The 66847-nt window shown below is 34.6% G+C and overlaps 1 protein-coding gene across 7 annotated transcripts; it reads right to left on the bottom strand.

The window, feature by feature from the left end:
• Positions 1-16445: 16445 nt before the first annotated feature.
• On the bottom strand, positions 16446-62576 carry DYNC1I2 (dynein cytoplasmic 1 intermediate chain 2). Of its 7 annotated transcripts, none has more exons than XM_045520914.2 (17): positions 62421-62576; positions 60995-61111; positions 58809-58926; positions 49066-49156; positions 44541-44600; positions 42266-42381; positions 32976-33071; positions 32600-32762; positions 32392-32491; positions 31767-31892; positions 30735-30881; positions 30264-30377; positions 29828-29961; positions 28808-28952; positions 20583-20723; positions 18647-18772; positions 16446-17090 (listed from the first exon to the last, which is right to left on the bottom strand). In XM_045520914.2, the coding sequence occupies exons 2-17, from the start codon at positions 61100-61102 to the stop codon at positions 16977-16979; spliced, it is 1899 nt and encodes a 632-aa protein (XP_045376870.1). In that variant the 5' UTR covers positions 61103-61111; positions 62421-62576; the 3' UTR covers positions 16446-16976. The 7 variants fall into 7 exon arrangements, with proteins under 7 accessions (XP_045376870.1, XP_010958979.1, XP_074219987.1 ...); XM_010960677.3 differs by lacking the exon at positions 62421-62576 and adding an exon at positions 62176-62386; XM_074363886.1 differs by lacking the exon at positions 62421-62576 and adding an exon at positions 62056-62096.
• Between the last annotated feature and the right edge of the window lie 4271 nt (positions 62577-66847).

Genomic DNA, 66847 nt, shown 5'->3' with positions numbered 1-66847 from the left:
GCTCTCTCAGGGCCCTCCAGGAACAAAAGAATTAGGTTTGAAAGCAAGTTATTTCCAAATGTATTCAGTTGTTCTCATTGGAATGGAATAAATAGCAATACAGTTGTTTTGCTATTACCACCTGTTAAAAATGTGCATGTGGTCCATGGATATATTCTTACAAAGATTCAGAAAATATGTATATAGAGTAAGATGCGAAAGTGCCCTCTTTACTCTGCTTCTCCCTTTGCTGTTCCCTGCCCCAGAGGTGGTGACCACTAACAGATTAGAGTACAGATTTGTAGTCTGTTTTTCACACATCTCTGTATGTAAATATAGGTATTTATATTTGAAAAACAAGAGTTAGGCTATGTATGTGTTGTTCTGTGACTTGCTTTTGTTCACTTAATGTCTTTGAGATCTTTCCATGTCAGTTCAGTAAAGATTCTTAATTTTTAATAGCAGCATAGTATTCCAGTGTATGGGTTTTGATACTTTTCACAGATACTCCCTTACTGAGATTCATTCATTTTTTTCACTATTGCAAGCAGTGCTGTGAACAGTAAACATCTTTGTACATGTATTTTGAGTACATGTTCTAGTATTTCATTAAGATGGATATTTAACATTGGAATTGGTACTATACGAGATATATTGGTTTTACATTTTTATATATATTGTCACATTGTTCTTCAAAAAGCCTTTACTAACTTACTTTCCTACCGACAGCATACAAGAACGCCCATTTCTTTCCAGCCTCAGCAAAAATGGATATTGTCAGTCTTACATTTTAGGCAAATCATGAACAGGTGATCAGTGTTGTTTTTTCATTTGCTAGTTACTAGTGAAGTTGAATGGCTTTTCATATTTACTGGCCATTTGTATATTTTCTTTTATTGTGGGGAAAGTACATGAAACATCTGTGTGTGTGTATATACACAGACACATACATATATATTTTAAACAAATGGTCATAAAGTAAACACCCATGTAACTACCCAGATCAACAAATAGAATATTTCTGACGCCTTAGAAGTTCCCACATAGTATCTTCCCATCTCAACCCCGTGTCCTCTCTAACACCAGCCCTAATCTTCATTTTTTTGGCTTTTTATACTTTTACCACCCATATATACTTTCCTAAGCATAGTATTTAGTTCCTGTTTTTGAAATTTATATAAATCAAATTATACTGTATATTTTTGAGACTTGTTTCCTTTTCTAAATGTAAGGTTAATGCCTGTCATTTGCTGTATAAGTCATAGTCTTCTTATTCCATTGTATGAATATATTACAGTTTATTTTGCCACTTTCCTCTGGACTTCTGGGTTGTTTCCAGTTCGGGGATATTACAGACAGTGCTGCCCTGGATATTTTGTACATATGTTTTGGAGTATGCATTTTTAAAAGGATATATACCTAAGAGCAGAACCACAGAGAAGGTTTATTAACCTTTGCTAGTTCTCAGAGATGCTCATACTGATTCCTCTAAGGGTGTACTGGCTCTTTAATTTTTACCAGTCTGTTGGGTGTATGATGTTATCTTGTGGTTTTAATTAGCATTTTCCTTTTATCAAATGAGGCTGAACATCTTTCATATGTTCATATATGTTGAATTGCCACATTGTTCTTCAGAAAGACTTTACTAATTTCCAACTGACAGCATGTGAAAATGCCTATATCTTTATTGGCTATTTGGATTTCATCTTTGGTGAGTGAAATACGAATTGAAGCCTTTTGCCCATTTTTGTTAATAATTTGCAGGGGTATCTTTATATATTCTAGATGCCATTCCTTTATGAATTGTATTGCAAAATCTTTTCCCAGGTTGTGGCTTGTCTTTTCACGTTTTGTTTAACATTTTAATTTTAGTATTTTCAAGTACATCAAATTTTCCCTATGGTTAGCATGTTTTATATTTCATTTAAAAATTTTATTCTCTCTCTAGGTCACGGATATGGCTGATACTATCTTCTTAAATGCTTTATAGTTTTGCCTCTCACACTGAGATTTTATCCTACTTGGAACTGTCTTTGGCATGTGGTATGAGGTAATTTTTTTTTTTTTTTTTTTGCTTCTTTATATGGCTAGTCTGTTGTCCCAACACTTTGTTGAAAAAAACAAACCTTCCTTTCCCTACTGCTCTGAAGTGCCTTCTCTATTATGTATTAAGGGTTGGCATATGCAAAGATCTATTTCTGAACTTTTAATTTTGTCTTACTGGTCTTTTCCTGTGCCATATACACTCTCCATTACTTTTTTTTTTTTTTAGGTTTTTTCTGGGGGGGGTAGATAATTAGGTTTATTTATTTATTTATTTATTTAATGGAGGCACTGGGGATTGAACCCAGGACCTGATGCATGCTAAGCTTGAGCTATCCCCTTCCACCCATTCCCCACTTTTTATTTTAAAAAACTTCAAACCTATATAAAAGTTTGAAGAGGTAAAATGAATTATTTGAATACCTTTCAGCTAGATTCACTTACTTACATTTTTCCATATTTGCTTTATATTTATAAATACACATTTATTTTTGCTCAACCATTTGAAACTATGTTGCAAACATCATGGTACTTCATCCCTAAATATTTCAGCATACATCTCCTCTAAGAATGAGGACATTCTGCCACCAGAGAGTACCATTATCACACATAAAAATTCAAGAATTTTGTAGTATCATCTAATATTCAGTCAAAATTCAAACGTCCCCAACTACTACAGAAATGTCTTTGTTTTTCTGATGCAGGATCTAATCAATATTGATGCATTATGCCTGGTTGCTGTGCGTCTTTAGTTCTTAATTCTGGGAATAATCCCTTTTTTAAAAAAATTTGTTTGTCCTTAATGTTGTAAGTTGTTTGACTTGAAGACTGTACCATGTTGTTTATCTGATTGTTTCCCTGTGTTGTCTAACTTGTCCCAATACTATAAATGGGAGAGTAGTTTAGTGGTGAAGTTAATTTTTCTTTTTAACAGCTCTATTGAGATATTTACAAAGCTGTGTAACCTACACCACAATCCAATTTTAATACATTTCCATCACTTCCCCAAAAGTAAAGTGTATCATTTTATGTTTCCACCAGCAGTGTATGAATGTTAGTTTTTCCACATTCTCACCAACATTTTATCATTGTCTCTCACATTTTTTCAGTGGGTATGAAATGACACTACATTTGGTTTTAACGTGCATTTCCTCAGTGACTAAATGTGTTGGGCATCTTTTCATATGCTTGTAGATATTTGTGTCTCTTCAAGTCTTTAACTTATTTTTAAATTGGGGTTTGTGTGAGGAAAACTTTTATTTTTCCTTATACTTTTCTTCTTTTGCACACTATTTTAAAACTTTTTTATTGAGGTGTGGTTGATTTACAATATTACATTAGTTTCAGGTATATACTGGCCTCACAGAATGAGTTCAGGAGTCCCTACCTCTGCAGTTTTTTGGAGGGAATAGTTTGAGAAGTACAGGTGTTAACTCTTCTCTGAATGTTTGGTAGAATTCACCTGTAAAACAGTCTGATCCTGGACTTCTACTTGTTGGGTGGGTTTTTTTGTTTTTCCTGATTCAATTTCATTACTAGTAATTGGTCTGTTCATATTTTCTATTTCTTCCTGGTTCAGTATTGGGAGATTGTACATTTCTAGGACTTTATCCACTTCTTTCTAGGTTATCCATTTTATTGGCATACAGTTTTTCATAGTAACCTTTTATGATCTTTTGTATTTCTATGGTGTCAGTTGTAACTTCTTCTTTTTCATTTCTTATTTTATTGACTTGGGCCCTCTCTTTTTCTTGATGAGTGTAGCTAAAGGTTTATCATTTTTGTTTATCTTGTCAAGAAACCAGGTTTTAGTTTCATTGATCTTTTCTATGATTTTTTACTCTGTATTTCATTTATTTCTGCTCTGATCTTTATGATTTCCTTCCTTCTATTAACTTTGGATTTTGTTCTTTTTCTAGTTCCTTTAGGTGTAATGTTAGATGATTTATTTGAGGTAAGCTTATATTGCTATAAACTTTACTCTTAGAACTGGTTTTGCTGTGTCCCATGAGTTTTGGACCATTGTGTTTTCATTTTTGTTTGTCTCCAGGTATTTTTTTTTCTTTGATTTTTTTCAGTGGTCCTTTGGTTGCTTAGTGACATATTGTTTAGCCTCTACATATTTGTGTTATTTGCAGGTTTTTCTCTTGTAATTTCTAGTCTCATCAAGTTGTAGTCAGAAAAGGTGCTTGATATGATTTCAGTTTTTTTAAGTTTACTTTTTTAAGTTTACCGAGGCTTATTTTGTGGCCTAGCATATAATCTATCTTGAAAAGAATCCATATTTTGTTGCTTTTGGATGTAATGTTATATATATTTATATATTATATGTAAAGTCAGTCAGGTCTAACATGTCATTTAAGGCCAGTGTTTCCTTATTTATTTTCTGTCTGGATGATCTGTCAATTCATGTAGGTGGGTTGTTAAAGTTCCCTACTTTTATTGTATTACTGCCAATTTCTCCTTTTGTCTGTTAATATTTACTTTATGTATTTAGGTGGTCCTATGTTGGGTGCATATATATTTACAATTATTATATATTCTTCTTGGATTAATCCCTTGATCTGTGTCCCCAGGGTGAGCTCCAGTTGCCTCCTTCCTCTCCAAGATCAGCAGGTAGGTCTGACCCAGGCTCCTTTCAAATTACTGCTTTTGCCCTGGATCCTTGAACATGTGAAATTGTCTTTGCACCCTTTAAGAGGGCAGTCTCTATTTCCCACAGCCTTTGGGATCTCCTGAAAGTAAGCCCCACTGACATTCAAAGTCAAACATTCTGGGGGTTTGTCTTCCTGATATGTGACCCCTGGGCTGGGGAGTCCAATGTGAGGTGCAGACTCTGGCTCGTTGAAGAAAACCTTTGCAATATTGTTAATATCCTCCCATTCTGGGTTGCCCACCTGGGGGTATGGATCTTGATTATACCATAACTCTCCCCTTCCTACCCATCTCATTATGGTTCCTTCTTTATATTTTAAGTTTTAGATCTTTCCTGGTAGGTTTCAGTCTTTTTCATTGATAGTTTTATAAATTATTGTAATTTTGGTATGCCTGTGAGAGGAGGTGAGCTCAGGATCTTTCTATTTCAAAATCTTGGGAACTCCTCTCCCTTTAATTCTGAAAGATAATTTCACAGTCTACAGAATTCTAGGTTGGTAGGTTTTTTCTTGCAACACTTTAAGTATTTCTCTCCTCTTGCTTCTTGCTTTCATAATTTCTGAGGATAAGTCGGATGTTATTCTCATCTTTGCTCCCCTACAGGTAAGGTGTTATTTCCTCTGGCTTCTTTCAGGATTTAATCTTTCATCTTCTGTAGTTTTAAAACTATATGCCTAGGTATAGGTTTTTCCTTTTCTGTTTAGCATTTATCCTGCTTGATGGTCTCTTACTGGATTTGTGGTGTGGTGTCTGACATTGAAGTCAGGAAAACTCTCAGTCATGGTTTCAAATATTTGTTTTGTTCCCTTCTATCTTTCTGGTATTCCCATTACACATATATATCACACCTTTCGTAGCTGTCCCATAGTTCTTAAATATTCTGTCCACACCTCCCCCACTGACTGCCCCAGTCTTTTTTTCTGTTTGCTTTTCAGTTTTTAGAGGTTTCTAATGAGATACCCTCAGAATCAGATTCTTTCTTCAGCCATGTCCAGTCTACTAAGTCCATTAAAGTCATTCTTCATTTGTTAGTGTTTTTATCTCTTAACATTTTTGGTTATTTTTTTGACTTTCTCTCTGCTAAGTTGCCCATTTGTTCTTGTATGCTTTCTCCATTAGAGACCTTAACATAATAAATCATAGTTTTACATTCTCAGTCTGGTAATTCCAACATCCCTGCCACATCTGCCATATGACATATGAGCCATAGTGCATATTTTTGGTGTTTGCTTTCTTTCAACTGTGTGTTTTAACTAGTATGCATTGTAATTTCTTTCTTGACAAATGTACATGGTAAACCAGGTAAAAAGAATTAATGCAAATAGGCTTTTGGTAATGTGATGGTGAGTTACGGTGGGGAAAGTGTTTTATACGCCTGTGATTAGATCTGTCCTTTAGTGAGCCTGTGCCTCTGGACTGTGAATTATATGTGTTTCTCAGCCCCCTATCCCACCCCTCTTAGGTGAGGCAGGGTGGCTAGAATGGGAGTTCTCTCCCTCCAGGGCAGTTAGGATCTGTTCAAATAGTTTTTCCTGAGGGCAAACCTTACTATGTAAAGCAGGATCTTCTGGTTTATTTCAGAATGGTTCCGTTTCCCCTCCTCTTGCTGGAAGGACAAGGGGATTATTCTCATATATTCACTGTGAGAAAGTGGTAAGACCCAGGGGGGTAAAACTCAGAAACAAGTGTCCCCTCCCCACCCCTGCATAACTGAGTTCTCCTGGCGTTTTAAACTCAAGTTGTCCACGTTGAACCTCCAGCTGTTTGTCAATTAAAGTTTCCCTGCACTGGTCCCCACAGAGGTTTATTCTCCAGTATGTTGTGATTCTCTATATATGCCTGTCGGTCTGTTCAATTCTGGGGACAGTGCTTTGCCCTGTGACCTTACTTCCCTCATAGATCTAGTTCAGCTTTTTACCTGCTGTTACAATGGAATGGCAGTGTGTAAGCTTCTTACACACAGGACTGGAAACTGAATGTGTAGGATGCTTGGTTCAAAGTAATTTGTTTTGTCTTCATACATTATTATCAAAGACAGACCTGATGCCAGTAGTGTTAAATTGTATATAACCTGTTTTGGGGCCTCTGGCAGCTATTAGGATTTGTCCATCATTATTTTGAAATTTTGCCTTTTAAAAATTCATCTGGTTCTGTGCTGTATGGGGATGAACCCTTTTAATCCTAAGGCTTTCAGAAAAAAAAAAAAAATCCATTCTACTCGCTTGTCTCTTATCTCCTTTCTGTTTAGTTATCGACTGTCTGAACCTATCCCTGTATCTTTTAGCATTCCTTGATACGTTCTCCATCTGTACTTCTAGACTGAGTAATGGGAGACTCATCTTGTAATCAGCCTGCTCACAGCTTTGCTCTTAAGCTGTATGCCTCTGCTATTCAGCCTGGTTTGTTTAATTTAATGACTCTGAGATCTTCTATGCCCTTGGGATAGCAAATACACTTACTTATCTTCTTTCATCTGTGGATTTTTTTTTTTTGAAGTTTTTCTTTGGGCCTTTCTTGAAATATTTTGGTGATTCGTAATTGTAGTTTGTTTAGTTGTTTATTTCGTTGCTCAGTTTTGTATGAGAGCCTCTTTTTGTGGATGTTTTTCTGTTTATCAAGGCCAGTGATGGGAGGGGTAGGGTGTGCTTCCAGGTAAGGATATGCCAATATTTTGATTCTGGGTATAGATTTCTCTTTTCCTCTTGAGAGTAAGCAGGTAACTAACTCTGGGCATTGCCCTGCTTCTCCAGCTCCAGTGGCTTTACCCACTGTTATGTTATAGGCTGAGTATAGACACCCTTTTGTCCCCAACTTGGCTCACGGGAGGGATGAGACTTGCCTAGCTATTCTCAATCCCCGCTGATGAACCCCCTGCCCATCGTTTTGTGTTCTGATTTCCTGTTTTATTTCCCTGTAGTTTTGACCCCATCTGCTTTCTATCTTTCTGGCATTCCCCAATATCTATTCCATTGCTAGCCCTCTCATTTTCAATGTTGTAGCAGATTATCTTATTTTTCTTCTGCTTTAGCACATTATGGTGTTTGGGGTTGAGATAGTAGATGCTTCTGTTCCATCCGCCATCTTGATCCATCCTCACTAATACAGTGTTTAAAACTTTTGTAGCCTTTCTTTTGTTCCAGTTAATTTCCTTGAAAGGAACTAGTGTTGCAGAGGCTCCTAGGCTGGTCCTAAAGTTACAAAATGTGTTGTACTACTAGCCATTCACAGAAGGTATTATTTACAACGAATTACTGAAATATCAGCTCTATTCTGTGCTTCCTAGTATGTACAATTTTGTGATGAACTTATCAATGCTAAAAATCAATTCCTAGCAGTGAATACTGTTAGGGGTCATAAAATAGAGTATTCAGTAGGAACCAAATTTATTTGCAGTGAAAGATTATAGAGACCATAGAACTATCTTAAGAACTACTCATTGGTCAGCATCATGGCAGTATAAGACATTCTTCCTTTTTCCCCCCTTTTAAACAGTGAATTAGACATCCATCCACGAACAAAAGCTCTATGGGAACAAGTACCATATGCCAAGGGACCTGGTAGGAGTTTTGCCCACTTGTAAATCCAGTAATAGGCAGAAGTTGGTATGGGTTGTGGAACCAGCAAAACTCCCAAATCCTCTTGCCCCTGTCAGGAAAAAAAAAAAAAAACCTGAAGAGTGCTGACTGGGGCAGATACACATGGATAGGAGAAAATCTGAGAAATCCAAACTTCCCAAGGGAAGGTTCCACACCTCCATTGGAGGAAAAAAAAGTTTGGTTGACAGTAATAGGAACTTTCCCACTTTACCAGACTTCCCCCCAACACTGCATAGGACTGAACTACCCAGTGATGGTGACCCCTCCTGTTAGGGAAAAGAGGAGCAGTGAGTTGAGTGCTCAGCTACCCTAGTGGGGAAATACAGCTGGGGAAACCCATTTCTCTCCAGAAGTATCCAAAGTACTGAGGTGGGACTTTGATGACTGGGGGATGATCAGGAAAGAGGCAGATAAGAATATCAAAAGGCATTAAAGGAATACAATTCCTGTTGACAGCATTCAGAACTTTAGCAGGAAGTCTTTAGCAGAACTTTAAGCACAAGCCTCTGGGAATGCGTCACCCAAGGATCACCCTCCTGGGTCCATAGTGATCCCCAGTGCCCCAGGTGCTACACTCACACCTCCCTACACTCTGTAGCCAGCTCCTGTGCGTTCCTGGGGTGCAGCTGTAAGAGCAAGTCCAGTGAACACTATCAGAAAAACAGGTGGGCAAGGGAGAAACCACTTGAGCTGTGGCGCCACCTTTGGAAAACAAGAGAGGTTTCCAGGAGTCAGTCTGGTGAGTGGTTAAGAACCAAAGAAGACGTAAAAGCTTAAGATTTCTGCCACAGAAGGGAGCAAGGAGAGTGCAGCAGGTATTCCTATATAAAGGCAAAGAAACCCCCAGATACAACAAGCACCAAAGGAAAGAACAGTATACCCCACCTGGAGCCAGCCAGTAAAGATTTAAGGAGATGCCAGCCACTTCCAGTGTGAAAGCAGCAATGCCAAGCTGAATGGAATATGAAAAATCAAGGAAACATGTTATCACCAAAAGACAATTTTCCAATAACCAAGCTCAAAGGTATGGAATTTTGTGGTCTAGTTGATAAAGAATTTAATGAGCTACAAGAAAACTCAGACAATTCATATGAAGTCAGGGAAAAAAAAATACATGAACAAGTTGAGATATTTACCCAAGGGATAGAAATTATTAAAAAGAACTAAAATTCTGGTGCTGCAAAAAATTCAATGAAGCAAATGAAAAATGCAACAGAGAGCATCTGCAGCAGACTAAAGTAAATGGAAGACAGGATATGTAAGCTAGAGGACAGGAATTTTGAAATAACAGCAGAAAAAAGACAAATGAAAAAGAGTGAAGAAAGCCTATGCTGTCTATGGGATTCCATCCAAAGAACAAATATTAGAATAATCAGGGTTCCAGAAAGAGAAGAGAGGGTGAAGGAGCAGAAACTTTATTTAAAGAAATAACAGTTGAGCACAAACCTGGGGAGAAATTAGGATATCCAAGTTCATGAAGGTAACAACCCTATGATCTCAATGCAAAAAGACCCTCTCCAAGACACATAATAATGAAACTGTCAAAAAATCAAAGGAAAACAATTCTAAAAGCATCCATGGAAAAAAAGATGGTAACCTATAAAGGAACCCCCATTAAGCTATTAGCAGATTCCTCAGCAGAAACCCTACAGGTCAGGAGAGAGTGGAATGATATATTCAGAGTGTTCACCAAAAGAAAAGAAATTGCTGGCCAAGAATACTCTATGTGTCAAAGTTATCTCTCAGATATGAAGAAGAAATACAAAAGCTGAGGGAGTTCATCGCTTCTAGACCTGTATTGCAAGAAATGCTGAAAGGGGTTCCTCAGGCTCAAATGAAAAGACACTAATCAGAAACATGAAAAACAAAGGAAAGTATACGACACACCAGTAAAGGTAAATATACAGTCAGAAAACTCTAGTTCTGTAATAGGATGGTTTGTTAACCACTTTAGTATAAAGGTTAAAGGAGATGAATATGAGAGATAATTATAGCCACTATAATTTGTTAGTGAATATAGAAGTAGATTCACAAAAGATAATAATGAAAAGGGGAGGCAGAGCATACCATCCTTGAAAATCACCAACTTACAAAGGCAGGCAGAAACAGAGGGAAAAAGAAGCAATGGAAATATAAAACAACCAGAAAACAGTAAGATGGCATCAGTAAGTCCTTACATATCAAATATAAATGGATTGAATTCACCAAATCAAAAGGTACAAAGTATCTAGATAGATTGGGGGGAAAAAAAGACCCAACTATATGCTGCCTTCAACAGACTCACTTCATGAAGGCTCAAAGTTGCAGGATATAAGGATATAAAATAAGGATGTAAAATCAGCATACAGAATCAGCTGCATTTATAGATGCCAACAACAAAACATCTGAAAAAGGAAGAGAACTATCCCATTTACTGTAGCATCAAAAACAAAACATTTAGGAGTAAATCTAACCAGCAAAATGAAAGATCTGTACAATGAAAACTACAAGACCCTGATGAAAGAAACTGAAGAACTCACAAACATGAAAAGATACCCTGTGTTCATGAATGGAAGAATTAATATTGTTAAACTGTCGATACTATTCAAAGCTATCTATAGATTCAATACAATTCCTATGAAAATTTCCACAGCATTTTTCACAGAAATAGAAAAAAAATCCTAATATTCATATGGGACCATAAAAGACCCCCAAATCGCCAAAGCAATCCACAGAAAGAAAAAAATCCAGAAATGCCACACTTCCTGATTTCAAACTATACTACAAAACTATAGTAATTAAAACAGTATGGTGCTTGCATAAAAAGACACAAAGACCAATGGAACAGAACAGTTAGCCCAGAAATAAACCCCTGCATATACGGTCAACTAATATTTGACAAAGGAACCAAAAACAATGGGGAAAGGACAGTCTCTTCAACAAAGTGTTGGGAACACTGGATAACCACACGCAGAAAAATGAAATGGATTCAATACTTAAACATAAGACTCAAGCTCATAAAACTCTTAGAAGAAAACATATGGAAGAAGCTCCTTAATGTTGGCCTGTGCAAAGACATTCTGTATATGACACCAAAAGCACAAGCAACAAAAGAAAAATCAACGAGTGGCACTATATCAAACTAAAAAGCTTCTGCACACCAAAATACAAAATAAAAGGAAAAGAAAGGCAACCAATGGAATGGGAGATAGTATTTGCAAACCATGCATTAGATAAGACGTTAATATCCAAAACATATAAAGAACTCATAAACTTAATAACAAAAACCCAGTAAGCTCTGATTAAAAGATGGGCATAGGAATTAAATATACATTTTTCCAAAGAAAACATCCAGATGGTCAATAGGTACATAAAAAGGTTCTCAACATCACTAACCATCAAGGCAGTGCAAATCAAAACCACAAGATACAACCTTATACTTGTTAGTAGAATGTCATCAAGAAGACAAAAAGTAAGTGTTGTGAGGATAAAAGAACCCTTGTACACTGTTGGTGGGAATGTAAATTGGTACAGCCACTACGGAAAACAGTATGATGTTTCCTCAACAAGTTTAAAATAGAATTACCTTAAGATCCAGCAATTCCACTTCGGGTATATATCCAAAAAAATGAAAACAGGGTATAGAAGAAACAGATACATGCATTCCTATGTTGCAGCATTATTCAGCTAGTATTCATTAACAAATCAGGTTTTGACTGTTTTCTGGAATCATTGTTTTGGATGCAATGAGACAGCAGAGATCTGTCAATCTAGATGTGAGTTAGAGAAAAGCTACTCCTGGAGGACTAATCTGAGAGCTTCCTCTAAGCCTAGCAACCACACACAGGTCCCCAAGGACTGAAGCTCCTCTTTCTAATGACTATCTCCCTGCAGTAAGTACACGTTATTGCCAAGGGGACTGACCCTAGAGAAGAAGGATGGGTTCTTCACAAATTGTAACAGTTGAGTAACTGTTAATTCCCAAATTGCTGTGGAAGTGACTGATTCCAGTTCTGCTACTATGTAGCTCAGTGGTCCTGAACCAAGTTTGTTTTCTCATTGATTTGAAAAAGGGGTTCCACCTCCTCTTTTCTAAGGCTCCAGATACTGCAGTCCATGTATAACTAGCATAAAAGCAACAGCTGAGTACAGGCTGGAAATTCAGTGAGTCTTTTTTTTCTACTAGCATAATTTGTAGTTTTACCATGGACGGTAATAAAACATTCCGAGGAAAAGTATCATTAATTAAGAGCAATTAATATTTTCCCCTCAGTTCACTGCTGTTCCTAAACATCTAAGGGTTCAAACTGTGATGTGATTTCTTACAATTAAAAAAAATTTCTTGAACACCAAGCCACTTAATCCTTAGAAGATTAGCTTGTTACACTGTACAGATGGCTGCCCCAAATGGTCTCTCTCCAGTCTTGTATTCTTAAAAAAAGAAAGAAAATCCCTTATTTGTGTGGTGCTTTCATAGTTTACAAAAGTCTTCACATGCACAATATCTCATGTAACCTTCACAGAAAGCAAATGTTTTCCTCCCCAGATGAGAATACAGATCCTTGTTCCAGGTGACAGACATTACTGGTAACGGAGGGTGTCAGGAATAGAACTTGGGTCTCTTGAACCCAGTGTTCTTTTTCTCAGATACCAAGCCACCCTTAAGTATAAAAGATTTTGTTCCAAAGCATTTCTGTTACTTTGTTCAGAAAAAAAGTTGCTGAAAAAATCTAGTACAAAAATTCACAAAAGATAAAATTACTCGCCATCAAAGCCTTACCGGTGGTACACCTGATTCCAGCGCCGCAGCCCGGTCTCTGCGCGTTCAGCACCACGCAGGTGTGTGCTGCACCCTACACAATCACCGCCCCACAGCTTTCTGACCAAATCAAGCACATTAAAAGCGAGGCAGGATAATACATTACCACAGACCTGAATAAATGACCTCACAAAGTGAAAAAGACCTTTCTGAAAGCTTACCTGAGTGCAAGCTGTTCCATCCTCTGACTGGGAACTGGTAATGGAATATTAAGAAGCCAACACTGAGATTCCTGCTATGAAACTAACAGCAAAAAATACTGTAATTTTAGAAAAGTTTGTAAAAGACTGCTGATTGGCTATGTTGAAACTATCAGTGGCTAGAAGCTACATACTGAAAACTTAAATACCAAAAATCCATTTGAACTTTAAGAAGTTGGGGGATTGTGAATGTCACAAGCAGAAAGAGAATCTGCACATATAAAGTCCAACAAAAGATCTGAGACCACTGGCGCACTGAGAAAAGTATTACAACGTGATGACTATTCACAGCCGTCCACTTGGCATTCTTGTTAGGATTATAGGATCCATCTCTAAAATGTGTTTCTTATATGTTGAAAAGGATTTAAAAATTATAATATACTAAGTGCAAGCCAATTATTACCTTTTTAGGGCATTAAAATTGAAGAAATTGGTTAAAAGAATGTTAATTCTCTACTTCAAAGAAATACTGAACATGGGTGTTCTTTTCTTCTTGACTTTGAGTCAACTTTCCAATTCTTGGTAGCACTAGAGGCCCCAAGAATCTGTAAACCAGATCTCTTAATTATTTCCCAACACTTTTAAATCAGTCAAAAATAAGATTCCCAGTCATTTTCCCCAAACCTGTAAAGTCCCTAAGTTGCCTAGCAATCAGCAAGATGATAGCAGGAAAGCAAGAACTCCTTTCTTGCATCTATGTGGCTTGGGTGAAAAACTCTCAATAGGAATCCCATCACTACATCAAAACGAGGCAAAGCTGATGGCTCTTTACCCTCAATTTAGGCCCAAGATTCAGGCATAACACCACCACCTTGGGAGCTATGTCCTGTTTGAAACAACTTGGTTCTCACACCCACTGGGCAGCTGGGGCTGTAAAAGGAGTTCCATTCTCTCCAATATAATTAACCTGTACCACTTTCTTCTAATTATAAAATATCACAATGCCAATGTTGAAATACTGGGGTTGTGGGAAAGACATTTAAAAAGCATTGCCCAACAGAATGAAAAGATGGAAAATTGTATCCTTCACACGAGATTTTCAGCCACTCATTTGAGCCCTTCCTTTTCATGCGGTTCAAGTGGCAGAGGTTACAGTCTGTAAGTACAGAACAGAATGAATGAACATTCTTACACTACTGAAAAACTAGGATCATCCTCAACACTACTTTTCTTTAGTTCAACCCCTAAATTTTAAGTTATCCACTCCTTCAATACACAGTAGCTCAGCATTGTTGCAACAACATTTTATATCTAGAGATTTTCTAAACTTTGTAGGGAACTAGATCTCTAAACAGAAGGGTAGCTTCTACCAGAATCTCATTTTTTTGGTTCAAATGATACCAAAAAATGATTATTTCTGAGATTTACTGCAAGGTACTATCTGTAAAACTGAGTATTCTTGAACACAACCAAGGATAACCAATAATCTTTAACTTCTCATTCAAAAAGAGAATAACCAAACAATAAACAAAATAAGAAATTAGCCAGAAAGCTATGGCTTGTTTCTCACTCAGAAAAAAGTGTATATATATATACATATATATGTGTGTGTGTGTATATATATATAAAACTGGTAACAAATAAGGTATAATTCCCATAAGTGGATTTTTTTTTATTTATAGGTTTTCATCTCTAAAGCAGTGAAGAGCTGTGCTACACGTTTCTAGTCAGCTTAATCTGTCGGAGGACTTCCTATCAATATGGACAGCCTCAGTACTTTCTCTTTTGCTATTATACAGTCAACTTTAAAAGGCAGTTCCTCATATTAAATACATGTGTTCCTAAAAATGTAGACTCAAGTTAAATGGGCAAAGGTCTACACTTCATTTTGGGGGAAAGTTATTCTCAAAAAGCAAAAACTGTTTGGTGATTAAGTATTTTACAAATACTTACCAATTTTATTCACACTCGGGTACATCAGCTTGAGTCCAGTGAGCATTTGAATTTGCCACATCTTTTGATTTCTAACCTTAATCAGAATTGTTATCCCCTTTTCTAGTCATTTTTACAAATGGAGGGCAAGAATATAATATTTTAGTGATTACATGCGTTGTTCTATACTAAGATAGTGTGACCCTGCTGAAATTGAATTTTTGACTTACAGACATTGCTAACATGAGCTAACTTGAGATATTTGCCTGCTGATATAAAAAAAAAATTTTATCTTTGGTATATAATAGGCAATTTTGGGGTGTTAATTTATGAAAACTGAATATATAAAAATGAAGAATTGCTTGAAGTGACCACAATGAATTTTAGAGCTAGAAGGAAACTTATAAATCATCTAATCCAAACTTAATTCCTAGAAAAAAAGACAGACAGATGGGAAGACTTGGTTGGCTAAAATCACACTTCTCATGAGTGCCAGAGTGGGAACTAGAGCTTGGATCTGATATTCCTGGTCAGTTACTCCTTGCACTACACAATACTCATAGCTAAGAAGTGTTATAACTTGGAAATTTATTTCCCAACATCTTTGTTAGGTTAAAAAAAATCAAACCAAACAAAAATGTTCAAAACCTAGTATCTATTCATTCTTCCAAGTTCATATTCTGTTGAATAAATGACAGTTAAACTCTAGAAGGACAAAAGGTCAGCATCAAGGAAATGGACAACGTAAGGCAGATAAAATGAATATCTGAGCATAATCCTTTCCTCTGGTCCTAAAATAGCTTGATTTCAACACAAATGCTTAGATATTTGCCACTTACCTTTCAGACTTGTACACAAGATTGTGGTAACAGATTTCAAGATGTGGAGTTGATTCAATGACAAAATTCATTTAAGCACTTTCCTTCATGGCTACTGCAAGCATGAAATCAATTTCTCTCAAAGGCAGTTTCAGTCTCAGAGGGCTCACATACTAGTAATCTCACTCTGAAAATAATAGGCAGCTTTCTGTTTACTCTTTAAATGTATCTTAGATGGAAATAAAATAAGGGAGTAAAACAAAAATTAACCTAGGAGAAATTTTTTTCACTGACAGATTATCTAAACATCAGTTCATAATACACTGGGAAATCTACAGTATACTGTATGGTATGGTGTATTTAAGGCACAAAATTTTACGAGATTTGAGGTGGCTGCTTACAAAAGGAGCTTAAAGATATGAACAAACGACACTTTATAAAAGACAGGAAATTTTTAATTGCAAGGAGTAAATCAAAATGAAAATTTGAAAAGTTAAAGCATATTTGTTTTTATTTATGGATAGTTATCACATGAATTATAGAGAAAAAAGAATGTCAGAATAGAACTGGATAGATGTATGCATGCTATGGCTAAGAATAAACAATGTTCCTACATATTATGGTTAGTGAGACCATTACCAGTATAACAGGGAATTGTGATTATTTAAAAATACGCAGAACTTATTTAATCTGTGCTCTTAGAAATAACTGTAAATAGTGTTACACGTTGAAAAGAATTCAAAAAGAATAATACTAAATATACACCGGTGTATAAGAATTCAGAAAAGGCTGCATTCTGGAAAGTCAATCAGCTGTATTAAAAATGACACAAATCCAAAACAAGATGCATGTTATATAAAAAGGGACACTGTCAGATTTGCTTGCAGCATTATATCCACACTTTAATCCCCGAAATTTCCTTTTAATTATCATTCAGACAGGAGCATGCAAATAATCTTAGGATCTACTTAGTCTTCCCCAAATCCACTAAGGCTACATATTCTCTTTTCAGGAGCTAAGCAGGTATTCGGGTAGCTGCTTCCTCCTCTGCATCTGCTCGGTTTGCATTAATTTCTGCAAGTGTTCGGCCAAATCGTGCCCATTCATCATTTCGGGGGACAGCAATCTGCTGTTAAAGAAAAATACAATGTTTTATGTACACTGAAATAAAAGATCATCTTACCCACTATTATTCAGTTTGTTTTCAAATAGTTTTTTCATTAAAAAGTAATAATTGACCTGAATGGCCTTTCCATAATTACACAGACTATTCTAATGATTTATAACATTTCCAAACAAAAGACAGTGTTTGTGAAGTGTATTGTGACAGCTTCAGAAATGACTTTGCTATTATCACTATCCATGCAAAAGAGAATGACAATGATGCTCTGTAAGTATAACTCCTATGCAGCATCTCATGGATTTTGCTGATGGGCTGGAATTCCTTGCAATTTTTTACTTCTTGCACCATTCCTAGTACGAAATCGTTTTTGAAGCATGGGTTCATGAGAGCTGGTTTCTTTTAAATATTTATTTTTGTTCGGAATGTAAGACAACCTTTCTAGATATCTTCATTTCTTCATCAAAAGGTATACAACTTTACCACTTTAGTGATGTACCAACAGCAAAAGTGGAAAGGTGGCTTGTGATGCTTGTGCCTACAGCAGTCGATGATCAAACGTTTCTGACAACTGTCATAATATAGGCGGAATCTGACACTGCCATATTAGGGCACAAAGCATTCAGTGTAGTAAATGGATGTGCCTGCTTCTACATCTACCACATGAGTTTAGACTAGATTGGGCTGTGATATCCAATACAGTAGCTACCAGACACGTGACTGTTTACATTTATATTACTTAAAATTAAATAAAATTAAGAATTCAGTTCTTCAGTTCTACTAGACACAGTTTTAGTGTTCAACAGCCAAATGTGGCTAGCAGCTACCATACTGGACAGTACAGATACAGGGCAAGTCCATCTGTGCAGACGGTTCAATTGGCTGCTCTAAATGATTCAGTCTACCGCCCTCCAGATTCCATTGGTAGAGGCTGTGGGGTTTCCTGAGAGGACGAGGAACAATAAGGCACAGCAAAAGAAAGTGACCACGGTGCCGGCAAGGGCTAAAGCGGAAGAGATCACTCTTGGGCACTGTATACGATCAACTCAAGCAGTAAAGATGAGAGAGCTGCAACTCAGCCTGCTGGGTTTAATCATAATGGTTCTGCAACAAGACTCAAGGAGTCAGGAGTCACATTTCACACAGTCATCAGATAACTCTCAAAAGATAATACTTTTGATTTCCACTACCTGGCCCAAACAAATCTACAAACGCAGAAAAATAAAATCTTAATGTCAATTCTATAAAGCCCCGAAGTCCAACTGTAACTCTAAATTTCTTCTGCCTGTAGAATTTCTAATTTCCAGCCATGCATGCTTGAAGGTACTGCCCAACATACGATTATTACCCTCAAAATCTGTTGCATGGGGACACAGCACATCCAGTTAGAAAGAAAATTAATCTCAAGAGTTGCTTCTGTGGTGAAAATAAGTTTTATCTCTACAATCATATGGTTTATACAATTCATAAACTTCAAAGACTAGTTTTAGCCACACAGATACTGTTGCTACAATGCTGTGAAAGCTAAACAGATGTGTCAAAATTATAGGCAGTGAGCCCCATACCTCTCCCACATCATATATAACAATCTGTCCTTCAGAATCACCCACGGCAATCTCTCTTCCAGAATGGGTCCATCTTACACGATTAAGAGCAGGATTACCCTCCACAGAAATGCTGGCAGTTGGCACCTAGAGTCATTTAAAATATAGGGCAGTGTTAAAAGTTTCATCAGGATTTCTATAAACATGTAAAACAGTAATTCTTTCTTCAATCTGGTTACTTTTTTAAAACAAAGATGAAGATAGATAAAGAGTTTTCCCAACTTTCTTCCTGTTCAGTGATACATTCTGAATGACACTGTAGTCAACCCTTGTAAGTGGTTTGGGAAAATAAGCCCTTATGTAAAGAAATTTTCACATGACTGGATACATCATTTTGAAAGATCTTCTCTTTAATAAAGGATCCCTTGTTGTTTTAACTTCTTTAAGAAGTCAAGCTGTTTGAAAACAGATGTCCAAAACCTCATTTAAAGAAACATCACAAAAGCCTTCATAAACAGATTATGGTTCAATTTTAGAGGACAGGAATTACTTTTGTAGCTTGCATCTCTGTCAGCTACAACCTGTGATTTGACCCACAGTTCCTAGAGACAGTTCATACTGAAGGTGCAGTATGGGTCTGTTCAAAACCCTAGTTCCCAGGAACTGTCTGGAGCATGGCAGGATGATGGCACCAGTACAATCACCTTGGAATCTGACTGTACATCTCCTATGCTGAGGGAAAAGAGGTTATTTGCCACATGCAGAGCAAACATTCAGTGTTTGACTCAGACTAGAATCACAATAACATTAAAAAAAATTTTTTTGAAATCTGATTAAAAATAATCCTTCTGACACCAGTCATCCCCAAATGATTTATTTAACCCTCCAGAATGTCAAAATTGTTGTAAGAGAAAAAGTATAACTTGGATATATTCTTTGCATTCGTGATTACAGGAAAGATCCCAATTTAATTGTAACACACATGTCTAACACAAAAATCCAAAATAGGAAAATAAAATTGGTATTACTCTAGGTAGTTAGAAATGTATAATCAAGTCCAATCATCTAGCCAGGGCTTAATACCTTTTCCGAGCAGTTAGTGAATGCTCCTCCTTGAACTACTAAACAAGCATTAAAATTCTTACATTTCCAATATGTAACTTCTTTGTCCTGTATTTTCAACTATTTCACTTCAAGGGATTTTGGACACTTGCCACTAGAAATATGAAGAGCTGTAGGAAAGAGTCGGTTTTGGGAGGAGGCACCAAGAAACTTTCTTACTATCATGTAGAAATTACTTTTTACTATCATGTAGAAATACAGAACTCTAACAACACTTTAAGCCTCTCTACATTGGTAAAAATAAACATGATCAGAAATAATAATAGCTGCAGTGAAATTTCATTGCCAGTAAGCGATATCAGTATAGCAATCAGGAAATCTTTTGATGGTTTCTATATTCATTTTACAGTAACACTGTTTTCAATCTTTCATGGAACATGTCATCAGAATACATTTTCCTACATTCAAGTAAGGTGGCTAAGACTAATCTTTATGGATGACATACAGGTTCTATCAAGGCTAAGAGAGAATTCAGAAGTTCAGAATTAAGGTTAACATACATCCACAGTCTGAAACTACCTGCTTTCTAGCCTATGAATGAACGATATCCCAGTTGCCTTGTGAATGAGACTTTGCCAGGACACTAGGGACATGATAGTGCCTCTCAGAAGTAAAAGGAAATGCCCCAGTGCTCTTGGCAACATTATTTCTCCCTTCAGTTCTGCACAGCATGCTGTTTATTATTTAGGGTACAAAGCTTATTTGGTTTCTTTGTGATGAAGCTACAATCACAGAGCCCTTTTACATTCCTTGGGATAAAAGGAATTTCACAAATTATTCAATAAATCTCCAATTTTCTATTTTTCAGTGCAATTTTTGTTATCTTCCAGCTCACCTCTGTGTCATTATTGAGATTCCACAAATCCAGCCTTCCCATGCCATCCACACAGGCGAACAGGGCTGGGTGGGTGGGTGACCACATAACATCATAAACATAGTCTGAATTATCCTCAAATGAGTACAAAGGCTTGTTATTCTGAAAGGGAAAAGTTGACTTTTAGCACAGTCAAAATATAATGTACATTCAACAGGTATGACAACATTTTATGATATTTAACTCAGCCTAGAAAAAGTTCCTGTAATTTGTTTTACTACACAATTACCTGGAATTATGAACTAAGAACCAACAACTGGACTGCATTTTCTTTTTAACTTGTATTCACCAAACAGTTTTAAAAAGGAATAAAATGTGCTTAAAAAACATTGATCAATGACAGGATTCTGGGAAGACTTTTGGAGTCTCCTCTAAACCTCCCCATAAACCCAGACAAAGCAATGGGGATAGCAGAACCAGAGATTCACAGACAACATCTACAACAAAACCAAGAGACAAAGCTGCAAACATAAGCAGGTGGAAAGAGACCTCTAACAACGGCGACATCCTCACAGTACATCTGTGTGGGAAGAAGTATGGGAAGGCACGAGGGCTTCTGACAGCTGGAGAAGAGCCTCAGAGTCAACGGCAGACACTCACTGGACAGGGTGGGGGCCAGTGTGAGAACAGCAGCAGAGACTAGGACAGGGAGTTCAAGACAATTCCATTTATAAATAGTTACAAGCAGACTCCAGTGTGATATAAGCCAGGTCTAATGGTGCAGTCTGAACCTGGTAAGCTCACAAAATTAACAAACCAAAACTCCCTTTCAAGATAAAAGTCTCACTGAAAAGAAACTGCTGGGAGTAGAATCCAAGTTGTGGAATACAACACAATAGGGACAAAGGAAAGAGAGAAGATTCAAATAAAGGTGGTGGAGAGGAACAGAAAAGGTACCTCTCAGAAAGTACAAGATAGATAGATACATATCCACTTTGCAAAAAACACAGAAGAGAGAGCTTTAATCTAGACAATGACACTAGAAAAGCTATCTGCCCATTCCCCCTCTCCTAAAAGTAGAGAAAAACTCATTTCACTAGTAGACAATAAGCAACAAAAAGAACTGCAGTCCAGTATCACACAAAGTTAGTATGTCAGATCTTTAGTAACAATGTGATGACAAGGGAAAGAATACTCTTTTCAACAAATGATGCTGGGACAACTGGATATACACACGCAAAAGGATGACGCTGGACCCCTCCTTCCTCACACCATACATAGAAATTAACTCAAAATATATCTTAGATCTAAATTTAAGAAGTAAAACTATAAAACTAAGGAGAAAACATAGGAGAAATCATTGTGACCTTGTATGTGGCGATAGTTTCTTATATGAGAAAACAGAAGCACAAATGGCCAAAAAATTAAGAAATAAAAAGTAAATAAATTGGGCTATATCAAAATTGAGTATCTTTTGCTTCAAACACCCCCAAGAAAGTGAAAAGACAATCTATATAATGGGAGAACATGTCTGGAAATCACATCTCTGATAAGTGACTTGTATCTAGAACTTTTACAACACTTTAATAAAAAGTTAGGCAACCCAATTAAAAATTAGGCAAAGGATTTGAACAGAGATTTCTCCAAAGAAGATTTCCAAATACAAATAAGCACTTGAAAAGATTATCAACATGATTATCCATCAGGAGAATGCAGATCACAATGACAAGGAGATATTTTCACACCACCAGGATGGCTGTAATAGAAACTAAAAACTACTACATTTTAAAATGCACATTTTAAGAGAGTGAATTTTATGGTATATGAATTGTATCTCAATAATACTGTTATTTTAAAAAAGAAAGAAGAGATAAAGTGAATTTTTTAAAAAGTCACAGAAAAGATTAACAAAGATCTGTAATAGGCTCTAAAAAAGAAAAGCAAAGCAATATTGTAGAACAAACACAAAAATAATAATTTAAGAGAACTCTCTTAAAATAAAAGACAGCTTGAAACTACATATTGAAGAGTATTCTATGTATCTAGGAAAATGGACCCCTTAAAAAAAAATCATTTGAACACCTAGATTTTTTAAGAAGACCAATTCATGAGCAAAGCAAAGAAAATCAGATTTTCATCTGACTTTCTGGCAATGCCTTTTGCCAGAACACAACAGAGTAACACAATTAAGGTAATAAAAAAAAAAGGCAAATTGTGGCTTTTATATACTGGCAAACTGACCTTCATAAACAGATGCACTTGTGAATACAGGAATAATGCACCAGCAACCACCTCCTGCGAAATCTACTGCAGAATGAGACTCAGACGACCAAAACAATCAAAGAGACATCAACGTCAGGACTAGGGGACACCGAGTGATTCATGAGGGGGTCAGCTTCTCTTTACAGAACTGTAAACAGTCTACAACTATAGCCAATAATATGAACAATTCCATAAGAATGCAAAATCCAGACTGTAAGAAACTAACAGGACAGCTGAGAGGATGAACAATCTACAACTACACTCAACAGTATAAATGACCCTCACAAACATAATGTTGAGCAAAACAGCCAGACATGAATAAGTACATGTTATGTAATTCCATTTTTATAAAATATGAAAAATGTTATATGTAAATTAACATTAAAACTTATATTAAAAATTATATTTACAATGAAAAAGAAGATTGCTAAATACCTCAGAAATCATTAGATAGAATATTTCATCTAATCAGTGGACTATGATGCAGCCAGAGAAAAAAGCAGGATGCATTATAACTGGGTAAAAGATTGTATTAAAAATAAAAACATAATAAATGGCAACATGTTCCCAAATTTTTAAAATGTGATTAGAAACTTTTTGTGATTTTTTTTCAAGTTTAATTTAAAAAACATAGTCATCCAAGAATTAACAATTTTCCCCCTCAAAGAGAAATAAAGCACACACACATATCACCGAACATTGTTTTATAATACGTTAATTTTATATATGATACTGCAATCAAAATCTCAAGTGGATCATTTAAAGTACTTTTTAATAGTAATATTCTTTCTTAACTTGAAGAAAACTGCCTACATGGCAGAGAGACCATGGTGAAGAGCTGAACAAGGGCATGGGAATTACAGAGCAACCGATAACTAGTTTTAAGGCTTTGGAGAAGCTGTCTCATCGTTCCAGGCCCCGATACCCTTATTAAGAAAACAAAGATTCTGTATCAGTGGTTCGGAATCTTGAGTATACACTGTAATCCCCCTAACTCTGGAGGGACTTAAAAAATTTTGTCTTGCCTGGGTCTACGTAGATATTCTGATTTAATCAGCCTGGGACGCCAGGTGAGCACTAAAAGTTTTTAAAAGTGCCGAGATGATTCTCATGTGACCAAAACTGAGAACTGCTGAACTAGGTGATGTCTAAAGGTCGCTGCAACTCTAGTTCTTACAAAAAAAGGGTTTGTAAACATATCTGCCCAAAGAATGAATCAAAACAAAGGGCTTCTTTGAGTGATAGACAGCATTTGAATAATCAAAGGCAGCTTACCGCAGTACAGTGGTGAAAATAAACACAGTATGGTCAAAGGACAAGACTTTTTACATACTTTTTCTGAGTTCTTTACAGTTAGGTACTAGGTTGAACAGTGTCACCCATCCGTGCCCCACCCCCCATCCCCAATGTCCATCCCAGATGTTAAATATAACAGTATTTGAGAAAGGGGGCTTTACAGATGTAATCAAATTAATCTGAGGTTATATGCTGAGAGTAGGCCCTAAATCTAGCATAACTGTCGCCTTAAAATAAAAGAGAAAAATTTAGACAAGACAGAAATTGCCACCAGATGACAGGCAGAGACTGGACTGACACAGCTACAAGCCAAAAAGCACCAGGATTGCTGGCCACCACCAGAAGCTAGGAAAGAGGCACAGAACAGAGGGACAGATTCTCCCTCAGGGACTCCAAAAGTCACCAACCTTGCCAACATCTTGATTTCAGACTTCTAGCCTCCTGTGAGAGAATAAGTTTCCATTGTTTTAAGCCACCAAGTTTGTGGCACTTTATTAGGGCAAACAGGAAACTAAGACAGTAATTCTGTATTTTTCTGGGGTAACTGGGAAGTTCTAGATTAATAATCAAAAGAGTCCCTTATAGTAAATACATGAACATAACAATAAGGTGCTCTCCAGATAACTGGGAAATAAATACGTCCTCACTTGAATCAGAACAGAAATAAACAGATTCTCCTTAGAAAGAAGTAATTCCAAGGTCAGAAATACCTTTCTATATAACCTGACTGAAGATACTAACTTTTTGAGAAGGAATATGTGTCTATTAAAAGCAATGGAAATATAAAGAAGCAGTCTTACAAGAAAAATGAAGATAGTACCCAATTCAACAGTGCTTCAGGAAAAGAGCCTCAGCCAACGGATTCTGAGAATTACCACCCATGGTAAGGTTATCTCTATGTGAGGATGAATGAATCAGACTATCTTTGCTTGATGCCATTAAACATTCAAATTAGAAAACTTCTTTTGTTCCAATTCCTTGCTCACTAAGCAACCTTCTGATTATAATTTGGCTTCCCATGTGGGTTGTCTACAGCGAAACAGTGAGTTGGTCAGGTCAGCATGAGTATCTATGCCTTCTGGCAGTTGTTTCTCACTCTAAATTAATAAATTGACCTTCTCCAATGATTCAGTGTCTTAGGAGCCTGTGAGTTCTAGTCAGCACTCCCCAGATAATCAACTCTAGTAGACTGACAAAACTGGGTTTCTGAATATGCAAAGGGTAGGCTGGACACTAGCCAGCAGCAAGTTACTGTGGGAAATGCTGCCACAGAGGACTGGGACCTGATGGTCAGTCAGCACTCCCCAAGAAACACCCTAACTTCAAAGCATCAAGCATTTTTAAATTTTTAATTTGTCTAATATGTACATAGTTGCTATTATAAGCATCAGTAACATCTCTTTAACCTTATTTTAATGCTGGTATTCTCTAAGAGTTAAACAGGTAAGCTATTCAAATAAGGAGAATTTAAGACATCAGAAATTGTGAAAAAAAATTTTAAGGTGTATATGGGCTACAAAAGTCTGAGAACTACATTAATGATTCTAAGAAATACATTAATGATCATAACTTTGTCACTTCATGCTAAACATGGTTCTGAAAGGCATTTGTTCTGAAATATACTGAGCATACATTAAAACATTTTGTTCCCCAAATAATAATTCTTACATTTTAAGAGTAATCTGTAACCAGTTGGTTACATGTGGTTGGAACAATAAGCTCATTTACCAAGTCTAATCCTACTCAAGCTCTTATGGAATCCTCAGGTTACCTTTAAGAAACTTCTATTCCTCATGTATTTTTCCTACCATTTTTCAGGCCTGCCAAAATGCTTCTGTTGTGAATTTTCAAATTTAGTATTTTGAAAAGTTAACAGTATTCTCCAAATGTATTAGAAGCAATGTCTTGGTTGGTTTAAATTAAACTTCACCAATGTGGAAAACCTTCTGTCTTGGTTTATCATCTTTACTAAGAATAACTCAGTTCAAAAAAAGTAATGAAAACAATTTGATGATCCAGAACTCTGTCACTGCATTAAAAATTCCTGACTAGGCAAAAATTAGAAGCAGACTACAGAAGTAAATTACTTTAAACTAAATCTGAGTCAGTACCAAATTGAGATTTCTAGGGATTTTTTTTTTGGAGGACTTATAGAAAGGGAGAAAAAGAACAAACTTGTTTTGCTATTGGGGCAGAGCCAGAGCTTAAAGGATACAAAGATAAAGCAATATCAAATGATTCATTCTTTCAGTTTACGGGAGCTCAAACCCTAGAGTCAGAAAACACTAAAAAAGTAGAGGCAGATAATAAAAACTTTAAAGTTTGTTAAATTCATGAATGTGAAGATACTCGTTTAAAAAGACTAAAATGGAATTGGAACAATGCTTTTAAGATGAAATTATTTAAAAACCTTGCCTGTCATTCACACTATTGTGTTGTAAAGCAGAGTCTGTATCAAGTTTTTGGCAGGGTAGAAATGAATACCAGCAACACAATTAACTATAAAGCATAAATCCAAGACTGAAACAATGACACTGGGAGCCACATACGGCCAGATTAAAAAAACAGTAACAGATTGTTGCTGTCTCATCCTTCACAGAGTAGAACTACTTGTGTGTAGAAAAGTTAGAATAAAAGGTAATTCTTCTGATAAAAGTTTTAGAGGGCTCTCGGGCATATATAACAACACCCTGTTCTGGGTCGGCCCATCCTTCGGCCATTAACATCGGAGAGCTATGTATGTATGTGCGTGGGGGCTCTCCACGTATCATGGCTGAATGAATAAATGAGTCTTCTACAGGAAGCTCACAGAAGGATGCAATGCCTAGCCCAATTAACAAAGAGATACGCCTGCCTGTCACTCTTATTCAGAAGGCAGTTCTACGGTGAATACAGCAAAATACAAGAACAAAAATTATCAACCACCAATCAACCAGCTGTGTAGTACCATAAAAGCAAGCATCAATCAGTCTGCTATCACAGATAGAAGTTCTGTTCTTGTTTAGGCAAGATGAACTCTCCACTTTCCAGTCCAGTTTGGTAATGAATGGAAGCGTTAAATTTAAAGCTAAAAGAAGGCTGGCAAACTGAAGCCCTGAGATATCAAAAATCATAATAAATCTACAAACAGACAAAAGATTCTTTTCAATTACTGAAAAAGGAAACTGGCCAACAATCTAAGAAAGCTGTAACACCTCCTGTGTCTATATAAAGGATTACTAAAGTGAAAGCACATCCAAAAATCTAGCCACTTACATGGCTGCCTGCAGTCTAGAGAGAACTAGTTGGCCTCATCTAATTGTGTATCTTGCTTTGGTTTTACTAGCTGGATTATGCACTTCTTTGCTTTTGGTTGTGAGAATCTTCTTCCTTTTCCTTTTTCCACTGCAAAAACCTTATTCAAAGAACAAAATTTCAAGAACAACCCAGGAAAGAAAACAGAAAATGCATTCAGGCTCTGTCTGATCCCCATGAAGGGGAAGAGGAGGAACGGAATGACAATTGTTAAGTGCTAGACACTGTGTTAAGTACTTTTTATATGTTTCCTTCATTAGACTTAAGAGCTATTTTTATGCCTACTAATTAATGCCAAACCTGAAAACACTCAATTTTAAAAGGCAAGCTTTTAGAAGCAAAGTTTTCTAACTCACTTCCTACTAGACTGAAAGAAAGCATCAAGAAAGGGCAAGAGTAAATAGTGAGTTCATCCCAGATTTCTGAGGCCAGCATTTGATAATCAAATATGAGTTCACTGTAATAGTGATGAGTATCTCTTAAGAGAACTAGGTTTTCTCGGAGAAACTGAAGAATTAAATAATGTTAGAAAAAGACAGATGGAAACATGAAAAAAATACAGCTTAAAATTTAAAGAGATCTGATATTTAAAATATGCAGCTTTGCCAGCAACAACGTTAACACTGCAGAAAAGCTAGATAGCAAAGTCAAGGCACTTTAATTTTTAAATGGGGTCAAATGAAACTACAAGGCCTATCATGGGAAGAAACGTCCCCTAGTTGGATTTGCTTTGAGACTTGCAATGAGGCAGGGCAATGTCACATTTATCTGGAGTGCTAGAGGACCAGGAAGCACTTTGTAACATAAATGCCTTTTCTGAAGCTCATTAAAACCCAAACTACTCAAAATATTTATTGTGGAAAACAAAAAAATATGTATTTACATAGAGTTATTTACACAATACTTTCTTAATAACTGAAGTTTATTATGTATAGCTTTATTGTACGGGACTACTGTACATCAGTGTTCATGGCTTTTCTCCAGTTTCCAGCAGTTCTGTGAGCCACTACAGTTCTGAACGGCCTCTAAAGGCTCCCCAAATAGCAAATGCACAGCTTTTGTACCGGGCTGTACGACAGCTATGTGAGTGCCACGTGAGCTCCTCAGGGGCTTTTCCCTCAGCTCAGTTTAGGGTAAGCAGTTCTGTGCTTGAAAAGCCTGAAGTGGTGGGAAGACTGGTCTTGGTTATATGTGGGGTTACTACACTTGTCAGCATACTTTTAAGAAAAACTACAACATCCAGTTGCTCACTCATGTTCTGTGTAACTTACTGAGTGTGATCTATCAGTAAATCATTCTAAGCTATTAGAAGGCTTTTTGTCTTTCGCATGTAGTATTAGAGCACCACCTTGTGTCAGAAATCTGAGCACATGAGCAGACATGTTTTTGAATACCTTAGTTGTCCAAAGTTTTACTGTCCAGTCAAATGATGAAGTGACAAAAAGATGTGAGAAGTCCACTGCTCCAACAGCTGCATGACAATGGATGCCAGTAATTGGTCCTTGATGTCCCTCAAACATCTCACTGATTCCAGCTTTGCTATTTCATAAGAGTGAAAATGTTAGGGAAATCTCTTGTAGGTAGACCACTTATAAATACATGTTATGGGCTTATTTATTACACTTTGACATAATTTCAACTTAACTCTGTGCTCATAACACATCAGAATAACTTCTGTTGAGTATTACTCCATCCAGATTTGATAAAACTACTAGAGCAGTAAGTACATTTTGGAACCATAAACATCATGCTATTGATGACAGAACTCAAAAGTCTAATATCTGAGGTTCTGAGGTGATGGAATGGAGACAAAGGGATGCTACATGGAACAGAGAAAATCTGGCTACTTTTAAATCAAAAGCTTTAAAGTGGAGGTGATCTGTATTTGAGATGAAATCTGGACATTCAATTTTTTTTTTTTAAGGAAGCAATTGATAAGGTACAGCTAGACAATTTCAAAACAGATTGAACAGCAGGAGAAATACTAGTCAATTTAAAATGTGTACGTGACATTACTGTACAATTATCAGAGGGACTGAAGTAAGGCTCAACATCCAAATAAACTGAAATGGGAAACTGGCTGAAAAATCTTAATTTACAACTTTAAAGGTCAATACATGGCATGTGCATTTTGTATTTGTAATTTCCTTCAACTAACTCCTGTGAACATGTGCACACTTAAAAAAATCACAACATACCACAAGCCTCAAAATCCAGAACACACCATGATCCAAAATAACCTTTCATTTAAAAAAAGTATTTAAGTTTTAATTTTATATGCCTGAGCTTAAATAATTTGACACAAATAACGAGTGGCTCTAGGACAGATTTCTACTTGAATAAGAGGCAATTTGTTTTAATGAGATTATTCAAGAGAGAATTTTAAATAACTGCAAATTCCAGTTTAGATTTACCTGCCATGGCGGCATGCTGTGTACACAGAACCTTCTTCACTCCCAACAACAAAGTTGTTGACATCTCCAACGGGGAAAGACATAGATGTCACAGCTACTGCCTTTGACTGTTTATGAACCAATTCCATGCTATCCTACATAATAAGAAAATTGACATTATTTTGTAAATTTGTAATTTTTAATTTTTTAAAGAAAAATTTCTAGTCTTAGTTTGTAAATAATTCTTTTATTATACTATTTATGTAAATTTAGTTTGACTAACTGAAACAGATTTGAAAGTAAAGTATCTATATCACAAACTATTTTTAATACATGTTTAGGTTTATAAACTGTTACTATAAAATATTTATAAACAACATAAGCTAGGGTTTATATAGACTTAAAAAAAAAAACCCAACATTTGCCTCAAATGTTCAGTTTTTCAAGTTTAACCTACCTGTGGATGGGAAAGCATGTCCAGACTCCATGAACAAATTTTTCCATCAGTAGAGATGCTAATCAGATTGTGAGCATTCTGTGTTCCAACAACATTTACACAATAGACAGGATGCTAAAGAAAGAGACAGTAAAGAAGTTTCTGGGATTATCTTACCAAAAAAAGAAATAATTTTTACCATATAATCATAGGTATTCAGTTTCATATCCAAACAGTCTCATAACTTGAGGGCATTTTTAATGTGAAGTCCGATGCTATTCTGTTGATTAACAGATTATCTCAGAAGAGAGATGAATTTCTAATAAAACAGATTCAAAAAAAAAAAAAAAAGCCTTCATTCTTGGTTGCTAATGATGAGGAATTCATTCACACATCAAAGGAAACACATTTTGAGACTACTATGATAGACACCACCAAGTATTTTATCATGAAGGAGGACAGAAATCTAATGGAAATAACCTCTTTACTTACTGTGTGTGCTGCAGCCGACAGTGGAGTTCTTTGCACTGGAGTTCTTTTGTTGCTACGGTTATCCCAAAGCACAATTTGACCTGAATATGTACCACCAACAACCAGATTTGGATGAAATTTTGCAAATGTAGCAGACATAACAGCTGACTGCAAATAAGCAAGATTTTTATACTTAAGGTTCAAATGGAAGAAGCATGACAAGTTATAAAAAAATAAATCTATATCCAAAACCTTTTCCCCTTTACTGTAAGGGGAAACCAGAAAATAAATCCACTTAAAAATTTCAGTTTGTTTTAGAATATAAAAATACATCTTTAGAATAGCTTTGCTTCAAAGTCAAATCTAATGACTGTTCAGATAAATATGTTTAAGCAATTCATTGAAGAAAGCAAAAACTTATTTGATTACAGTATTAAATGAAAAGATAACTGAGGCTCTGCATTAGCCTCTGACAGTAATCTGACAACAGAGTATATGCTAGTTTTGATTCAGTTAAGTGTTTTTGCAGAATTACGATATTATTAAAAGATTATAACTTATGCAACCAGAAAGGCTTGCAAATTCTAACTTTCCACTAAATCCACTTTAAAAATCTGCATCTGTTTCCTACTTCAAACATATGTTTCTACTTAAAACTATCTAGTTCCAACTCCTCGGGCCATGTTTAAGTAATTCAGTGGGCCAACCATCTAATTGTATATTCAGCAAATAAGTTCCTGAGAAAATCCCTGTAGAAAAGACACTTTATAAAAGATTCCTTTTATACAATCAATCACAATAACAGAAAATCACAACTGCAAAGGACTTTAGGTGTGATTAAATGTAAGAGATGTCAGAAAAGCTAGAAAAGGCAGATCATGTTGAACTGAGAAGTCTTCAGTTTTCTGTTAACATCTGTTTGCAAATATAGGGTGGTTTAGTAAATGCCAATCCAATGAAATCATTCTGTTGACAAGAAAAGAAAAAAGGCACTTGTCTAAACTCATTAGTGAATTCCTAAACTTGGGGAAAACTGCTAAAAGACCATCTTACCTGGCAATGGAACACATACTCTGGGGTGGTTTTTTTGTACTTCATATTCCATACCAGGGCCACACCGTCAGGCTCATGAGGAGCATCTTCATTGTTGTTATAGGAAGCCACGAGTAACTCTGGGTACTGCTCACAAGAACCAAGTAGGGAAAAAATGTCATGCGTAATAAGAACTGTTTTACACTCCTAGTTACTCAACAGTCTTTACCAAATTATTCTGAAAATACAAATTCCTAACACTTCACCAAGAAATGTATCTCTAGAGTTATGCTCACTGGGATGTTAGTACAACTTTAAATTAGTTCAGTTAGTTATTTAAAATGTTTTAACATTAAAACATTTAATTAAAACATGTGTTGCAATTCTAGCCAAAGGATTTGGTGAGCAACTGAAATTAGTAAAACTGGGCTGTGGCATAAATAAAATCTTAAATTTTAAATACAGTGTTTCTAATCCTTTCTTCCTAAGTACATAAGACAAACATAACATTAGAACAATCATCCATTGTTATTTTAAATGATATATTATTGATTTAGTTACACAAAGTTTCCATAATTAAAATAAAACTACCTGCTTATTATAATTCAAAAATGAGTTAACAGCAACCAATTTTGTTATAATTTACCTGAGATGACCAATCCAAACAACTAACAACTCGATGCTTTGACCAACGTTCGTCAAAAAATTGTCGATTTAATGACAGTTTAGCACCTGCTTGAATCTCTCTACAGGAAAAGACCAAAGCCAAAAAATAAAAAACAAACTGTTATAACTTCCCACCCTTAAAGTAATTTAACATTGCGGAAGCCATAGTTTTAGCAATTAAACATTACCCTTCTTTGTCTTCCAGATCCCTTCCACTGTAGTCAAAGAAGATGTTAATCTGCTCAGAAAGAGCTCTTTCTACAATTCTTGTAGAATGGTCAAAGAAACTTAAAAATTCCTCAGAGTGTAAGATTTGTTGCTTTTCTTCTTCAGTCAGCTCATGAGGTGGGGCTGGAAGACAAATGTTTTTCTGAAGCCTAATTTATGTCACTCAAATCATGTCAACTTACTATTACAATTTGGATCAATGAATGCCTCTCGTTTTTTTTAAAGCAGGTTCACCTCTTTGATTTAAAGCATTTTATTCTACTTTAATACATAAATAATAAAAGCAATCTTAACAGGAATCAACAAAATTTTTAAAAGTTAAATTCTTTACTATACCTTTACTATCACTTTCTTCATCTTTCTTTAAAGTTTTCTCTTCTTCAGGTTCAATTGATGGTTTAGGAGTCACTATGTCATCTTCCTCCTCTTCATCTGAAAAAACAGAATAACATAAATGTTATTTTCATGAAACTCTTGAACTATTTCAGAAAGTATCACAACTCTTTAGATAAAAGCAAAAGTGAATCACTGATAAGACAGAACAAGTACAAATAATATAAATTCCATCAACGCAATTTTAAAAAAGGATTAAGTGGGACTTCTTGGTTTTTATACATACCTATGTGGTAAACTCAGCAACAGTCATATCAAATTCTGTAGCTACATAAACTGAAATAAGATATATAAGCAACTAGGATGATGTCCTCATGGAAATCTCTAAAAGCTTGCAAGCATTTATCATTCCAGACAGAACAACATGAAACTCCTACATAGTTTTATGTAGCATGCTGACACATTAATGCTGCAAAATGAAAAAAATCAAATGTCTAAAAGAGCCTACAGAGCTGGCTGCTTACTTGTGATCCGAAACCATCAGTGTCTAATGGGTCTTCATATGGCATAAAGACGGCTTACATTAACTCTCAGGTTGCTATTTGAGAGGCAAATTTTAAAGATAATAGCTATGAGACATTTTCTATTCTGTCATTTTAAACACAGGTCTCATTATCTACCGTTATATGATGTGGCAATAAGCACTTAAAATAATTTTTTCTTAACCTGAATAAAAATATATATTGAGATAATAAACAATGTTTATGACTTTTAAAAATTACTAAATCTCCTCTCATACCCCCGAACTAGGAAATAACTTTAAATTAGTTATTTTTAAATGTTATAGAACATACAACTCTGCCCACCTTCTATTTCACTCCACACTGAGATGGATTTTTATGAAGAAAATGTTTGCTTTTATGGCCTAAGCAGATATATCATTTGTCTATAAGGGAATGGGAGCAGGCGTCTGCGGCAGAGAGCATCTCAAGTAATGAGAGCCCATTCGATAAGGGGACTTCACTTGTTAGTTATAGTCACTTCCCTGACCCATGTTTCAGAATTATCTAAAACACACACACATACGACATACACAAAAGAATGGTCAAGGATGGGAACCAGCTGCCAAGTCATGGTCCCAGCAGCCAGGCCAGCTGACTAGATAGCAACAACCAGATGGCACTGCTGGGATTGTGTCTTTCTGCACAAGGTGGCAATGGGATGGCATAACATTCTTCCGCTTGACTGCTTCCAATCCTGTCTCTCCCCAATGGCGAGCCTGTGCAATTACCCACACCCCAGGAGGCCTACAGCTAAGCCTTTACCCTGCAAACAAAATGCAGCTTGTAGGCCACACCAGCTGCCAAACCACACACATAGTGTTAGGTTTGAAGAGCTTTGAAAATCTTTCTAACTGTATAGTATAAGCAATAAAAATATAACTGTACCTGTAGGAAAGAAAGCTTTAAATGACACTGTATAATGCACACAATGATACAATCTCCAACTTAATCAAAATGATAATGACGTATGCCAATCCTACATTACTTGAAATTGAGCGATTTTTACGTTCTGACAAGTTTACAGAACTAGGATAAATGGCACGAATGATTTCAATATATGCTCATACTTTTGAACCAAATGGTGAAGGTTAAAATTTTTCCTTTCAAGGGCCTCAATCAGCCACAAAGGAAAACAGTAATCACTGTCTTTTCAGCCAGCCCAACCGCATTTGTCAGCCCTTTCTCCGTCAATGCAGCCAGAGCAATCAACCTGCCAAACATTCAGAATGGAAAAACAATCTGAAAATACAGGGTATAATGCACCTGCCAGTGAAAATGGCCATTTCAAGAAAAGCTAGTGATCTCAGTGACCCCGCTGAGGAGGCGTTGGTGCAAAGGGGAAAGAACACGTAAAAGAATTCTTAGTGATCGCCAATCTCTTGCACATTGACACTTCCTTACAAAGCATGCCAATTACAGCTTTTGTGCTATTTAAAAAAAATGAAACCTTTTTTTGGGCAAAATTATCACACAGAGAAACAGAAAGACAGTACTCCTTTCTAGATGAATTCTCATATACAACAGATTATTAATCTGAAAACAGTATAACTGGTAACAATTCTATACTATACTGCTCAAACATTATGGTGAAATTCTACCATAAAGTCACTTGCTGGTGTAATGTAATAAAATACTTTAACTATACTTAAAAGTTGACTTTTAGAAATAATAGGATATTTACTTCAATTAAAAGTCTGAAATACGTATTTTTTCATTTTTGGCTAATACTATCAGTTATCCTGATCAATTTTTTTTACCTAGTAGGGTTCACTGTATGTAAATCCTAAAATCAAAGGTGGGGAGTTTGAGCCACCCTGCACAGGTCATCTGTAAGCGTTGTGAATTATAAATTATAGCCTCCTATCCACACCACATGCTCCTCCCTCAACTTTGTTGCATTATACGGCTTCTAAGTACCATTTCCAATGACAGGTGTCAAATTCCTGTCATAATGCATATGGTCAGTACTTTCATGCTAAGTGACCTCACAATCTACATATTTAACAGAAAAGATCATGCTTACAGACACTCTTTTCCTTAAAAAATGTAAAATGCAGATGAAGTGTGCCAGGCAGTGATCTGTACCTGACTACTTTATGGCGTCTGCCATGTGCATTTGCCCATATAGACTGTTTTAGTTCTAGTTGAATGATGAGTATAATCTATTTAAACACCTTTTTTCAGCATTTTATTTTATAATGAATGTACATACCTCCCTTTCTACATAAATTAAAAACTGATTTTAAAACTATGATAGATACTTAAACTCAAGCTTCATAAAAATGACTAAGCTAAATAAAAATTCAAGGAACACTAAAAAAAGATCTGTTCTTCAAAAGTACAAAACAGAATATTATTATAAAGCTAGTTATCTATATATATCAAATATTTGCCAAAAATGCCTAACATCAGTAACATCGGATTAGAGAATGTTCCCCTGAAACCAACACACTTCTTGTTTAAGCTAATACAATTAGCTACTAAAAAACTATTAACATGACCAGAAATACAGTATTACAATTCTAGAGACTTTCTGAGCTAGTCCTGACTACACGATAAGATATAATAAACTGAAAAGGACTGGAACAGAGCAGGAAGACTGATAAATAGGACTGCCATGTCACATCAATTTATTGATGAATATTCATTGCAGTATGCTAAGTGGTTAACTCCATGCTTTCTCTGACAGGGGATTTAAGGTTATAAACTGAGCAGTAAGAACGCATAAAAGTAGCAGTTACTTTTAAAGTGACAAGTCTCTTGACAACGAATGCTAAGACTAGGTTTAATGAACCACTATATTTTTACTGAGCTAACATCAAAATTGTGATGTATTTTGGTGAGATGGAAAGAAAAGCAGTTCTGTAAATTAAGCTGCATCTAGAAGTAACACCAAAGAATGAAATTCCAGTTGTTGGAATAATCTGTTACAATGGAGTAGGTTAATCAAAGTTAAATCATCTGTGAAATGGGTGGCTTTTGTTAAGCTGAAGGAAGAAGTCTTTAGAACAAGTTTTCTCATCTGTATGTCACATTACATTTAAGAGACATCTAAGCTAAGAATAAGCCACAAAGTACACTTTGAATTATTTTAAAATATTATAATACATTTAACAGATAATATGCAAGATCCTAGGAAATCCTTACTAAACACTGACACTTTTTAATCTATCACTTATCCACAATTCTCAGTATGAAGTAAAAAATAAATCCCATCATTAGTGCATTAATGTTGTTTAGGGAATACATCTGTTGTCTATAAATTTATTAACTAGTTTCCTCATACTAGTGTACTCTTATTTTAAGAGTTTAATATCCTATGAAGAATTCTTAATTTACAAACTAGTCTGATTATTCATGGTACAAAGGAAGTTGCCACTGAGTTCTAAAAATAAATATGTTGCCTATAAAAATATGACTTATTTTATAAAAATTCAACTTATAAATAACTTCACAAACAAAATGAGAATATTATAGGGAAATGCTTCAATCATTAGTTTAAAAATACAGGATAGATATGACTTTCCTTTGCTACTTTGAAATAATCCTTTCTTTTCTGGATTAACATCCTTTTGAATCACTTCATTTCAATCCATTTGTCCATAATCTCATCTTCTTATACCTTACTCTTTAAAATCAATATTAAGAAAATCTTAGGACAAAACTTCATGAATGTATCAATGGAATCCACTCCTTTTATTCTTTTCTTAAAACATCTAGAATAGATGTAAGGTTACTTGGATTTCCTTAATAATTTAGATCTTCAACAAGGGAAAATTTTTGTCAGGAAATATTTTGAATACAGATTTAATGCTAATTCGGGGGACAAATAGAAAAGGAGTAATACTTTAATTATGCCATTTACTTTAACATAGCTTTTGTCTCTCTACATTGTCTCTTTTTATGTGAAATTCAGTTTTTATTTAGGCAGTATTGGCATCATTAACAGATCCTGTTATTTGTGATCTCATAAATACTACATTTTTCTGAGGCCACAATTTCAGATATGCTGATTAAAGTCTTTCAGTAGAGATTAAGAACAAATGCTTCAATTTTCAATTATATTTATATTCTCACAGATTCTCTGAGGGTTAAAATTAATTTATTAAATGTGTTATTTACTCCAGAATTTTTTTTAAAAATCCATTTTAGACAAGGATATTAACCAGAAGGCCCATGGATTTAGTCTACTTGGGAAGTGTGGATTCCAAATGTTAAGATCATGGAATAAAATATTAAGAGCTATTTACATGTAACATTTTTCTATACATTATAAATGCTAATCAACACATACATGAGGAAAAATATCTGATTACTAAATCAATACCAAAAATAACTACAAAACTCCACATAGGTAAGGAAGTGGAATGATACAAGAAAAATAACACTTCACTGGAAATCAAAAGCCAGGTTCTGGTTATAACCTTGATATTCTCTTACACTGTGACCGTTGGGTCATCAATGAACTTCCTTCCCTGGGCCTGTTTCCTCAGGTGTAAACAAGCTGATTAGCTCAAAACTTTGGAATTTCTTCCTCTTAAAAAAATCTGTGTCTAAAAATCACAACAAAAAAAATCCATACTGATAAGGTAGATAAGAAAAAATAACGCCATTTTCAAGAGTCAAAAACTTTTAAAAGGTAAGGGAAGAAAGTAACTTTTCCAGGAGTATATCTGGGGGCACCACAGTCCTGCCATGAGAAGTTTTTTTTACCTACTGAGAGTGAAATTGACTGAGGTCACATGTTCCTAGTCAATCTCATTCACAGTAGGTGCTTTAAGACAGTAAAGCATCTCAGTTCAGAAACAGTACTCCAACTTACAGAGTAAACTTGAAAGCAAGAAGATGGCTAGAATAGGAAAAATGAAAGAAAAAAAAAGCAGAATAAAAACTGCTTTTTAAAAGAACAGATTCAGCCATTTTTAAAAAATGAAGAAAAAAGTCTAGGATCAATTTTTGTCTTCCGTTTGGTAACTCACGTTACTTCTGCACTAATTACACTGCCTACCTAAGTTTAATTTACTGTTATACTCAAACTGTGATTTCAGCAATGTTGCCTCATGGTGAGTTTTGGAATTTGTTATATACTTCTTAAATGAGAACCAACCAGGCTAAGTTTGAGAACTACTGTAGTAAACCAATGGCCAAGTACAAGTATAGTTAAGCACAAAGTGTTTTCATTATAAAACCTTAATTTCAGGGTTTTTTTTCCCCTCTGTCTAAAACCTCCACAAATTGGGAAAAGAAACAATATAAGAGCCCTAGATGCGAAAATAAGTGTAATGATATAGAAAGGAAATCATCTCATTTTTATAAATAGCTCCCAGCGTTAAAGGTGGCCCTGTGGTACTGGGGTACATTTCTCATTCTCCTTCACTTCTATACCTCAACCTAAAACTAAAAAAAAAATAAGGAAATAATTAGCATATAACATATATTCATTAAGCGTGTAGAATCAATGAATACTTGTTAGGTCACAAATGAATAAACTGGACCTTTATAAAACTAACATCTAAGTCTAGTCCACACAGGAAAATTTTAAAGGTAGTGGTACTGATACAGACACACATATCCATTAGAAACTGATCTTGTCACTTTTACCTTCTATTGTGAAGATCAAAGCTGCTTATTCATTACTCTTAGCCAATACTATAAAATGATATTATCCTGATGCAAATTTATTAATAAATAAGTTAACTAAGCCATGCTATTCTTTAAAGAAGTGTTTTTCAAACTACAGATCTAAATGAATAAATTTAGTATGTTGTGGTCAACATTGAAACAATGAAACATAAGTAAAAGCAGAAAAAGAACTGATAAAACTTTTTTATCAGTTACAAGCTTCCCCCACTATCCAAAAGTGGAACAATCCTATGAAACTTTCCTTAGTCAAAATGGTAGAAAGTGAAGAAATAGTTACTTTAGGAAACATCTTGTTAATGGATGTACAAAACAAACTGAGATACAGCAAAGATGCTCACAGAAGCAATACAAAGCTATGCTTGGCGGTGCCACTCTCTCTACTCTGGGTGCATGCCACTTCTGTAACAGCTGGCTGCAAAACAAACGCTGAATGCTATTTTAGCTCTTTCGTCTTTTTTGGCAAAAGCAAAAATCCCCCTCAGATTTCTTCTGGTTGGCAAAAACAGGTACTAACATAGGTCCTTCATAAAAGCAAAGTGGCATGAAGTGAACTTCCGAAATTTGGGGGATATCTGTACACATCTGTTATCTCTATGTGCACTGGATTGTAATATAAATTGAATTTCTTACCAGAGGTGACTGCTATAAAAGCATGAAAGTGCTGCTTCTGTGGCAGCAGGAGAGAGAAAGCACACCTTGGAATCAGTCAGACTTGGTTTAGAATCTTAGCTACTAGCTATGTAACCTTTGATAAACTATCTCTTTCAGGTTCAGCTTCTTCATGTGTGAGTAGAACCGATACTTAACTCAAGGTTTGGTGAGAGGATTAAGATAATACAAAGCACCTTACACTATACCTGATGTGTAATAAGACTACTTGCCATTAAAATTTCAGTTATCAATTTGAACATGAAGTTTTAAGAGCTGTTACAAACAAGTAGCTAAGATAACATATTTGAAAGATGCTACCAGGTTCAGTTTTGCTCATAGCATTCAGAGGGATACACAGAACACAAAATAACAGCACATGTTCGTATGTATATACTATGTCATTATGGAATTCAAGAAGGTTATAAAGGAGAAGGTATGTTTCAGTTATGTATCTAAGAGCAAATAATGATTAGAATATGATATGGTCATATTAAAACCAAGAACTGAGACTAATTATTCTTTTTCACCTAATTTCATCAATAATTATATTGCAGTACTATCTCTTGAAAATAACCTGTTTTCCCAGTAGTGACTTAGTAAAGGCATGAAAAAAAAATCCCAAGTAAATAAATTGTTCTCTCGAGCAGGTAAAAGCAATTCCTTCACCAAGTATTTGAGTTTGTACTTACCATACGCCATGCACTATTCAGATCAGGCATTACAGCAATAAAGAAGAAACAGTCCCTGTACTCACAGAAAATTTGGAAAAGAAGCTGAAGTATGATGCTGCTAAAATCCTTGCCCCAAATAATTTCAAACTGAAAAGAACACAGTTTATATTGAACTTCTGGGTCATCAGCTTATCTAACAAATCATGATCTTTTAAATGTTCTTATTATTTGCAAAATAAAAATGGGAAAAAGAATTTTGTGAAAAACTGCCAGTCTTATACTATGCAACTATACATTCAAATTAGTTCAAAGACATTTACACATTCATTTTAAAATTTATATGCATGTCAAAAATAAGCAATTAAAAATGCAAATTTCAAGTAGGATATAAAACCATATGTGAGTATAATGTGTGTTTTGGTCTGTGTACATGTAGATATATTAATTTTTGAAAAATCCATCATAGGAAATGGACTGGAAACAAAATATTATCAATGGCTGTTATACAGTTACAGCATAGACATTACCTCTTTATATCCTTTGTCTTTTCTAAATTCTCTATGATAATAGTACTATAATAATTACAAAAATTTATTTTTTAAAATGGAAGCTAAATATAATTATAGGTATATTACAATAGGCATCATCCAAAATAGCCTCAGGATGCTTTACATTTCAAACAATCCATTTCATAAGTATGGCATACTTATGCACAGATTGGTAAACAGATAATTTATTATAGGCCCACAATTCCAAAATATCACCAACTCTAAAATCCGAAATTCATTTGGTGGTAAACCCTGAAATGACTGGAGGTAAAGCTATCAATAATCATTATTTATCTCAGTTTGAATATTCATATCTTTTGCTACTGAAATATTAATGCCCTAGATGCTACTAGAGTATTTACATAAGGTAAATGTAATAAAATAAAATACATGTACTTTATTACTTTTCTGACATTGAAAAATTCTGAATTCTAATATATACATATAGCTCCAAAGCTTTCAGATAAGAAGCTGTGAATCTGCACTGGGGATCTTAAGTAAACCTTTATTTGATGTAAATTTATTAGCTTCCCTTGGAAAAATAAGAACTACATACTAAGTTTATACTGAATCATTAGCTATCTGATGAGATTTTGAAAATTAGTCCCCAGTGTGAAAATGGTAATTCCTTCTGGTTGTTTAAGAATCAAAGGAATCCATATTCAACACAACGTCTGTGTATACTTCCCTCCATTTCACACAGATTAAAGGCTCCTATATAATCAACATAGTACAGCCCTTAGATCATAAAAGAGGAAGTTTACGAATTAGCTCTAGATTTGTTCATTAACATGGATAACAATGACAGCATGTCAGAACACAGTATGCTCCACAGAAAATAATTTAACATGATTTCATTTACTATGGGATACACTCTCTTTTAGGGAAGAATTACACTCATGACACAGAAATAGAACACTCCTAAGCTTCTCTCCTTCTAAAGCAGCACATATCAATGACAAAATGAAAACTGAAATATTTATATTCATGTCAACAAAATTAGAAACCATACATGCAGCTTACTTTTCATAACTTCTAAAAGTAAAACTTTTAAGACTCGAAGGAACAAATACATAAATTCAGAAACCCAAAGCATTAGTTTTATGTTTCCTTGAGAAAATATGCCAAAAAACAAAAAAGGAAGGGGGAAAAAAAGAAAGAAAGAATCCACTCATTTAATATGGGGGCTTAATGACAATCATATGAAGGACAGATACCTTCTTTGGGTTGAGCCATAACTGGAGTCTGAGTTTCCTTTGTATATGTGACGATTTCACGAGGAGGAAAGTCAACTTGTGTAATTTTAGCCATTCCAAGTTTAATAGGTCCTCGTCTAAACAAAGTGAAAATAAATGTTTTTATAATGTTTAATAAATACAACAAATGATACATTTTAACTACATCAAACCATGTTATTTTGGAAAAGTAAGAATTAAACATTGTATATCCAACACTATAATTTAAATCCCTGTTTTATTCAAGAAATTTTAGATGAACAATTAATTGGTTTTATTTTAACAAAAGAATTAAAAGGCAGCAAACACAAAAGATATTTCTGAATCATTCAAGGTGTTGATTTTTCACTTTAAAAAGGCAAATAATTTACTTTCTTAGAGCAAATGTGTAATAACAGAGAAAGAGGATAGGAATTTCAGAGCAGACTGCTTAATATGGTTGATTATAAGAACTGTTTTTGGCAGGGATATAATTCTGCATTTTTTTGAGAGTCAAATACATGGATCTCACTCAGACCATGTTTAGTTCTCTTCACCATTAGGAAACTTCAAGACTGAAAACTAAGTTTCTATTGAAAATCATTTTTTTTCTACTTATATTTTGCAGAAATTGAGAATAATACAGTCAATTTAGATTTTAAAATAAAATATTTAAACTTTAAATTTCTAATCTCTGCATAGCCAATATTGTCCTTGATCTACATATGGACAAACTATGGTACAGATATTTTAGACCTAGAGTATCACAACGTATCTTTTGAATACCATGAAATTACTGAAGTCACTTCTGTTTTAAATAGGAGGAATAAATTCTTTTTCGACAAACAGAAGAGAGCTGTGGCTAAGGAAAATGTACCAAAAGAAAAATCTCTTTTATTAGATATCTGGGGGATCTTTTCTTGGTTATTATAGTAGATGTCTAAATTCTAAACCAAATAAAGCTTGCTTTCAAGCCCCCAAAGAAGTTCTTAATTATGAAGCTGTCTTAAAAAAAAATCTAATAAACATTGCTATAACTTCCAGAATATAAATCAGGATATCTGAAATATATATATATATATATATAAAATTGATAATATAATAATTTTTTCTTTTATAAAAACTCTGTATAAAAAGTCTAATAAAGTCAGTACATTTAAAAAATTAATTTTCTCTAGGGTCCCAAATGTAGGCCATAAGAAATTTTTAATGTGTTGTCTACCTTGGGAATAGCTTAACCTTAAAGAAACAAAAAGCATAATCAAAGAATTAAGTGGGAATATTTAAGAACATATGAAGTAATCTAGTATTTTAAGAATAAAATCTGAAATAAGAAACTTTATATTCTGATTTTTAAGACATGAATCATATAAAAAATAAATCATTCACATATCTGGAAAAAAAAGACAGTCAAGCCAACAAAATTTAAACAAGTCACTGAGTAGGGTCTAATAGATAAAAATCACAATACTAGAACAAACATACAAAATAGTCTAAGATTTAGTGATAGATTTAGGGAGGTAATACCTCACTTATCCAAAGCCACTTGTATTGAGAATAAGCAAGCAACTAGGGATGGGAGGAGCCTCAGGGTAGCCAACAAAGAGGCCTTCCAGTTAATATACAAGTTCATACACTTTTCTTATATGCCCTAATTCAAGACTTATTTACTCTTATTTTAGACATAACTCCTCAAGGTACCAGTCATATGTTTTAGAAGCTGCAAATTACCAAGGGAAAGAGCTATCTGAGTCAGACACAACGGCAGCAGCAAACACTTATAATTTGCATTGGAGACTAGAATAAATAAGTGAATGAATAAATGAATATATGAACAAACCAATAACAATATGGGGCCACAGTACAGAGACCAATAGCTCTGTTCCTCTCAAATCTTTAGAAGTCATCAGGGAATCTTAATACAGGAAAATAAATTAATATTCAGGTTGAGTAACCTAGAAAAGGTTCAATTTCATGTAGAATATGTATTAGAAAAAATTTGGCAAGTTTGTATCATAGAAAAACTTACATCAAAAATATAGAAATAATAAAAGTAATTTGGATATTTAAATAGGTAGACTTAGGGTACCTATAAAATCAGATACACAAAATATTTCCTTCAATAGTGATAGAGGATAAATAAGATGTCACAGTAAAATATCACTTTTTTCCTAACTATATACTGCATATTAGAAATTTAAGCAAAATAAAATTAGGACAATTTCACAAAGAATCAAATTAATTATAAAAGAGGGAAGGTAATAAATCTATTCAATACCCCAAATCGGAATCTGAGTGAAGCTGAAGAACTGATGGATCTGTATCCCAATGCAGCGTCCTAAATGGTTGTAGGACAACCATGAAGCATTAGCAAAAAAGGCCATAAGTTAGTCAAGCAAATACATTCTATGAATAGCTAAAGTTATGTTCACAATTAAAAACCACATGTTCTGGTTAGTATGCAAAAACACCAGGTATCACTCAATGCTGTAGTGCATGCAATAAGCATAATATAGTTAAAGATGCAAACATACAACCCAGAATAGTTAAAAGACAGCATTTTCAGATTATGGGAAAGTAATATTGCATAATAATGGATAAGAACAGCCAAAACATCCAATAACCCAAATAACACATTATTTTTGGATGACAAGCAAGGCTATAAAAATAGTTGAAATTTTAAGTTTCCTAATGAAAAAAACATTAGTAAAAACATCTTGGCTAACATATTATAATCTTGCCCAAAGCATTAAATGTGTGCAGGAAATTGTCATATTGGTGAAGGAAATGAGTCAACACATAAGCCTTTTGGTAAGGAAACCAAAGAATATTCCACTGGGATACATAATAGCTAAAGTTTCCAAAATGTGACCCTTCTGTAATTCATGGGTTAAGCACTGCCTTGGGCTTATATGTCATCTGCTTTAGAAAGCAACTAAAGATTTGTCATTAGGAAAAAATAGATTTTTCCCCAAGAAAAATAATTTATGTTCAAAGGATATACTTTAACTAAACTCAGTAGAATAATAATCCTCAATAAATATTCAGTTGTGTTTCAGCTTTGCCTACTGGGTAAATAACTTACACCGAATCTTTTCCAAAAGATTTAAGGCAAATTTAGTCATTTAGTACAAAAGGTACTTTATCACAACAGCATTCTTATAGGTTAGCTATATGTAATAATTATGTACTGTATAATGCTCAAAGGCCCTATTAAAAAGTTAAGCTACCATTTTTGTCAAATATATTTGTTTCTCACTTACATAAAAAATTATAATATGCAACTAAAACTGCTATAATATTTAAATACAAGAAATGATTTCTATATTTGCCTATATATCAGTAAAAGCAATCAGATGGACTGAACTACAGAAATTCTTCATTTAAAAAATATAAAGATCTTGAAATTTAAACAGAATTGTGCGTATGCAAAGAAGAGGCCATAGTGAATATTTACTCTGTACTAAGCAATGAACAGCAACAAACTTAGGCTTTGTTAAACCAGAACGGGTTCTATAAGATGCTCTTCAAGGAATGTTCTGTTCACAGCCTTTACATTATATGAGAGCTCTAGCTATTACCAATGACATAGACCTCCTTGTTAAAGATGTCATTTTAGTCTAAAATCAAGTAAAGCTTTACCTTAAAATAGAGCCAGTACTGAAAACACATTGTACAACGAATACAGGATTACATTTGTTAAAGGCATCAGCAGACATACAAAGTAAAATTCCAATATTCTGAGATATAAAATCAGAAGCCTGATCAAAAATGGAAAAAAGGAACAAGAGGCATGGATTACTCAACTGAATGTCACCTATATTTTAGAGATAACAGAAGTGACTGGGAAAGTGAACTAGAAACTTAATGACATGCAACTTCCTAACCTGCAAAGTTAGAGAAATATCACTTCTCATGGCCTTTTATATATTTATTTATAAATTACCACCGGGCCCAAAAGAAATTTTTGACACTTACAAATAATGATTTAGATGTTTTGATATCATATTTGGTAATGTCTAACATGATTTTCCCTACTCTCCAAGTATGGAATCTTGTACTGTCTCGGCCAGCTAATGGAGTTGAGTGTACAGGTTCATATCTCACACATCTTCATGCATTTTCAAGTTTATTCTTTCATTATCATAATGCAAGCTCGATTCAAGTGTTTCATTCTCAGACCCTAGCAATTTTTTTTAAAGCCACATATTAAAAAATGCTATTATTTCACTGCCGATAGCAATTAACAACATTAATTATCTCTCAATAATGAAATCTAGAATGATGTAATGAATTCATAGTTTTGAGTGTATAATATATATTAAAAAGTGAACATACTCAGCCCTCTTGAAAACTAACAATTAAAAATGAGTCTGTGCTCTCAAAGGAGGCAAAGTATATATTAAAATTAAAAAGATATAGTCACCTCATTCAAAAAGAGAATTTTTTCTTCTGTTAAACTATTACTCATTCTCTAATAAAAACAAATACCCCTAAAGATATTTAAATACCTGTTTTCTTGTTTTACATCTCATCATTACAAATCTACACTTTAAACACAAGTTAGCACACTATTCTTAGAACTTTCAATATAGCGAATAACATCTGTAAATTAATGATGTAATCACCAGAATGCAAGTTCCAGGAAGGCAAGGACTATGAACATTTTATTTTCTGTGGTAAACTACAGCATTTAACATTAAATTGGCAATTTGATTAATATGTATTCTAACACAAAATATTTTTCTTAATAGTTATTTATTCCGATACCTATTTACAGTATTCCAACGGGTCTCTCTAATAATCTCAAAATTTTCCAGTGAAACTCAGGAGGACATATTTAATTCACTAAGATGTTACATAGTATTTTTGAAAGCAAGCTTGCTGATGTTGCATTAAAATAATCTTTCTACTCCTAATTCAAAAATCAAGAACAATGAGTCCAGAATGAACACAGTATCTGCATTAAAATAATATATAATATCAAACAAAGAAATTTAATAAATACCTTGGGAAATAGTTTTACTATGGCAATTTGTAGAAGGGAGAATAAAAAGCCCTTCTCTTAAAAAATACCACTTGCTTACTAGCAAAGGAATACTAACGTATTTGTATAAAAATATACAGATATGAAACAAATAAATTTAGCCTTTAAAAATAAATTGACTAAACAAATTTAGTCTTTAATCTATAATACATTCTGTTTTATAAAGTAATATTATTTCTAAGTAGAAACTTTTGACTTTCCTTAAATGACAGAGTTACGTCATTTACCTTCAACAACAGTATTGCTTAGATTCGCAATTTTGGTTGTATATACAGAACAGTTTTGGAAAGCACATCTCAAATTCAAGCTGGTGAGCCTTTTGTGCCTTCTAATTGTTAATGATAACCTGATTATTCAGAAACTGATTAAAGTATTGAGTTTTTGGATTAGCTGGCTCCTTTGCTTCTTTTTTCTTGCCCTGTCTTTTAGATATTCATTACTTGTTTGTAACTTCAATCAGAGGCACAAAGAAAATAAAACTTCTTAGTTTATTTCTTATTAAAAGGTGTGTTGAGGTTTTCCTGAGGAAGACATTTAACTTCTCAGCCCAAAATAAGGATTCTAAATAAAGATTTTTAACTTTTTAAACTAGCTATGTTTAATTTCATTTTAGCTGTCACAAGAAGTCTAAAAATATAATGCTGTTAAACAAACACTTGAGAAATAAGTAATAATATTTTTCTCAATATGATCTTTGGAAAGAAGCTGAAATCTTACTGAACTTTTGAAAATCAAGTCCCAACATGTATGCAGAATCCTAAAACAAGCATTAAATATTGTTTTACAAGGAAGATGCCAGTTTAGGAAAACTTGGAAGTAAATATTTTTTTAAAAATTGAGGTGTAATTGTTATATAACATTATATTAGTTCAGGTGCATAACAATGATTCAATATTTGTATTAATGGTGAAATGATCACCATGTAAGTCACAAAATTTTTTTCTTGTAATGAAAACTTTTAAGATCTACTCTCTCAGCAACTTTCAAATATGCAGCACAGTATTATTAAGTATAGTCTCCATGCTGTACATTACATCCCTATGACTTATTTTTTGTATAACTGGAAGTTTGTACCTTTTGACCCCCTTCATCCATTTCACCCACCCTTCATCCCCCATCTCTGCCAACCACCAATCTGTTCTCTGTATCTATGAGCTTGTTTTTTTTTTTTTAAGATTCTACATAAAAGTGAGATTATACAGTATTTGTCTTTCCCTGTCTGATTTATTTCACTTAGCATAATGCCCTCAAGTGAGTATATACTCTTAAGGTTTGCAGAGCAGTTATTCCTTATTCTTGATATTTTATGCATTATTATTTTCTATCTTAATTGGAACTTAATAGAACAGAATAGCGTTGTTTAACTGAATTGTTTAAATTTGCAATTACAGAATGGAAATTAAGCATAATAGAGAGGTTTCACACTATTTGTACCCAAAACATTTACATAATAGCCAATACAAAGTTTGCTTAAATGGAAAAAATTTAAATGAATTAACACTTCTATTTTTAATATAAAATAGTCAGCATAAAAGCAGTTAACTAGCCAGTGCTAAGTTAATCAAGTGTGACAGTAAAATACTGTTAAAGAAAAAATCTTCCCCCAAATTTACAACAAACAATTTCTACGCCATTTAGATTTCAAAATGTTGGGACTAACTCAACATAACTATTTACAGAGTCCCTCTATAGGACTGACAGTATCTGGGCACTGAATGCATGCTATCATTAAAATATTGAAAGAAAATTACTATACCTAGATCCCACTGCGCCATCTCCAGAGTCCTGACTTCCAGCTTCACTCGGTGTGCTCACGGATTTGGAGGATGGAGACATAGGAGGAGGGACTAAATAGTGAAATAGACAGGTATCCGCTGTTACTACACGGAGAGGTTGCTCAGCTTATGACGTTTCAAAAGTAATTTAACATGAAGTAATTAACAAAAAAGAAAAAATAATGGCAAACCAAAAACCAAAAGTACATGAATGAAAATGAACAGTAGAAAGAAGAGGAAAAAGACAAAGTTAACAATGCATGCTGACAATTCATGCAATTTCTCTGGCAAAATGCATTTGGGTTTTATATTAAAAAAAAAAGCAAGATTATGGAAGGATGCATCTTCATCTCAGCCAATGCCAAACGTGGGCATTAATTTTCAAAGGAGAGCATTCCTTCTCCCCTTTCTAATTTTTCACTTTTAAGATTACCAGATCATTTATAATTATAACCAAAACTCTGAATTTTGCTTCAAAAGTCATTTACTCTCTGGTCTTCTGAGATCTATCTTAAAATGTTCATTTTGTCAAATAATTTTTTCTTTCAAAAAGAAATTAATGTCTTAAATGATTTCATTTTCCCTCCACGAAAAGTAAAGGGCCAATTTAGAGAAATGACTATTGCTAAAGGAATGGCTCCTTTAAAATGTCCATTAGTTTCCAGCAATTTGGGTGAAAAATGCAAACAGGCCATAAAACAGCATGCCTTCTAGACGTGATGCATAACATAAAGTGATGCATGCAACTTAAATAAGGCAAGACTTAATGGTAACTTCCTTACCCCAGTATTCAGAAAAAACTGAAGTGTACAGACAAAGATACAGACACCCAAAATATTCTTAATCCCTTCTTATAGAAAAATACATATTTTTCATAGTATATAAACAAACAGCAAATGATTTCCCCTAACTTGTCACTTTTAACATTATATACCAACAGTTGAACATGCAGACTTCATGCTATTTCATTTGTAAAACTTTTTGATTACCATTGCAGGGAGTATAGGAGGATCATCACTGCCATCTTCTGGTTAAATTTTACCACAAATGTTCCCAATCCCAAGTATCTTTTTAAAATAATTTTTCAATGTATAATATTAAGTGACTAATACATTTTATGTTGAGCTGCAAGCCCTTCTTTTAACAGTCTACTGAAAAGATGGTAAGTTCCTAGTTACAGAGGAGCCAATCTAAAGTAGTATGTATTTAATTAAAAGTCTGCGTTTCTGGAATAGTCACATTCACTGAACCCTTAAAATTATGTTTAAATATTTACACATGCTTCAGTAAAAACAGTGGGTTTGCTAATCTAGCAAAATGTGCAAGTATAGTAAGATCAATTACATCTTAAACATAAGTACAAAACTCATCAGTCTTATTTTTTCAATGGCAGATTCTACTGGAAACCAATAATAACGCGAAAAAAATCTTAGCTAGAATGTTTGTTTCCCAAGATACAGTGGTTAATTCTTGCTCAAATTTCAAAAAACTATAAAAAAAATAATCGAATGTTTCTAATTTTGTGATTAAATCTCAGAAACAATGCTGAAACCAGATTGTCTTCATGTAGTTCACACGTGGATGGCACTATGGTATGTGCTGCAGGTATAACTCCAAGTAGCTAAACGTGACTTATATTTGAAATAAAAGAACATTAATGACCCCTGACTTCTCTTAGGTTACATTTTCTCATCTTTTAGTCCACTTCTCACTGTGAGGCTTCCCCTAGTCTAAGTACCAATTGATACAGGGATAAAGAGTAATCTTAAGAGTGGTTTGCCTACTGCACTGTAAGCACAAATATTTTTTTTTACTAAATTACAGTGAGATACCACAATGTTTTCATATTAAAAGATCTTCAAAGAGGAAATTTTGTAGTCTTTAAATTACATACTTAACTTCAGGCTTAGGGAAATAATTTTTCTAAGTAACAAAGATTTGAGGAAAATAGTAACATTCCTATCAATCTAATTATTTGTGATAAATTATAAAATTCTTTTCCAGTTTAATGTTTTTTTTTCCTTTCTGGTGACTTCAAATATCAGTGACTCCACTCAACAAGCTCATCACCAGTATCTTAATTGGTTAAGACTATATTAAAAAATGTTATTTCAAATTCTTTATGAAAACAGGTTAAATGGTAAATATACATAAATAAGTATACTAAATTAGCCAATTCTCAAATAAAAGTTTCAGAAATAAATAAATTACAGGGGTGAAGCAACCACGTTACCATGGTTTCTCAGGCAGAAGCAAAATAAATCACCATAACTTCAAATTTGTGATCAGATAAAAATCTCTATCCCAGAACTATATTCTTTCTACCAAGAGACAGTTTTCAAGTCAGCTAAAAAAGAAGACTCATTAAGGACTCAAAGTTATTATCTGGTTCATCAAATTCATCTTGCAATAATAAATAGTCTATACCACAGAATGGACAAATCTAGAAAAAGAAAATTACTATTGAAAGAGGAAGAATGTTAACGAGAAAAAAAAGAAGGGTAGCATTATTTGATGACTACCATATTTTAACCCAATTAGTCTAGAAAAATCAAAGAATACAGTAATTGGACAACGAGGTAATACCACTATACTCCCAGACTCCAAGAAATGACCCTCAAGAACAAATAAAAGCATGCATTCAAGGAAGTTAAAAAAAACTAAAATAACTCATCTCTCAAAGCTCAGAAAAGACTTAATTCTAGAGTTTATTTTTAAAGATTATTTAAGAGTCCAATCAGCTTTAGAAATAACATAAGCTATTATTAATTAGCGTTTGCCAAGTATCTGAGATGATTTGCATAAGAACAGTGATTCAATCAGATCCACAGTTCTGTATATAAAAGCTTAAAATCAGGCTTTAAATGTTACAAAAGATTTAATATTAACATATATAAGTGAATCATGTGAATGAACTTAAGCTTCCTTAGAAGTTTAGAGCACAGATACCTATTTCCTTCTTTGAAAACCAAGGAAGAAATGTGAAGTAAACTGAAAAACAAATCTACACCATGGCATTCACTGATCATATAAGTAACACTATAAGGCTGTGACTCTGATTCTCTAGAACAAAAAGCCAAGCAAGAAGGCCTTTCCTGCTAGCTTAGATCTTGGCCTTCCAAGGATATAAAATTAACATTGCTGCCTGTGAAGAAAAAACTAGAAATTTTAAAACCACAAAGGACCTGGGAATGCACCTAGGTTTAGAATTAGAGTTAAGTTTGAGTCAACCACTCAGAACTATACAGAAGTCTCAGGAGTGAGGAATGGTGCACAGCCCAGTTATTTTTCAAGGAGGAGAAAGCCTCTAGCAAGAAGGGGCTTTTGCCAGGATGAAGAACCTACAAAAGGTGAACAGTGAATGTAGGGAGCGGGAGAATTGGTAGAAAACAGTGAAACGGAAGGAGTGAGCTTCTGAGGTAACCCAAAGTTGAGGCCTCTGGTAGCTCATCTAGGATACTCAGCACTCTAACTCAGTCTGAGCTACAGTAACGCCCCCTTGTGGATACATTCCTAACCTGGAATATTAACATTTAAGTAACTTTTTCATACTGTGCTACTCTTTTTGTCCTGAAAGATGTTGCCTTAAACCTTAATTCTCTGAAATATTAACTTCTCCCTTTCCTATGGCCCCTTCTCCTGATAATGAACTTTAAATAGCCTCCCCTAATATCCCCTAAAAGTTTCATCTCCTTTATTCTCTTCAACATAATTTGGAACATCAGGTAAATTTTTTAAAAGAAATTGAATAAAAATTAAATTTTACAGTATTAAAATACAATAAGGAATTATTGTTAAAATTAGGATAATTATGAAACATATGACTTTATAACATGGAAGTCATTCTATCTAAAAATCAGATTTACTGTTTCTAAGATAAATAAGTACTGTGGATGTGAAGTGCAACATGATGACTAGAGTTAACACCGCTGTTATGATACATACAGGCTTTAAATGGTACAAAAGATTTAGTATTAAATGGAAACTTTAAGAGAATAGATCCTAAGAGTTCTCATCACAAAAACCAGTTTTTTTTCCTTCTCTTTTTACTGTATCTGTATGAGATGATGGATGTTAACTAACTATTGTGGTAATTATTTCAATTTATAAATCAAATCATCATGCAGTACACCTTAAACATACAGTGATGTATGTCAATTATTTCTCAGTAAAACTGAAAAAAAATCAAATTTAAAATATTCAAAAATCACAATGGAGGGAAATAAATGAAGCAATACTTATTTTGACTATCAAACTTCTTTTGTTTCTTCCTAATAAAAGAATATTGATTATCACACTAATGAACATATTGTGTGCCCTACTGATACAGACTCAGGCTGCAGAGTAACTGACAATACCCGCTTTCATCTCCTTACAAGATGGTTAAAACAGTAGTTATACGTATAAAAAGAGATTCACTTTATTATTTTTTAACATTCGTGTTTAGTAACTCCACATTTGATAAAACATGTCTTGAAAGTTCTGCCTAAAATTAACTTCCTTAAGACTGGCCACCTATAGTTTGTTAAAAAAGAAAAAGCAAGTCACACTTCTTTTATGAAATATTCAAATATCTATTTCCACTATGCATTTTTCTAAAATTTAAACAAGATTTTGTTGTTGTTTTTAAAGCAGATGTCTTTTATTTTGTCTTACCAGATGGAAAGACATATGACCTAATAACTGAACAAACATTTAAGTGTCTAGCCTGTGCTGGACACCATGGATAAAAATATAATGTATTGTGCCTGCTCTCAAGGATATCTGACAAAAAGCAGTCAAGTGACCAAATAAATAAGAATCTACCAGCAAAGAAGACCTAAGAGAGGTTTTATTAGCTGTATCTTTTTACAAAAACAAATTCTTTTCAGTAGAATTTTTAAAAAAGGAAAAAAGTCCATTTTAGGTAAACACCAGACAGATGTTTTTAATAAATCCTCCTGAATATTCTAGCAGTGTTTTTATACTTACTTATACAATTTTAAAATATTTAATAAATACATTTGTAGTGAAAAGAAAAACAAGTATCCACACTGGATCATGATATAAAATGTGCTTTTTATTGTGGGTTATTGTCAAGAAAGTTTGATAGTCACTGCTTTCATCTGTGTCCTATATTTTCCAGGCTTAACTTTAAATAAACACTGGAAAGATCTTTAGGTATCTGTGAGAGAACAGAAGAGGGTGGAAAACCACATGACTCATTTAATGAGGTTACTATAACCACTGTAATAAAACCAGACAAAAGACAGTAAAAGGGAAAAAATTATAAGCCTGTCTATCTTATAAGTACAAATGAAGAACTCCTAAATAAAATATTAGCATATATAAGAAAAATATTCTCATAACTAAGTTGGGTTTATCCAGAATGTAAGCATGCTTTTACATTAGAAAATCTACCAATATAAATCATCATAATACATTAAAAGGGAAAAAGCATATGATGATCTCAAAATACGAGCCTATGAGTCTGTTGTATATATTTTGGAGATGTTAAAGAATATCAAAATTCTTTGTGAATGTGGGCCAGACTTAGTGGCTCTCTTCCAACAGAAGGAATGTGGCAGAAGCAATGCTCTGTGACTTCCAAGGTAAGTCATACAAAGGATAGCTTCCTTCTGGCTCTCTTTCTCTTTGGATTGCTCACTCTGGGAGAGCCCAGCTGACATGCTACAAAGACACTCGAGCAGTTCTGCGGAATGGCCCATGTGGATAGGAACTCAGGCCTCCCAATAACAACCAACACCGACTTGCCAGCCACGTAAGTGAGCCACCTTGAAAGCAAAGTCCCAGCCAAGCCTTCAGATGACCAGAGCTTTGACTGACATCTTGACTTCAACCCCATGAGAGACTCTAAGCCACAACCACTCAGCTAAGCCACTACCAAATTCCTGACAGGCAAGAACTGGGAGAAAATAAATGTTTATTATTGTTACACAACATTGTAAACTGACTATAACTCAGTAAAATAAAAAATTTTTAAATGTTTATTATTGTTTTAAAAAGATCAAACTCATGTAAGAATAGAAAATATAAATAGATTATAACCATTAAAAAAACCTTGAAATGGTGAATAACCCCTACTATCCATTATCCTGGGGGAAAAAAAGCATAATCTGAGGCAGTTTTACAGTTGACTTCCACCAAGATTTCAAGGAACAGGTAACATCCTATCTTTTACAACTGTTTTATAAAACAGCAAAAGGGAAAGCTGTCCAATTTATTTTAAAACCATAACTATGACAGCCACTGAACATGTACAGTGCAAGAAAATTAAAGGCAAATTTCATTTATGAGTATATATACAAAAATCCTATATAAAATATTAGCTAATTAATTTTTAAAACATATGCAAAAACTCATCTGCCACCCCTGGAGGTGACTATTAGTAACTAAGTGAAAAAAATTTAATATGTCTTCTGCTTTTCTAACAGGAAAATACATTTAGGGTAACCAAACAGTCCTAGTTACTGAGGGAAACCTCCCCTTTACAGAAGAATTTCAGCCAATAAAAGAAGGAATGATGGAATTATAAAAACAATTTTCCAACTCCTAATCAAATAACTGATTTAGATAAGAATCATCAATAAACATTAAAACCACTTGGTGAAAAGTTGATGGAGAAATGAATATTCACATGGTACCAAAGTATCACCTCCAGCTATTACTTGCTAGTCATAAGGAAGAAAAAAATGTAACTATGATGGAGAAGCCTGGCTGTCACAATCATAACACAGTAATCAATCTTAGTATCACTGATAACTCAGCAACCAGACATATCTGCTACTGATGTGATGTGACATGAAGTACACAGAATCATCTGTGAGACATTCTTGCCAAACAGCCTGAACTGAAGCTAATCAAGTTTTAAAAATCTAATTTCCAGTTTAGACGAAATATAAAGGACAGAGGAACAAGAGTTTAAATGTGAGAAAACCATCACACAAACCTAGGAGGGAACACATTCTAGAGACCAAATTGGTCCATTTTTCTTCAACAAGTCAGTGAGGGGGCAAAAAGTAGTATGTGTGTGGAGAATTTCCAGATTTAAAAAGACTAAAAACACACAACTAAATGCAATATATAGTACAGCAAGGTTTTCAGGGGAAACTTCATAATTTTTTTTAAGGGAAGAAAAATTCTGTGAAGCTATGGCTATTTTCAAAAAGAAGAAAAGAGAAGGAGTGATTTTCTATATAAGAAATTAGGATATACTAACACAAAGCCATAGTAATTAAAACCGTGAATTAATAATATAGAACCAGACAAATGGATCAACAGTGAATATGCAGAACCCAGAAATACCCATGGATATACGAAAATTGACTGAATGATAAAGTTGGCATCAGATACCAGTGGAGGAGAAGATGGACTATCTAATAAATGGTACTGAGGAAATTAGGTAACTATATGGAGAAAAATTAGGTTGGAACCTTATCTCATACTATATTCCAAAATATAACCCAAATACCTAAAAGTGAAGGCTAAAATTATAAAGCCTAATAGAAAAAACATAGAAGAATATATTTGCATCTTCAAAATAGGAAAGAATTTTTTAAGACAGACAAAAAAAAAAAAATAAGTGGTAGATCTGACCATTATCAAAATAAAGGATTTAAACATATCAAAATGAGGGATTCTGTTTAATAAAAGAGTTAATAGGTAATAGACTAGGAGAAGGTATTTTTAAAGAGACTAAAACAGACAAAGTCCTCCCTAAAGTATACAAGGAACTCCTACAGCAAGATAAAGAACCCAATAGTAAATGGGCAAAGAATATGAATAAGCAATTCATAGAAGGGAAAATCTGAATGGTTAATAGATATATGAAGAAATGGCCCATCTCACTGTAAATAGATAAACATTTATTAAAACATTTTGGTATATCACTTTATACCCATCAAAAAGGCAAAAATCAGAAAGCTGGATAATATCAAGTGCTATGGATATGGTGAAATAGCTACTTTCTCGTACACTGGTAATGGGAGGGTAAACATTTATAGTTATTCTTGAGGGTGGTATGCAGAACCTAATGAATATAAGTGAGCCTACACACAGAAACACAGCAAGTCAATTCTTTGGCATACACTCCAGAGAACTTCCACAGTCCTGCGTAGCAGGGATGGGGGTAGGAGGGGAAAGAATATACTCTTTAAAATGTTGCTTGCAATAGCAAAGCAAAGAGAAAGAAGCAATCAAGTGTGTATCACTGGGAAACAGATAAATAAAATATAGTATGTGATGGAATATTATGTATCAGTCAGAAATAACTAGATCTACATGCAGCAACATGGGTAAATCTCAAATACAATGCTGCTTGAAAAAAACAGAATGAGACATATAGCACAATGTCATTTATGTATATAAAACATATCCACGCAAAGATATATGAAATCTTGAAAAATGTAAACATATATTGGACAGATCAAATGCACATATGTTAAAAATGCAAGAATGGGTACTTAATGCAAGATTGAAAAAGAAAATGGAATTGGAGATGGGAAATGAGGGAGAAACACACACACAACACACACAACTAAAGAACAGTCTTTCAAGAACAGATGATGGAAATAGGCCATAAACCGAGAAATATGAGCAAATGAATTTAGTGAAACTGAAGTCCTAAAGAGAATAGAAAAGAAAAAAAAGTTCTACATGAGGAAAACAAAGCAAAGGCTCAGAAGAAAATGACCACTCAGCTAAAAAGCAACTTGGTTCAGTTACTAAAGTATTTTTTAAAGATAAAAAGTGTTTTGATTCATTTACTTTCAAAAATTGCAACAAGTAACTCAAGTTTACAAAATAAAGTCATAAAAATTAACATATTTCAATCTTCAAATTCTACCAATAAGGAAAAGGCAAATAAGCTGAAAGAAGTAACAATGAAGCCAATCATGGGAGTACCCAGTTTTTTCATCTCGAAACCTTTTAGAAACAGTAGCTCAAGGACAGTTATGCTGCAGTTCACAACAACAGGCATACAGCAGACACTATCTCTGGTATTTATCCCCTGGACTAGATGGAATTAACCCACAAACTAACCCTGAAATTTTAGGTCCCTAAATGACAAAGGCTATGTCAACCAAAATACTATGTAACAGCACCCAGCTCGGAATTACCTTAAGTAAGCATTTAATGCTTTCTTCTGTGTAACTATATTGGCCTTAGTACCTCTACTATTTCAGCTTTTTGATCTAGTACTGCTATCAAAATGAACAGCCCAGAAAAAGAACAAGATTAAGTCAAACTGCTACCAATATTATTTCCCTTATTAGCACTGAGAACAGACGGCTATAATCTTCTCCTTCCCCTCCTATACCTTTGAACACTAATACACTTTTACAACTTTGACTCACTACACCTCTCTTTAACCTACAGGAATCACAGTCATCCTTGAGCTTAATACAGTACGGCACAGAAAACTTGTCCAACAAATATCTATTGAAATAAATTTACTAATTTAACAAGAAAAGACAATGGGTTGGTTCAGTTTATGTTAATAAATATAATTAATCTTGCAGCTCTTTTGAACAAACACAATAACTATGTATAAGCACATCGGAAAAACGTCAATTCCAAATAAATTATGAGATTAATGATTTTTAAGAGACACAGATAAGAAAAATAGGCAGAATATATTAAATCAGCTCCTTCATCTCAGGTATATCTGAGCTGAATAGGATACGTGCCTATCTCTTATAAATGGATATGCTGTCATCCTTACCAATAGGGGATTCTGGAGTCAGCCCCATGCTTTGAAGCAATGCTTCAGCTTCTCTTCTTTTTTTTTCAAGATCCGATTCTTCTTGCACAGGAGCAACTGCTTCCTTCTTCTGATCAGTCTGAATTTTTTAAGTTAAAAACTTAAGTTTACATATGGCATGAAACACTTCTGTTTGCAAAAAATAGATGTATTTTAAATAATGTGCTAATACTGTATACTTTTGGAGGTGGACTTAGTTTCAAATACATGTAATATGTCATTAAATGAAAATCATTCTCAATGAAGTTCTAGTAAGTAATATCCAAATGATATGTATTAAATTGATCCATTTTTATATGTATTCAAGGAATTCTCACAAAAATTTTCTGAAGGGATAAATTCAAAAAGTACAGTCAACTTCTATTTATTTACAGTATGAAAATGCTATCCATGGTCAGGAATTGTGGAAATCTTCTCACAAATATATAAATACCAAAACACTATAAAAAAAATGACTAAATTATTTAAGAGTTGATAAATTTTAAGTAAATGGACAATTTTAACTGTTGAAAAAGTATGAGTACCTCAAACTTCTGTATGAAGTCTTCTTTGTATTTAGCAACTTTATGTAGAGGATGTTTGTCAAAAATTCATCTGGAGAAAAGTTTTTATTTTTATTTTATAAACTATAGGTTTTATATTCATGATAATAAGCACATGGTATGGTCTCGTAAAATTAAAATTCACTTTTGCACATAGCACAAAACATTTTTCATTATCAAAAATTTTGCCGGCTTTTTTTCAGCCATTTAGTTTTAGCAAAATCTTCCAGTTAAACTAGATAAGCCTCAATACTCTCAGATCATCTCAAGTGAAATTTTAGCCTTCAAGGGAAAAGTTTCATTTATACACCTCAAAGGTCTATTTCAGCTAGGCAACTATTACTCGTACATTGTCTGCAGTAAATTTTGTTAGTTATAATATTCCATGATACCATTTTAACTGAAAGAAGTCATCAGAAAATTTCATCAAAATCATCAAAAAGACTGTATTAGCAAGTAGATATTTTACCTGTATATAACAATATATTAGTAGGCTCATTTAATACTATTAAATTGTATACTTAGAACTTAATATCTCTTGTAACGTTTATAAACTTTAAATTAGATATAAATCATGTAATAGTTATCCCTTGGAGCCACTTATTGCCATCTTTAGAAAACAAAAACCAAATCTGCTCTCAGCCCTGAAGGGTTTAAAGCTATAGATACTACTCTGGAATGGCTCTGCCAGTCTGACTCAAGCTTCTATCAATTAGCTTTAATCAAATTGCTAACTTAAAGCTCCAACCCTCTTATAATAACAAATCACAAAAAGATTCAGAATAAACTAGAAAATTCTTCAAATATAGGCCTTTACAGCAACATAGCAATGCTGCGCATAAACTGTACCTTCAATTTTTCTGCTACTGATTTTTCTTTTTCCTTAAGAAATTCCTAGAAGTCTTGGCTTTTGTTTAGGCTATCACATAGAAAAACTTGGTATTAAAATCACACTTAGGACAAACTATCTTAACACCGGTCATTTACAATGTCTGTGGTAAAAATATAAAAATCTGTCTAAAGAGTTTCCATAGGGATAAATGTACATTTCAACACAGAACTAAGTAAAATATCTCCAGTTCAGGGTCAATGTATATTTGCTGTACATGATGAAATGGTGATGCCAAAAATCAGAAGACCTAAGTACCCAGTCCACCTTTATGGTAATATCAAACCTACTATTTGGTAAAAATACTTCAATGACTGACTCATGATAATTATTGAATTATTAATGATAATGAAAATAGATCAATAATCCCTTAATATTCTATTACACATTTCTCTTTGCCATTTTCTATTCTGACAAATTATTAGCAATTCAGACTAGTAAAATATTCAGATAAGTTTAAAGTCCAAAATGAGTTCTTATATAATAAGCCATGTTTTATTAGCTATTAGAAGGTAGATGCCCCTTACTTTACATAATAAACATATTCCTAGAAGACTAAATATGTATTGTGAACTTTTCACCTAGAGTGCTATATTTGCAGTCACAATTGCTGGAATTTTAATTATTCTTAAAGTATTACATAAAGGTATAAATACTTGAAATCCAATTATTTTATATTAAGTTTATTCTTCCAAAAAAAAAAAAATCAAACATACTTCCTTTTTCTTCCTTTCTTCTTCTTTCCTCTTCTTTTCCTCTCTGATCTGGGCCAACCGCTGCTTCTTACGTTCCAACTCTGCCTTTAATTCACTTTTGTCAGACATGTTTGTGACCTTAAGAAGCATATGATCATTTACAATCATCATTACATTGGTAAAGGCAGCACTCTTTCAAAAAATTAGTCTTCAGGGGAAGAGACTGTTTCGAGAGGCCATGTGGTTCAATACTATCTAAAGAGAACACACAAACTCTACTTTTAAAATAATGGAAGTACACATATTACTAAGACCTGAAAAAAATTATAAACAAATGTACATAACAAACAAATATTCAGAGTTGAGCATAGTAGCTAGCACATAGCAAGCTTTCTAATGTTCACAAGCCCAAATTTAACACAATGTCTCTGCTATTAAAACAGAAGATATGGTTGGCATTAAAAGCTTAGGCTATAAAACACAGGTCAAACCTATTACCAGACTTTTGCATTCATTCCTAGAAGTTTGATAAAAACAGCAGGCAGTCAGAAAATTCCTATAAATTCTAAAACTACCACGTAATAGTAATATTAGGGACAAACAAAACACAAAAATTACCATCAACTACCAAATATGTTTAAAGTAAGCATGTTTTCATTCAAAACCCATTGACAAAGTCTGACCGAATAACTACATACACCTGACGGGCCCGCTCAACCTCAGAGGCTTTAGCCTCCATGACTGACATTTTCACTTTATTAAAACTCATAGGAAAAGAAAGTCTCTGGAATTTTGTGCTCCAACCTCCTCATTAGGATACCTTCCAACACACGCCCGGGGAAGGAAAACGCTGTGAAAGCAAGTAGTAACGACTTTTATTTATAAAATGGAGCAAGGAGAAAAGGAGCCACTTTTCCTCTGGGGTCACGGCCAAGAGGGCGAGGTCCAGAATAGGGCCACTGGAGGAGGGGGCTTCGAAGAAGCCTCGACGCTCCTCGGGGCACTTATGGAGGGTCCAGAAGAGAAGGGAGTGGACTCGTCGCCCCTGGCCTTCCTGAGTCACCGCACCAGGTTCTCCCCACCTCTCCTTCCCGGAGACCGGCCGCGCGGCGCTGACAGCAGGAACTGCCGACCCGCCCTTAAGAGTCCTGATGGGAGACACAGCAGACAGAAGGGCCTTGAGCGAAGGACCGTCAACCCACCTGTCAGGTGGCGGGAACAGGAAGAGTCCGCCTGCCAAACAACTTCCCGGTAACGTCCCTCTCTTTCGGCCCCAACGCCAAAAATCGCCGCCACTAGCTCAGCGGCTTCCCCAAGCACACAAAGAGACATGGGCGGCGGCTGCTACGGCGAGAGCTTAGGGACAAATGGCTTCGCCAAAACGCGGTTGCTCCCAGAAAGAAAGAGGGGCTCTCCCGTGGGAAGTTGTAGCCCCTCCGTGACCTACCTGTGTAAAGCAGACGCTTAGCGATAAGACAAAAAAATCCAGCCCTTCTAGGGGCCAGAAGTGTTTCCGCTTTGCCAAAACCTGGAAGACTACGCCTAATATCCTGGGGCTGGGTAAGCAACCTCCGCCCTTGCCGTACAGATTGACACGATCAGGGAGAACTACAAGCCCCACGTCTAAGGGAAACCTTCGAGCAGCGAGCAATGCACTCTGGGAGTTGTGGTCATTGGTAGTCGCAAAGTATGCTGGGACATGTAGTGTTTCCTGCTTCCAATTTCCCACTTTGAGGCCTTAAAGATTCCAAAGAGAAGGTTCCAGCAGTTCACCTTAATAGATTCTCGTCCGTTGGGCCGTGCTCACAATAGCGTATGTGTTGTATCTTAAGATCTTTAACTCAATATTGGCCAAATTTTAAGTGTTATTTTCCAGCGGTGAACCTGTTACCGGGAAAAGGGGAGTAAGTATTACCTCGGTTCTTAGTCACCTGAAAAAAAAGAATTTCTAATGAGAGACAGAAAACGTGATATAAGCAAGATTTTTATTAGTAAAGTAAAAAGGTAGTAGAAGACAGTACACTCCTGAGAATTGGGCGTAGGCTAATTCAAAAGAGGGAAAATGGCGCCGCTCCTTTGTTTTTCCATCTTATATCCTGGCGTAGGGGCATTTTTTGTGATTGATTGATTGATTGATTGATTGATTGATTAACGGCTCAGGTTCTTTGCGTGATCAAGCTAATTGATAGCTCAGGTTCCCTGTGTTCAGGTTCCCTGTGCTCAGGTTGATTGACAGCACTGGTTCCTTGTGCTCTGGCACGCCCAGCCCCTTTTGGGCAAGTTTTTACCCTTGAAGCACACGGAGATACCTACAGGAGGGGGCTCAAACTGTACTGTTAATTACATTATAATGAGCATTGGGTCAAATTACACCAGGTCCTTCGCAGCTGCAGCATTTTGATTTTAGCTGGCTTCTTTTGCTGGCCCTCATTTAGAGAATGTAAAAACTTCTAAAGTCCCTTCTCCTGAGCTGCAGATGTACTGTTATTTTCTGAGTTGTTCCTTTCCCCTTCCTCTCCCCCTGCCCAGTGCTCTTTTCTATCTAACTGCCTAACAAACCTATGTATGACACTGCACATTTGGGGAAGAGCACTTCTAGGGTATATGTACCAGTATTAGAAGAAAAAAAAGTCTTGTAAAGGTTTCATTTGGCTTCTTAAGCAAGATTAAATACAAAATCTAAAATTTGAAAATGTAGTGTAAACTCGTTCTGTCAAAGAATGTGAAGAATTGCCTTATTTAGAAGATTTGTAGAATCTTACTTTTTCACTAGCATTTGTGGTTGTAAACTTGCTTAGCTGGACGGTTACAGTTGTGAAAGTTAGCAATAAAAACCTGATTCCTATATTTCTGTTTAAATTTCATCATGTACACATAGAAGATTTGAGCCTGCAAATAAAATGATTACTGTTGCAATCAATGAATCAATAAGAATATATTAATCAGCATAGCAAATAATTCTCCAGTGTTTTGTTGCAGTGTGGTAGGTAGCATTTGGGTTTTCTCTCAAACAATTTTTGAAAAGGAAGCATTTCAGACTATTGAAATCTAAATCAAGCAAGAATGGTTTCCACAGTTGTTAGTTGTTTTTTTTTTTTAATATACAAAGACAGCAAAAGTTACTGGAATATGAATTTACCAGAAATGTGTAGATCGATATACATTTAAATTTTTTTTATTTAAATAATTTAAAGAATTATTTGGCAAGAAGTAAAGCTGACACAAAAGCTTTAATGTCTGTCTTATATTCCAGAAGGACATTACCTGTGTCTAGGACTAATCTTTAGGATTCAAATTCTAAGTCTTTGGGCCTGTTGTCTAGTCTTTTCCTTATCTTGCTCCATCTATATTCAAGATAAATATCTCAGAAATAAATCTGAGAAAGAAAATCCTTCAAATTCCAAGACTTTATCCCATAACCTGAAATTTCAAAGAGCTTTATAACCATAATACCTTTTTGTGCTCTTTCTTCTTTCCTATTATTTAGTTTTCATTTATTAATTTGAAAAATTGTTGCTTATTACCTGTTTTGTGCCAGGAATGGTGCCAGGTACTATATGTAAGGGCTAAAATGCATATCTCTCTTCTCAAGTGAAGGACAGTCAGGACATAGTTCAGCTAAGTATTATGATGGGGTTAAGTAGGGAAGTGCTGAAAGCACTTTGAAAAAGAAAATTTTCAGAAGGTGATTCCAGAGCTAAGTGTTTGATTCTGGAAGATTGAGTAGAAGTTAGCCAAGCCAAGCAGATGCATAAGATTGCCTTAGGAAAAGGAAAGAATGTGGCCAGTATACAGAGGTATGAGAACATGGACTACTGGAGAATCTAGAAATAATTGAGAATGGCTGTAGGCTAAGACAACACTGGGAAATGAAGCCATAGCAGGGGTGAAGTCACATTTCCCAGTTTAATCCTGAACATGATGTGAATTCACTGACAGATTTTAAGTAGGAGGATGGTATGATAAGATTAGCATATTAGACAGTTGACCTTTCGAAGTGATCTGAAGAAAGGCTGGAGTGCTGGTATTTTCTCTTTGGCCGTGGGACTCATTCCCTGCCCTTCTCTGCCAAGCTCATGCCTCTGAGGATTGACTTCATCTTCTTCGAGGTTGGGTTTCATGAAAGAGAGGCTTAAGCAGGGTTATCAGAAGGCAGGAGGAAAGTGAACTTGGGTCCCGCTTCCCCACTCTCCTTTGATGTTTTATCTCCAGCAGTAGCTGCATCCCTCTGTGACTGCAGCTCCTGCCAGGTGGCCTCTCCTCTATGGGTCTGCCTTTCACTGGGCTCTGGAAACTTTATTTTCTCCCTTTGTCTCTTTAGCATCTCTCTGTAGCTAGTCTCTAAGTGTTTCATCAACTCTTATTTGCTCCCTTATCTCTGCTAGCCCTTCTGTTACTGGTCTTTTCATTAAGGTATCTTCATTTGAACTATTTGGGGGAATTCTGTTTCTTGCTGAGACCTTTACTGATACTGCTTGATTAGAGGAATGGGAGATGGAGAGACGAGACAGAGTAGAGACTAGACACGGGGAATGCATTTGGAAGGATCTTGGTGGAGCCAAAATTACATGTGTTTAAGCCAATGCATTAGCAGTGGGAATTAAGAAAAATAGATTGGATAAATGTTAACATTTCATAAGACTTTTAGAGCAATAAAGCAGAATAGATACCCCAACTAACTTTCCCACTGGAAACAATTAACAATGCCAGATAAAACAACTTCTTTCTTGCTTTAAGGAGCTAGCAAGAAAGGAATAATTGGGAAAAAAGAAGGTGGGAACCTGGAGGGCATTCCTAACCTGGTGAATTTTCACAGCCTTGCAGGGGACACATCACAGGAGACAATGCCCAAAGCCTACTCTAGACTGGGTACGAGAGGGATGGGAATAAGAGGCAAATCTCTGAGAATGTACAGTCAACAAATGGGCCCTCTCGTGGATTTTCAGCCGGAAATGTCAGTACTCAGATGGTTCATAAAAACAGGGACTGAAAAAAAAATCAACCCTGGAAATAACCCAAATGTTCATCAACTGGTAAATGCATGAAATTGTAATATATTCATACTATGGAATACTACTCAGAAAGGGAGAGGAATGAACTACTTATATATGGAACAGTATGGATGAATTTTGAAAACATCATGTTCAGTGAAAGAAGCCAGATATAAATGCTATGTTTGATTGCATTTCTATTCTAGACTGTGCAGAATGACAGTGAAAAAGCAAATCATAGGTTGCCTGGGTCTGGGATAGAAAGAGTGACCAACAGGGCAAAAGGGAACTTTTGGAATCATGGAAGTGTTTTGATTACTGTGGCTTTGTAGTAAGTTTTGAAATCAGAAGGTGTGAGACCTAACTTTGTTCTTCTTTTTCAAGATTGTTTTGGCTACTTGGAGTCCCTTGAATTTCCATATGAATTTTAGGATGGGTGTTTTGATTCCTGCAATAAAAGACCACTGGGGTTTTGGTAGGAATTGTATTGAATCTGTATATCGCTTTGGTAGTACTGCCATCTTAACAATATTAAGTCTTCCGATCTATAATCATGGAGTATCTTTCCATCGATTTAATCCTTCTTTAATTTCTTTCAGTAATTTTGTTTGTTTGTTTTTCAGTGTATGGGTCTTGCCTTCCTTGGTTAAATTTTACCTAAGTATTTAATTATTTTTGATACTATTGTAAGTGTATTGGTTTTTAAATTTCCTGCTTGGATTGTTCATTGCTAATGTATAAAAATACAAGTGACTTTTGTGTGTAAATCTTGTATCCTGAAACTGCTGGATTTGTTTATTTGCTCTAACAAGTTTTTTTGTAGATTCTTTAGGATTATTCTAAATATTATAAGATTATGTCACCTGTGAATAGAGATAGTTTT

Source organism: Camelus bactrianus, chromosome 5, assembly GCF_048773025.1.
Source record: "Camelus bactrianus isolate YW-2024 breed Bactrian camel chromosome 5, ASM4877302v1, whole genome shotgun sequence".
In the NCBI taxonomy this organism is placed as follows: domain Eukaryota; kingdom Metazoa; phylum Chordata; class Mammalia; order Artiodactyla; family Camelidae; genus Camelus; species Camelus bactrianus.
The sequence above is the reverse complement of the archived record's forward strand: the minus strand, read 5'-3'. Positions and strand labels throughout refer to the sequence as shown.

What these genes read in the sequence shown, in the direction of transcription:
- DYNC1I2 (XM_045520912.2), bottom strand. Translation starts at nt 61,123, where the DNA reads ATGCTTCTTAAGGTCACAAACATGTCTGACAAAAGTGAATTAAAGGCA. An exon ending in GATCTGGAAGACAAAGAAGG is followed by an intron (nt 32,492 to 32,599) that starts GTAATGTTTAAT and finishes CTTTTCCTGTAG; the next exon opens with AGAGATTCAAGCAGGTGCTA. An exon ending in TAAAACTTTGGACAACTAAG is followed by an intron (nt 20,724 to 28,807) that starts GTATTCAAAAAC and finishes TTTCCCTTTCAG; the next exon opens with AATAACAAGCCTTTGTACTC.